Below are 61,705 nucleotides of genomic sequence, written 5' to 3' on the forward strand. Positions count from 1 at the left end.
TGAGTAGCAGATTTCAGTTTTCTTCTTCTTTTTCATTTCAAACCTATGAATTCCCTGTTTACATGAAAAGATCATATCACTCTTGCTTAAGTGCAATTACATTTTACCTGGTTTTCTATTACCTAATCTATTTTATTCCTCTGGTTACACAGTTCTTCATAATACTCTGATTTGTTGCTCTTTTCTGGCGCAACAATTCCATTTTCTATATTCACAATGTATTTTACATAAACCCCCACAAATACACTGTTTACATGACAGAGAGGAAGATTAGGCACCAGACATCTTTGCTGCAGCCATATTTTAGTATTGCTTTATTTTCTCATGTAACTGACAAAGAGGGTGCCATGGAAGGAGCTGTCCCTGTACTAGTAAAAGGAGCATCTGCTTCTGTAATAAAGGGTAGACATTTGTCTACAGAAGTATTTCAGATATTGTTACTGCAAAAGGCTGAGACAGCTCACAGGAAAACAATATTTTCAAACCTGCAGTTTTTCATAACTGACTGTTGGAAAGTGAGAACTGGTAGTTCAGCAAAACTGGTATTTTAGAGAACTGAGATAAAGGAACAAATCTGGTTAATGAAGAGGATCATATCACATATGGAAACTTAGCTGATTAGCAGAGTCATAGAATATGCTTCTAATTCATCAAGAAAATTTTCTGGCAATCCAGAAAGCTCCAATCTAACACAGTATCCACTGTCTTGATAAGTTTTGCTTTCAGCTGCAATTGCCAAGCCACTCTTTCAAGTCACCAGTCATAGGTCATGCAGGGTAACCTCCAGAGCACTCACTGCTCATTTGCCAACACAAGAAGTCATGGACCACTTACTCTGTTGTATCTTCCAACACAAAGTTTTACCATCAGGAAACATGTTTTCGGAAGGGGCCTCCAAATTTGCGATCTGAGTTTAACATCCCACCCGCTGTGTTTGGTAAGTCTTCATAAAACTTGTGCAAACTGGGTAGTGGCAAAGATGTGGTTAAGAGAGATGGCTGAGGATTGATACCCCTCCCCTGCTGTATATGCAGTAGTGAAGGTCATGTCTAAATGGGGTCTCTCTGCATGTGTGATGGAGACACTGACAACAGCATCACTTCTTGGTCTGCCCATAGCACAGGTTCAGCACTTGCAAGGGAGGGACTTAGTCTCTGAAGAAAGAACACCCTCATACACTCTGCTGTGTGAGACTTCTCTCATTTCTGCTAGACTGAAGTTCTATCTTGAGCTTATTGCATTGCATGGAGGGTGGGGAAGAAAGGAGTGCGGACATTAGATTAAAAGTTCTAATTGGAAGTTAGAGTAAAAATGTACAATTAATGCCGGGAAGATAGAAGCAATGAATCTCGATTTCCTGGAGCACTTTCTAATGGGACAGTTGCTAAAGCAGCTGCTTTTTCTTCTATACATGCAAAGCTGATGCACTTCTTTGCACATATTTGCCATTCTCTTTCCTGCCAATTCACTCAAATTGGTGTCATTGGCAAAACTCCCATTGATCATGCAGGCAGCATGATCAATGCCTTCTGTACCTGGATGTTTGTCTTCCTTTTTAGGAGACATTTAACTGTTTTGCTTCTTACTAGCTCAGTTATTCTGCCTATGTGGGCTTCCCTTCACAACGCTGTCAGAAATGAAGTTGGTGATTTAACAGGGGCAAGCAAAATCTTGCCTCCGAGACTTTCTTGGTGGCAAAACCAGAAAAGACGATAGCTAGACAGGTCATAGTGTGCATTTCTACTGGTATTTAGATTAAAAACTATGTCAAAAGAACTTGCTAGATAGGAGAGTCTAGTTGCTGACTTCAGGGCACATGAATCATGAACAAGCTTTTTCTTGGACCCCTAGGACACAAAAGCACCACAGACAATTTCTATGTTAGAGGACCCCAGACGTCCACAAATGGATCACTGCCAGCTCAAGGCCTGGGAGAAGCATGTTCTTCCTTCCTGGTTATGGCATTGCTCTCCTCTGCCTTGGAGAGGTCACAGTATGCTATTGTGGGCAATACAGGTGTGGTTCTCCTCCTTTTCACACCACTTACCCTTCTCAGCCAAGAAATGAAGTACATTTTCTCTGTTTCTGCATCTTCTTTTTGTATTCCCTCCCTCTCTGTCATGTCCCAAAATCTCCAGCCCCTTCAGTGCAGTTCCCCAGCGCGGGTTACAATGTGCCATCCTGAGCACATTTCTTTCTAAGAGTGTCAGTCTTCACTGGATGAGATGCAAACCCTGAAGACAGAGAAGGGTTCTGTCTAGGACCATGCAGAACTGTTCTACCTTTATTTTTATTTAGACTTCCGTCAAATAAAAGCAAGCATTCACTGTCTGAGCTATGTCCGCCCACTACTCATGTAGCGTGTACCCGTGTAGGCAACAAACACAGGTCTTAGAGAGGGGAAGGGAAAACAGGTTATGGAGCAACCACGTACACAGGACAAGGGGCTGAGCCCACCTTTGTGGCTGAGCTCCTCCGTGCTCCTCACCTTCCCTGAGGTTTGTGAGGAGAAAGCCAAAAAAGTCTTCTCCCCTCAGTCGTTCTTGGAAGACGTGCATTCTTCCCACGGAAGCAAGGAGGCTATGTTTCTTTCATTTGCAATTAAAATAGAGTTCTTAAGCACCACATTTTAACGCAGAAGCAAAATAAACAATAAATCAACAAAAGCATAGTTTGTTAGTTGAGAGAAAACTGCTACATTCTGCCTTTGCTGCTCGCTTTCTGGAATATGAAAGACTCCAGTCAGTCCCTGCGTGCCAAGGATTCAAATAAAAAATACATACATAAAAACAGACAGTTACTTCTAGCAGAAAGCCAGGATTCGTGCATGATAGGCACTAGAATAGATATTACTCACTAGTTGCATCTGCTGAAAGTCTGGATCATTCCCTGGAATCTGTCATCTTAGCTTCAAGCCATAAACTTAACTGAGGGGCTTCTGAGGAACCGTGAACTTGTATCTGCTGCGAGGGTGAAGATGGCCACAGGTGCTCAGGACAGCTGAGACAGCTGTGAGCAGCTAGAACACTGAAAAATATTGGTCCTACTGTCAGAAAACTGCCAGCAATTGAATGATTTGTCTTTCTGGTGTATAGACAAGCACTGAGTTTATTTAATTAGCTGTACACATCTAAATGAGCTGCATGTGGCCACGCCTAACTTCTTGATCAGTTTGCAGCATAAGAAATTACATTCAGAAAACTGCAAGTGGGTGGCTTATCTTGGGCAAGGGCCAGAGTTGTTGGAAGAGGTCTCAAAAAGCCTTGAGTAAAGTTGTCGTTTCCCTGAACCCTCTATGTTTCCTCATTCAGTTCTTCCTGTCTGTTATTCCTTTGGTGGCAGAAGTGTTCCATACCAAATTTCTGCACCCATTACTCTCCTAAAACACCAGAAATACCTTCCCTTGGTATAAATGTGACTATTCCCAATGACAGGAGTCTGCAGAGTACCAACCCTGGCTGAGAAAGACACCCACTGTAATTGATAGATTGATTACCACCAGAAACACCACCCCAAGGGAAGGGACAAAAGGAACTAAGTGCTGACGAAATCCTGCTGTCAAGGGGCAACCAGGTTGCAGAATATGAGTCTCACCTGTTAATTGTTGTGATTTGCTTCTGATACAGATGAAGGTCAGCAAGAAAGAAATTTGTTTTGTTTGGTGGAAAATAAAAGCACTTCTGGGATGTGACACAGATTTTCTGATTACTCACCTGGGCAAGGTCAGACTTAAACCTCATAATTTTATTTGGAAAGGAGTCCTAATGAAGAAAGGATGTTTAGGCAAGGGGGGAAAAATTCCCTCTTTAGGATTTTTGTGATTTGAACTTGAGTGAGAATTAACCCTTGAAGTCTGGACAGCAGGAAGTGGAAAAGGCACTGACAAGTAAGACATTTGTTTCTTCCTGACTTATTGTGCTGACTCTGGCAGGCAACATGGTGACGAGCAGGGAGGACAGAAGAGGTGGTCGGATGTTGCCTAGGAATAAAAACACAATGCTTTTCTGCAGAAAGCACAGAGAAATGAGTCAAACATGGAATTAAAAGGAAGGTCAAGAAAACAGATCACAAACAAAAAGAAAAAAAAAGAACACCAAAAGCACTACTGATTAAGAAGCAAGAGGGGAAATACCAATAAAATGGGGAAAGGACTTACCTACAAATTTACTGTGGTCCAAGAGAAGGAAATAACTGAACTTTTAGTAGAAAGTCTACTGCTCAGTCTAACCATCCATAGGTAAAAGAGGTAGCAAGACAGCTCTGTGTAACTTGCCACATCCTCAGCTGCCTTCAGGAGATCAGTACATGTCAGCTGAAATGATAGTAAAGGAGTTTCTGGCCCAAAGATTTCAAATGTTCATGATTAGCTGGCTGTCGATAGCAGATGTGGAACTGAAGTAAAATCCTTCCTTAAGTGAAGCTGCAAGTGCATCATCAAACACAAATCACAATGAAACCCAAATATTGGAGGACTCATCCACGCTGACTGTTTGAGAGATCCCACTTGGTCATGGAGTCCTGTTTTTCAAACTGGACAGAACAATATTTACACTCTGAACTTGGGAAGCCTCATAGCTTTGATTGTAAGCAATACTTACATGAGTCTGGACCAGCTGATGGTCTCCACTTGAATGATGGGATTATGGTGACAGCCACATGTGCAGAGTCCCTGGTTTCTGTTATTGTTATTCATGCTCAAATGTCTCTCAGCAATTAAATTGCAACTTTCTATTTGAAAAGCTTTGTTAGAAGGAAATTAGGATGGCATGTAGGAGGTCAGCCAACATAGCCAGCAAAGGGTCTTATTGGAAGGCAAATGGTGAAATATGACAATAAGCAAAAAAGCTGCAGTACGAAAAGTGAGGCTTGATCAAGCACACTGATTTGGGGGACCCTTAGAAACAAACCTGGCCTGATGTAAAAGTCCTGTAAAGATTCTACCAAAGCAGAGTCATTAAATGGGACTTCAGTGTCTGTTAATGCTGCCCACAGTGTTAACAATAATTCTTCACAGTGTTAAGAATAATTACTTTTTCTCAATACAGAAAGTGTAACAAAAGACCATTAATGACAATGAGGAGAGCTAAATAATCCCTGCTCTCATTGCTAGTCCACTCCTCTTGCAGATGCAGATGGATCTATATGTTGGTGAGAACATGGGTTGGCAGGCAGTCTGCAACACACAGAACTTCATGTAATCAGCTCTGCATGGAGGGCTGATCTCTTACAGGAATCTGAAAAGTCTAACAAGAATTTCACTGAACCTCAGTGCCAAGCAAATTTTTAAAAATAGTTGGAAATAGTTCTTCTTTTCTATTTTCCATCCTTTTACTTCCCATTTTATGAAGTCTTTCCTACTCTTAAACAAATATTTCTTTAGAGTATTTGCAATAGTTTCAGACCAGATGGAGTCAATTACTGATAGGCAATACTGTATAACAAGTGTCCAGTAATTAATAATTACTTGACATTTCATAATTTGTTATAAATATCATCATACACTAATTTACTGCAAGTATGAATTCAACAGGCAATTGCAGATGACTGTTATAGCTTGGCATCAGCTCACGTTCTTCATGTATGTATGGTACAGCATTTTCATTTTTAAAAAGAGCTCTAGCAAAACTTTACAACCAAAATACACAGAAAAAAGTCACCAGCTCTCTTCCCCACAGTGGGCTTTTCTGTGTCAGTAGAGAGTGTAGATCTTCTGACAGAAACATTGTACCTTTCTGACGGCAACCTTGCTACCACATCCAGAACAATGAAAATTCTTCTGTGCAACTGCAGTAGGCTAAGGTTTTACTGTATTTAAAATAAATGATGATTTCTGGCCCACAACCTTGTAAGAAAAGCCTCCTAAGTAAGGAGTATCATGACTCAGGTACAAAGCTTTTCAGCTACATTGCATGGAATGTGCAAAAGTGGGGTTTTTTTTCAACATATTGGTGAGACCTTGGTATTATAGGAGAAACTGTTGTGAAGGAGCAATGAGAAATCTGTTCACCTATGATGTGACTCTCACAATGGTCATATGATACAATTTCATAGGCTATTTTGTAATCAACACATGTTCCCTCAGGAGCCTAGAAGTAGGAGCAGAGCATAATTACAAGGGTTGTCAGCATATTTCTGCAAATAAAGTGGCCAAAGCCTCCTTCCCTTAGTTCCAGTTTATCCAGAAGCAAAACTAAGGGAGTTTCTGAGATATGGGCAAGTTAAAAATGCTTCTGAACACAGTTTCCCCACTATGGCATAATGCAGCAGTACTAGGTTTAATCTCAGTGTGATCTTTTTTAAATGATTTTGCATCAGGTTAAATCAGAGCTCAGGACTAGTACTCAGAGAAGCTGAACTTGTTATTCCCTCAGAGATGCAAACTATTCCCACCAATCTAGGGTAACTTCATTTTCTCTTATGATCTCACAGTATCTATCTGTGCAGCAAAGTATCTGAGAATCTTTCAGGTATGAAGGAAAGTACTGTCTAAAACTTGCTTGCAATTTTCCATGACTGATTTTTGCATGTTTCAAGCATGTTGGTGTATGCTAATTGGTTACAGTTAACTATAGAGTTAATGAAAAAAATGCCTATATGGGCATGCAGATGCAGGGTCTAATTGCACAAATCTCCAGATGTGCTCTGACAGTACATGGCAGATTTGGTTTAGGGCATCAGGACATGAGCTTTCCTCTTTCAGAGGGACTCTGCACAAGTGTCTGTGCCATTCACCACAACAGGAGCTATGAAGAACGAGTTTCCAGGCCACATCTAATACACAGTTTTGCTACTGAAATATCATGAGCCCTTTGCAGTATTTCATGGTGATTCTTAAAACTTCATCTCCTCAACTTCAATAGTTGAATCTAAAAATGTTTGATGTTGGTTTGAAAACCAAAACAAACCAGCCTACCTCTCCCACCCCAACAACTCTAGTCCTAAGGGGAGCTGCTGAGAAAATCCTATGAACATAATGCAAACTTTTAGAGACTGAGAGGCTAAATGAGAGCTCAAGCTGCATGACTTTGTCTCCCAAAAGCACCCCTTCCCCAGCTGCTGGAGGAACCCTCCGTATGACACTGGGGACTGTGCAGCAAAGCTCCTGCTGCAAAGGGAATCCTTCACTTACCCTGTAACCCTGTCAGCAGGAGCACCCATTCCAGCAGCTTCCTGGCTGCTCCCATCTCAGCTCTCTGAGACATGAATGGTTCAGATGTTTTTTCATGTCTTGTTTAAAGCTCTGGAAGAGCCTTTTTGAGTAAGCCTCGTTTCAGTGCAGTATTCAAGCTCAGTCTGCCCTGCAGATTTCAGATTCCAGCTTTCTCCTAGCCTACAGGCAAATTAGAAGTACATGCACATTTTAGGAGATTAGAAATCTCAGAGGGACATCTAAAGGGAACTGGAATGGTTTCACAGTTAAGTCACACCAAGGGATCTTACCTTTATTCAAATAACCTTTACATAAGTGATCATTTGTACTGCTTGTGAGATGTCAAAGCAGTCGAGACAATCAGCAAAATGTCAATTCTCCTGCTTTCAACAGACTTTGCTACAGAGCCCAGCAGAATCCTCTGGCCCTCTGGGAATAAAGTTGTCATGCTGCAGGAGCCAGAAGTGAAGGTGGGGTAGTTAATATCCCCAGCAAGGCATCTACATTGATCTCCAGTCTACTGCCGTTCACATTTCTCTCGCTGGGATTAGATGCAGAGCAGGCTCCTCAAAGACCACTTAGCAGGCAGTCTGTGATTTGAACCACTTCAGGGCTTCTCCATCGGGTTGTTACCAAGCACTAACAGCCAACATTTCTCAAGCTGCTCTGCCCTTTTGCTTAAGGTTGCTTTGTGCCTGCTAACCAAACTGATATCTCAATCATGGCAGATTAATGTCACTCTGCTATACCCTGAGAAAAAAGGGAGGAAAAACCCTTTGTGTTTCTTTTTCATAAAGGCTGCCATGCAAGGAGGGACCATGATGAAGTTGCACTATACACTTGCCCATCTGCTCTGCACCCTCTCCATCAGGTGCTGTATTTAATTCCTCTTTAGCAAGGGAGAATATCCTGAGCAGTGAAAGATTCTGGGTAATACAGTTATAAAACCTATCAAGCCTGTAAATGGGGCAGTAAGTGGTAAATAATTTACCTGTATCAGAATTACTAAGTCTTATTACAAGTTCAGCAATTGCATGTCTTTATAGTCCACAACCATGCCAGAAAAGGGAAATACTTTCAATAGTCTTGTGGTTAGGTATATTGAACTAATATACAAGTATTGAGCTTGCCACTGTTTTACCTTTTGTCCTTTGAAAGTTGCCAAGGCCACTATTATGGTGGTGTTTGCAAAATGCAAAATACAAGCCATTTCAATTTGATTTTTGGAGAAGATTTTGTCATAAATAAATGACAAACCCTCCCTGGAGGACAGGTATATCCTCACCTTCTTTTCAAGCCCATTGTAAAGCTCATATTTTATATGATCAGAGATACATGAAAGTGCTCTGATTGTCTCCTGTTTCCCTCTCCACTATTAGTGTCTGTGTATAGAAAAATATATGTGATCACAAAATAATTCACGCAAGGGAAAAGTAGGGGGGCCTCCACTAGCCCTGCAGTCTGGTTCAGAAGTGACTGCTAAAACACCTACTATGACATGCTAAACAGAACAAAACTCTTTGGACACCTCAACACTGCCAAAAGACGCAGGGAGTGATTGCACTCAAACTCCCATTCTTGATTTTCATAATCAAATTTGGAAACAGCAACAAAGAAACCTTTCTCATCTCTTCTTTTCTTCAAAAAGCTGGAAGATAATTTTTTTACATGTTGATTTTCATCTTGATTCCAGGCAAGAAACAGCTTGAGAAAGCACATGCCTCCTATGAAATAACCAAAATTCCAAACCACTTCTCGCTGTCTGTTCTGTTTCTGGCCTTCTGATCTATGCTAATTGCTAAACTTTGAGTATGCACTTGAAATTTTCTGTGGGCAATGTGACTCTCTTCAAATAAAAATAGATGCCAGATTTTTTTTCTAACTGAAATACATGAGAGAGAATGACATTTAATGTAAGTGTTTAATCATTATTAATTGCTTTGGTATTCATTGAAATCATGATGGGTTCATTTGAATGTATAGCACCATTTAAGAATAATCTGAACAAGTAAATACGCCAGATCAGTGTGAAAAAGCATAGTGAAGCCTTCTAGGAATGTTATTTAATCCATAGATGTGTATGCTGGAGATAGAAATTCCAATTTATTGCATGAGATACCTTCAAGAAATAACCCCACCTATTTTACTGAATAAAGAATTCTGTTGTACAACTGAAGTCTAATATATTTTAAAAGCAAAACCATTAAACTAATTAAGTTTAAAGTTTGAAATATTTTTTTTCCTAACAAGTTTGGTTATAAAACTGTGTTTTGTATTTTCTTTAAAATGTCATCCAAAAAAAAGAAAATGCTCAGCTCTAGCCCAGGTAAGCAGAGTCATCAGCCAGAGTCATCGGCCAAAGTCCACATGACCTGTCAGGGAACATGGCATCCCAAAGTCTTGACAAAAAGGCCTCTACAGAGCTCTTTCTTGTGAGTCCAGAGAAAACTGTTTGCAATCCTGCCACCTTAAGGACACAGAGATTCCAGATCACAATTTTCAGCAGATACCCTTCTCCATTAAAGCATCTCTTAACCTCTTAACACAGAGATCTGGTGTAAATTTATCCACTTTCCCCATCTCAAATAAGACTTTCAAGCTCTTTACACCATCAGAAATGTAGTCACAAGAACTTGCAGATGTAGCAAGCCAAGCAGTTATAGCCACACAGGGCAATATTCAGACATCTATTAACACGTGCATGCACACAGATGCCATACAACCGAGTTTCAGAAGAAAACAAGTTTGAAATTTTATTATTTCTTCCTCTTATCTAGTAACTACACTATTTCTTCCAATTTCCTACTCATTACACACACAATTTTCCAAGTCTCAGTCATGAATCCCTTAGCTGAACAGGGTCAAACTTTTCAATATAAGACACCAATGTTTCTTATTGAGCCAGCTGATGGCATTGCAATTTTACTCATTTTATTGCTGACAATGGGCACCAAACAGAAAAGAGAAACAGAGCCTAGATAAAGGGAAGGAAGACAGTTTTTCTACTGGAAAAATCTATGATTGGGAAGAACAACTGTTTTTCTTTTTAAAGTTATGTTTCTGAGCAGAATAGTGTTTTATAAACTGCATAACTACAGCTGTAGGAATTTAGAGCAATGGATGCTACAAAATCATGGGTTAAAAGTAAATTATTTGGAAAGACAATAAATTTATTTACATGACAATTTCTATTCCCATTTCAGAAGGTGAGTACATGGCTGAAGACATGCAGTGGTGAACATTCTGATATCTGTCCTACATTGTACCAGTGCTACCCATTCTGTCGGCCCTCCTGTACTTCAAATACAATAGCACAGCAATGCACTTCTCTCTCGTGTTAGTAATTTTATCTTAGCTCTCATGCTCTATAGGTGCAGTTGAGAAATCTTAAATGGAAAGATTATCTGGCCTTTTACATATAAAATTTTCCATTTCATCTTCATGCAACAAAAGAATAGTTAAGATACCTAATCATATATAAAGACTATTTTGAATCAGGCAGGGACATTCAAATAACAAATTTTATATATTCTTTTGCAAAATATGGAGATATTTCACTCTGCTGGCTTAAAGCAGCTGAAGGAAGAAAAATAATGACATTTCAAAGTAAGAAGAAGAAATCTGGCTTATTTGTAGAAGCAAGACAAAAGGCATGGGGAGATATGAATTCTCTTTCTCAAATTATAGAAAATACTTGAAAATATGTGCTCTAAACTCTCTACTTTTATATTTGTTGGTGGAATTCCTGATAGAATTGGAGTCCTGTTGCTCCCCTCCAAAAGATCAACACTATGGTTGGTGGGAATTTTTCTGGTAAAGCGGCTTTCTCTCACAAATATATCAACTGCTTAAAGCCAAAAGTTTGTGCAAAATATAGATGTGCTTCCATAAAGACAAACTCCCCTCTGCTGGGGGAGAAGCTGGAGGGAAACAAAAAAAATATAGTCAGAGATAATATTTGCATCCCAACCTTTTCCTCTCAGATCACTGGCCAAAATACTGTATTTTCAGTCATTCTCAGATGAGCATGGCCCAAAACAGAATAATAGGGACAGGATAGGCTGGGCCCCCCTTATTTTGGATGGTGTGACTTTTGCTTTTAAACCTGAGACAGGGAATAAGGTTCCCCTTTCATGACCCCATTCACAAAACATTTATGTCTATCCTGAATGAGAACCAGTCTGTTTGATTTTCTCATTTTTCCAGTTTGAAAACAGGTGAATATGCTTGGGTTAATCCCCATGTGGAAAAGGCAATCAAGAAAACTTTTCCAAGGAGGCCGAAAAAAATTTCCTATTTGGACTTTATTAATGTTACTAGTGGCTGAAGAGCACTTTCAGAGTCTTTAAAAAGTATTAAAAGAAGATGTCCTTTCATGGCTAAGTGAAAGAAAAAGCTTGACAGCAAGATAGCTCTCTTTGCAATTAAAAACATCAGCAAAGCTGTAGCTAAATATGTTTCAAATTCAGTTCTAGCAAATGTTAATCTGCAAACTGTATGAAGCAGGCTCTAATAGCCAACAGCTTGCTAGTGAACTGCATACAAGTTCTGGCACATTTATACACACACATAATTAAAACTAGGCATTTGAAGGTACTTCATGCAATTTTTTCAAATTGCCACTGAAATGTAATTCTCTTTTACAACTGGAATTTTCCACTGTGTTAATACCAGCAGTCATATGATGTTCACAGACATTAACAATATGAACAATTATTACTGTGGGCACCATCGAAGGTGCAATTGTAAACCAACAAATATATTTGAAGCCTTTTCTGGGAAAATGACTGAGGGTAAAAATATAACAGTACCAAAATTATAGGGGAAAATATGGTTGCTGCTCCCTGGATGGCACATAGTCAGCATCTGCAAATTTCCATACACAACACAGCCTAAAGAGGACTAAACAGAGGGTGGAGAGGAGCAGAGACACACCGAGTGGCCAGGCTCTGTCAAAACCCTTGCAGAGGAGGGAACTCAGTGGTGCTTTCTCGCTGATAGGCTGCACAGCAGCTGAAAACTAAGGGAGATTAAAAAAGATGTTCTGCTGTTGAATCACCAACCATGGCAAAGTCACTCTCCTCGGGCTGATGCATGTCCCCACCCCAAGGTAATCTCAGGCACAGAAAGATGAAACAACTAGCTCACTGTCCATATGGACCCTGGTTTTCCAGAGTCTTGATGTGGTATCTAGCACTGGATATGCTGCTGTCTTGCAGAGATATTAAGAGCTCTCTAATAGTAGAGAGTATTAGAATACTCTCTAAATAAAGTGCTGTCATTGAAGCACAGCAACAAAAAACAATTAATGGACTATAAGAGTGTGGGTCTTATGGAGCAGAGAATTTTGTCTCAAAAATATTCATTGTAACATCACAATCAAAAGTTTGGATTGAATGACTATGGATCAAGTACAAATGCATCCTTTGATTTACAATCAAGATGTGGATACTCTGAGCTTTCCCTTAACAAAATATTCGAGGGATGAATTACTCTCACTTGTTAAACAATAGAGTATTTTAATCTGAGTTTGTCTAGATCAAGTTCACTATTTTTGCCTTTTCAGATGAAGAGTTATGTACAACCAATTACCACAAATTAATGTATAAGGATCATATATTTTAATCTTACCCTTAATAAACAATATTTGACAAACTAATGGATTAAGCATGGCTCTCTTTCTATTTTCCTTCAAGCTTCCTTGTAACTCTTCTCAGAGCTTTTTTTTAGTACCCTTTTAGTACCCTTTGTTAAGAGACAAGTTAGGAAGGAATGGTCAAATAACACTTAAGTCAATGTCACTGTAGATTTGAGATAATTCCATCTGCCTGCTTCTGTTTGATAATGGCAGATGTAAGCATGCAGGAATTACATTGCTGTATTGCATACAACATCAGATTGTGGTCTTGGCTTCTTTTGATTGTTTCCTGGGATTCCCACATGATTTTCAGAATTACTGATTCACACTCTCACCTTATCACCTTAATATTTTCTCCAAGTCTAGATACAGGTCTTAATATGGGGTTGAATTCAACAAATGTGTTCTTGAGGTAAGCATAGCATACACAATTCATCCCACTGTAAATTTTGTACCTATCTGTAAATTTTAGCATGATGAGTCAAAAACAGCAAGACAACTGAACAGCAACAGATCTCTTCTTTCTGACAGATAATTATTTTCACATTCTGTGAGACAAAATATCCAAGTTCTAGGTAGTATGGGCAACATCAATCTTGCCTTCTCAGTTTCTTCTTCAAGTTAAAATTTGAATTTCTAAGAAACCACTAGGAACAGTCGTCAATTGTAAATGTTGATATTTTTATTTGTGAAAAGTAAAGAATTTTTCTCTTAAAAAATGTCAGAATTTTATTAAGAAAAGCATTACTCTGAAAAAACCATGGATCTCTAAAACCCATCTTTGATGAATTTATTAAATGCAGGGCACTTTTTTTTTTTTTAATGTAACTGTGGAATATTCATCCGTTTTGGAAATGTTCAGCCTATTCAGGGGCTACTACTATTGAACAATATCTTAATATCAGCAAACAAGTATAATTCAGAACTTTGACTATAACTTCAGAAATACAGCAATTATAAAGTCTGTGTGTTCGGCCTAAACAGATTCACATTAATGCGTACATAGGACTATTTCAGCTTACATTTACCACTGCTTATTTAATATGTTGTCATTAAAGGCTGCATTTAGAAGCATGATGAATAGGGCTTAAAAACCCCTCATTTTGTATTAAGATTTTCTCCTTCCCTTCCCTTCCCTTCCCTTCCCTTCCCTTCCCTTCCCTTCCCTTCCCTTCCCTTCCCTTCCCTTCCCTTCCCTTCCCTTCCCTTCCCTTCCCTTCCCTTCCCTTCCCTTCCCTTCCCTTCCCTTCCCTTCCCTTCCCTTCCCTTCCCTTCCCTTCCCTTCCCTTCCCTTCCCTTCCCTTCCCTTCCCTTCCCTTCCCTTCCCTTCCCTTCCCTTCCCTTCCCTTCCCTTCCCTTCCCTTCCCTTCCCTTCCCTTCCCTTCCCTTCCCTTCCCTTCCCTTCCCTTCCCTTCCCTTCCCTTCCCTTCCCTTCCCTTCCCTTCCCTTCCCTTCCCTTCCCTTCCCTTCCCTTCCCTTCCCTTCCCTTCCCTTCCCTTCCCTTCCCTTCCCTTCCCTATTTGTAAATTCATTTAAAAACAAGAGCTTTAGAAAAGGTAAATATCATTTTCAGTCTACTATGGGGGCAAACCCTAAACTCTCGGTTTCAGGTACCCAGGAAATTCTCTTTGTTGGCATCCACTGATTCTCATGCATCTGAAATGCAGACATTTTATACAAAGAAACAGAAAATAAGAATATTCTGACAGGATGAGGGAGCAGCCTTGTCTTGAAAATCCACATTAGAATGAGCTGGATTCCACCCAAAATGCCAATTTGTTTTCAAGAGAGGAAGTTTCTTGAGATATTTAATATTTTAGCTACTATTAGTAAATTGTCTACATCTTTACATCACAAATGAGACCATTTGCTTGTATTTGCTCTCCCAGTTACACAAACCATCTCTGTTTCATTAGTCTGCCATTAAAAGACGCTAGGGGCATAGGTTTAATTTAAATGAAGCACCTTTCTTACAGTGAGACACCAGATTGATTTACATGCTCTTGCAACACATGCCTCATGGCAAAATACAGACAGCTCTCATCTGAAACCTGAGAGCTATTTAACAGTACACAGTAAACTAAACTATACTCCAAGCCTTGAAGATAAGAATGTGTTATCCAAATCCATTACCAGGGTTTTGGACAGTGTAACACATACTGCCACATTTTCTAGCACATGCGTACACCCTGTACGCTGTAGACTGTAGGAGTACCAGCTGTAGGACTACCAGCAGCCTAGACCAAAGACCTCATCTTTCAGACAGCTACACAAAAGCAAGTCCCCTGAACATGTTGAACAAATTGCTTTTTGCTGCTTTAATGCAGATCTGGTATATTCTGTAGGTTTGCACCATTCTGTTTTCCTAGTGAAGGAAGGCACATCCTCAGGTGCTTCAGTGCACTGAGACTCCATGCTAACATACCGATGGCCTGAGAAAAAGGAATGCTCTCCTGATACAACAGCTTATGAACTGAAGGACTAAATAGCTGAGCTCTGGCCTCTGATTTGCCTTGCCCCCTTACCCCTGACCCATGGTTTCCCTGGCTCACAAACCAGCTGGCAGAGGAATTACTGCTGCTTTCACTAACACTTCTGTGTCAAAAAATTCGCTGTAAGCCTCATCTGGTTCTTACTGGGTCAACTGAGTACAGGAGCAAATTGTATCACTAGATGGGGAATCTACATCTCAAGCCTTGACAAAAACCTATTGTGAATCTACTGATAATGTTATGCCATAATTCCTACCTGGATGTTTCACAAAAACTGTAGTTTAAAAAATCTTCTGTTGCCCCTATTCCAGCCCTATGCATATGCAAGAACCCCCCCAAGACTTGAAGTTTTAATTAAGGAACAAAATCCGTGTGCTTTCATCTGCACTGAAAGCCAGTTTTTCTTCTGTATCTGCAAAATCAATTGTAGGTGCATTTGGAAGTATTTGTACTGCTGACTGTTTGACTGACATCTTCAAATAAATTGTTCATGGTCCAAGTACTCAGGTGTAAAGTTTACACAATTGAATTCTAAGTGGATGAGAGAAGCAAAGCTTGACACCTGCTAGATCATGGTTGCAAAAATGTATCTCTTTGAACCTGGAGTCCTGCCTGCACTAGGATAACATGTTCCTATCAGTTGAGATGCTAGATCCTAAGTCACTCAAACACACATGGAAATACCCTGTACCTTCAGGGATCTGCATGTTTTGACACATAAAACAGAAGCCATGTCCTGGATTTACCTGGCTTTATAAAGTGCCACAGAAGGACTTGATCCCCACACAACAACTTTCAATATTAAGCAAAAAAGAATATTAGCAGAGCTTTTAGTAAAATAAAGGACATTGAGATTGTGAGTTTAATAGAGTGCCTAAGTAAACACTTAAATTAAGACAGGTAGCCCATTGTCTTCTTCAAGATCATGTTCAACTGCTTTTTTAAACTCATTCCTACATAGCTATTAACAGCATTTTTAATCAAACTTTGCAAAACACTTTCCTTTTGCAAGTGAAAGACCTATGTGAGGAAAAGCCAATGACATGTTATGATTGCCACAGAGCACTGCAGTGCTCCTTCTGAGGCAGTGTGAGCAGGACAAACACCTAGCAAACACCCAGCAAACACCCAGACTGCCTGAGTCTGAACTACCTTCTCCTTCCATTGCCTGGTCGACTAAATGTCACATTATTGCAGCACCAAACACTGAATTCTCACTGCTGCTACTTGGAACATCCACTGGAAAAAAGAAAAAAAAATCCAGGGCTGGTAATTTGCAATTTGTAAATTGCAAAATGTTATCCTGAGTTGTGATAGATCACTAAATCACAGTTGTGATGAAGTGTGGAGTGACTGTTTTCAAAGCAATTGAAAAGGTACGGTTCAAATGCAGCACTAAGCATAACTAATTTGTTCTGGTAGTGTCTTCAGGCTGCCAAATGCATTTTAAAAAGAACTTCATTTAAAATGCATCCTTATAGCAAAATGTACCAATATTATCTAATTGGACAGTAAAAGGAGGGGCCAGCTGCCTTTCTTTCAAGCAAGAATAGTTCAAGAAAAGAACATTTCTGTTGCACCACAATAACAAAGCTGTAGGTGACAACTGCATTTTCCCATCAGTTTCAGCCTTAATAGGTCAGTACTATCACTATCACACTGAACTTCAACTTGCTGTATCAAAAAAATTAGAAGAGACAGGCACCACTTTAAGGCAATTGATACAGTTTACCTTGATTTAATAGGGTCTTTCTGTGGGTGGATGGCTAGGGGTATAACAGTCCTAAAGATATATTCATACCTTTCTTTGATGTTTCATAAGATCAGCTGCTTTCATGATATCTGTCATAGAGATATTTATCTGGCTCAGAACATTTGCTTAGTCCTTGTTTGAATATATCAGTCTTCATTCTATTAAATATTAGCAGGTTTTTGTTAAATTTTCATCAAGTTCAGATGCAAGTAATGAAAGAGCTTTTTAGTTTTTTTTATGGGTTAATCCCCATGTGGAAAAGGTAATCAAGAAAGCTTTTCCAAGGAGGCTGAAAAACATTTCCTATTTGGACTTTTTTAATATTACTATTGTATTGCTCTTTGCTCTCCACTCTGTTTTCCATGCAGACATATTTTGGAGCTGACCTACCATGTGTTGTTTCTGTTGCACTCCAGATGCCTTGAGAGGCTACCTAGAACAGAGGCTAGACAGTGTTAAAGGAATAAAGTAGGTATTTATTTAAAAGGCCTTCAAAGGTTACACCTTGGGCAGTACAAGAGCCTGGCTGAGGCTACACTCAAGAGAGACAATGGGTCACACATTTGCACACTTTTATAAGTTTTGTGTTGGAGTCTAGAACATCCCTCTGGCCACCCTGGAGGGTTTGGAGACTGGACAGGGGGGTCTGGGATCTGTACAGGGGGGTCAGTTAGACCCACACAGATCCCAGGAGGACACTGACTCTGATTCCTGTCCATGGGAGTGAACACTCACATGCAGGAAGAATCACAAATCCTAAGAATTTAAAATAAGTAGTGGATGGTTTATTATAGAATATAAATATAGAAATTAGGATTCTTAGCATATGGGGCTGAAGAGGCAAGATGGAGGAATTGGGGAGTGGCCCCTGTCTTCCTTGTTCTTGCTCTCGTCCCCCATCTTGTGCTGAGTTGGGTTTTAGAGATTGGCTTAGAGTAGAACTGACATGTTAGTATAGGTAATAGGTATTGGTACAATTTTGTAAATGAAAAATACGTCTCGGACAGTGGTTGGGTCAAGGGTACCGTACTTAAGGTGCGGGGCTCTCTGATCCGCCCAGTCTGCCCCGTGTCCTGCTCTGCTGGGGACGCCTTGCAGAGCTGAGAAAGAGCTAAGATAAGGTACCCTGCCAGGGAGGCCTGGCAGAGCTGAGAAAGAACTAAGAGAAGGTACCCTGCCAGGGAGGCCTGGCAGAGTTCAAAAAGGACTGAGATAATGAAGAATAAACAACCTTGGAAATGTGCACCGGCAGACTCAGCTTGTCGTCTCTACCTCTGGTGTGAAACACTTAGGGCAAAGAGAAGACTGAAAACCTTATTACCCCTGGGAACAGCAACCCAGAGGAAACCCTCAGGGAACAGCAACCTTGGGGGAACCCTTAGTACCTTGGGGAACACCAACCCCAAGGAGAATCTCAGGGAAACAATCACCCTGAGAGTTTTGGTCCATGCATACTGGGGTTAATTGTCCAATTACAGCTTCCGGTTATGAAGTCCCATCCTCCCAGAATGCTCTCCTCAATTTGCTGTTGTTTATACTTTTTGGGCCTGAAGCTGCAACAGTGTCTTTGCTTCTTGGACTGGAAAAGGGTTGTTTTGTCTGACTAAACTGTGAAGAGAACTTGCTAACACTTTATATGAAGTTCAGAGTCATATCCTAATGCAGTAAAGAATCTGGAAAATATGAAAGCTAAAACTTAAGGCATCATTCCCAACAGCAAGATGGATAAGAGCAGTGGACAGTTCCTGAGTTCCTTCTTTAGACAAAGTAACTATTTAAGGCAATTTAGACAAATTACCAACAAGTCTTCTGCTGTTTTACAGAACATCATATTTTCCATCAATTAAAGGTGTCCTTGTAAAAGGAGGTATCTCCAGGTGCCTGGGGTAAGTGATACCACTGAAAGCAAGCTGTGACCAGGATTCTCATCTTGTGGATCATTTTGAGGGCTACTGGCTGGAAAATCTTATTGAGTCTGGCTGAGTCCAAAACTGTGGCACGTAATTATTTCTGAGTCGTAAATATTCGCCTAAATTTAATAGAGGGAGCCACAAATTGTTAGAACACAAATAGCTGGAACTAGGTCTGCATATTTCTATCAAACTGGCACCCACGTTACCGACAGTTATATTAAATATATCAAGTTAATATTTCCGAATTGATAGATTTTCAATCAGGAAACAAAAATATATCCCAAATTTCTAAAATGTGCCTATTATCTCTTATTAGTTTGTCCCATCTGTTTTCCTCAGAAAATGATCTCTCTATAAACATGGACTTCCATGTATGATTGCTGTCACTGGTACCAATAAGAGGTGGAATTTCACTAGGTAGAATTTTTGAATTCCTTTAATGTATAATGTATAATTACCTTTGCACAGGTAATTATACAATCTGCATGACAGTATAAGAACTTAGACTTACAGCTTGTGCAAGGCAATTAAGTACACAAGTACAGTGTCTCAAGTGCACTGTCTGAGATAATTAATACAATATTCAGAAACTGTAACTTATCCTCTAAAAATGCAAGCTCTTCTGATTTATCTATCATTGAGAGAGCAGAAAAAAACACTCCTGCTCCTAACAGGAATATTGTGGCATGAGACTTGGTATCTTGTCCAACAAAGCAATAAATCAAAGAACACAGCAGCCAGATTTTTGAAGAAAGAATATTTTCAGCTGAAAGAGAACTGTCCTTGACTGTCTTCATGTGGATATAAAAGTATGATTCAACAGCAAATATGAATAAAAAATTAAAATGTACATATAAAACAACTGCAGCTCTAACCTCAGGAATCAAAACATGGGAAAATGAGAAATCCTCCCCTGTAAGATGTTGCAATTGATAATGCTGTTTCAGGATACAAGGCGATACTGTCAGCTCATAATGTAGAGAACACAAAAATGAACCAGAAAAGCTCCTTTTAATGTCTGTTTTGTTTTGTGCATGTGTATTTCCACATGCATGTGGATGAGGATGAATGTGTGGCTTTCAGTTCTTTGCTACCTCTTATTGTCTCTCTCTCTTTTTTTTTTTTTTTTTTTTTTTTTTTTTTTTTTTTTTTTTGCCTGCAAGAGCAACACAAACAAGGGAAGACTGACTAATGCACCTCAAGCTGAAAGTTTCTCTCCAGGGAGAACTGCCTTTGCTCACACTGCACACCATTAAAAATGGTGAGGCTCCACATGGGAGCACAAGGCTTCCCACATGCAGCTGCCTGCAGGATCAGGGCAATTAATGATGCAAAATGTTGTCTAAAGCAGGCACATGACTAAAGCGTAAAAGCCTACACAGGTGTAAAAGCTCAAGGAGATCCTTGCAAATGCAAAATAAAAACAATAAAGGTGTTTTTTGTCCTGGTCTCCCACAAATATTCAATAGGAGAAAATCCCTTTTACTTGTCTGATCTCCAGTTAGTTATTCTTGAAGAGCTGTCAGTTTTCCCCTTTTCCCATGGCTACATCAATTGCTGCATGGTGTGCACAACACAGAAGGGAACTACTTTCAAGCTGGATTCTTGTCCCTATTAGAAACTTGCAACTGAAGAATTATGCAAGAAAATGGTGAATCCAGGTCATCCTCACTCCGGGAATCCCCAGCAGCTGCTATAGCCCTGAAAGTGACAGTAGTCAGCCTTGAAATTTCTACAGCTATGTAATACCACTGAGTATACAGTTGGTACCATACAAATTAATACAGTGTAAATTCTGCCACTTTGCTGCTCACCCCAGTGAGCTCTTTCTTTCACTTTCAAGGAGTAGCTGTGGTGATCAATAACTAGAAAATCTGTTAGAACCAGAGAAAATTGTTTGCCTTGTGAAAACTGTTTCTCTCCTGTAAACATTTGCTTTTAAATAGCATGGACTGCAGCTGCATCCTAGATTGAGCAAGCCAGCAGAAATTGCTCACCCTAGTTTGACTTGAAAGGGACAGTCATTTCTACTTCTATCAGCTGGCCTTAAACTTGACCCCTCTCCCACCCAACTTATGGTCAACACCAAGGGATTGCAGGATGAGGATCATTAGGCAGTGCTGAATGGACAAGTCCTAAAGCAAAGCAGAGGGACAGTCAATTGTAGGCAGAATGCAGCAGATTTATATCCACTAGGTGAAAGAAAAATGACTCCTAAATGGGCTGGGGCAGCTGTGAAACTAGTCTGCCACAAGCAAAGATGAAGCATGGGAGTCTCAGAGAAGAGCCTCTTTGCTTTCCAGCTCTAAAAGCAATTACCATAGATAAAAGCAAGTTCTTGGCAGGGCAGGCAAACTGACAGGGCTCAATTCTTAAACAGCAATCTGATCCCAGGGGACCTTCCAGATCACTTACAGACCTACCATCACAGCACCATTACTGACTGAAAATATGACAACAGACTAGGAGTGGGAGAGACTGTCCCTTCAAATAAACTGATGTTGTCCAGAAAGAGAGGCAGTAAAGAGAGGATTCTGGTGTAAATTACTGTCCTCGATGCATGTGTCAGGGAAAGCAATACAGTGTTGGTAAGAGTAAGCTTCCATTCTGCAAATCAGAAAGTAAAACTCTCGGGCATTTAAATTCTTAATTGAATCCCCTTTTAGTGTGCTAAATCTGATTGTGATTAGTGTTCAGTAGTTAATTTCACGGATCAGAACAATTGTTCCATAATCTCCCAAACATGATTCTGTAAGGCCTAAAGCTGTATTACATTTTAGCTGTAAGCACCAACTAATATAATTTTTAATAAAAAATGAAATAATAATATATTACATTGTATGGAGAGGCAATTATTTGGTCTAGTGGTAGGCATTGATTTATTTAAAAAAAAAATCCGAGAAAAGCCCAAGGTTAAAGTGAGGAGTTAGACTGGAGAAAATATAATATCTTTCATTCTCTAAAAGAAAGTTTTGAACTATGTGTCTCATGAGCCATGACAGAGAGCAAAAACTGAGAAGATAGAGCAGAGAAAGAAGCTGGACACTGAAGCATGGAAAGATGTATGCTTATTATTACTTAGAGAGACAGGTGAAAACAACAAGTGAACAAGCAAGAATAAAAGATCAAGAAGATGCAGTTAAAACTGAAGTGGTAGCAGGTGGCCATGCTGCAAGCAGGGAAAATAAAAGAAACCCTACTTCTGAAAAAAATAGACAAACAACATAAGTTTACAAAAAGAAGCCCTGACAGATAAAACTTTCAGTATGTGGATGGCTGGAGTCAGAACTATAAAAGTTTTACTCAACAGGGAAATGGTTAAAGGCATTGTGTGGTAACCTCTCTGCTGATGGTGCAGTTCCTTGGATCAGGCTACCTTAGTGCAAAGTCCAGGCAAGCTTAGGCATGCATGGGTGCATCATGATCACCAGAGATAACCCCGAGAGCATTAATAAGTACAAATACTTGAGCTTTCCTTGATCTAGCATTAACCAATTTCAGATCCATCTGTTCCACTTTGGATTGCAGCCTGAATGTCTCATGTTAACTTCATATGCTTCTAAATTTCCATCAGTTGTATCTTCTATTAAATAATGTTCATAATTCAACAACCATCTGGACAGAACAAGGGCAGTCTTCTCACTAATTTCAAAAAGCCTACTTAGAGATGGGGCATAGAAGACCTGATCCCATGCCCCTAAATTCACTCCTAGGTTTAAAGAACACTACTCCTAGCACCTTCCTGTGCCCAAATTAACAGTGAAAGATTTAAACAAAATTAAAATGTGCTTTAAGCAAATAAATCAAAGGCTTGTAAGCCAAATTTTATCTTTTGTTAAATATAAGCAGTCTTGTGACCTTCAGAGCCCTTTTCCCAAGCAATAGAAATTTGAGGCGAATAAAGAAAAAATCATGTTTCCAATAAAGAAATGGGAGGTAGGGAACTGATTTTAGAAGATAGGGTTTGATCTAGTGAATTAGGAGAAAAAACAAAACAGTCTAGCCTCCTTTTATGGCTTACTTTGAGCCTGTAGAGCGATCTCCATTTCAATTCCCCTCATTAAGGAGTTTTCTCATTTTCAGTTTCTCTCATTAAAGACATAAAGTTTAAAAGGTGTCAAATAACTGGAAGAAATTGTGTTTGTACAGTGAATTGAAATCTAGCAGCCTCAAGTTTTTCCCTCAGTTACATCCACATGAACATATTTGTAACTTTGGTACTAATTGCAAGTACAGATGGTATCAAAGTCATTTATCTGCAGCTCTTGGGATTTATCATAAAAATGAAGGTAAAGTGGCAGGCTGAAGTGACAACTCTTGGTTTACTCGTGTGTGTTATCACTGATCACCAGCAGAAATAAGCTTGAATTTTGTGATAGTGAATAAAGTCATCCTAGCACTGAGCTGGAAACAAAGCAGCAGTTGTTCCAAAATTTCCTTCACACAGCACTATAAAATGATATTCAAACCAATAACAGTGAGTGAAACAGAAAAATTTACTCTATTTCCTTTTTTGTTTTTGTTGTTGCATTGTAAAAAAAGTGTTTATTGAGAAGATCTGGAAATGTTTATTTGGGAAATTTTTGCTGTTGACCAGCAGCCCTTATAAATTATGCACATCTCCCCATCAGCCCATCTTCCACTCTGTCAGTGAAACCTTTCCTTTCTGTTCCTTTTCATTCCTCTCCTTCTTCTGTTCCTCTACTCTGTGTATCATCATCAACAGTAAGACACCTGCAGTTTGAGATTATATGTGACTTTAATCTGTCATTTTCTTTAAAAAGTCTGTGCAGTCACTTGTCATCTAGATCCAGTAAATTTATGTACATGTCTTTGAAAAAAATTCTCTTAACACAGAAGGTGAACATGCACTTTTTGCTGAAAACACCTCAGAAGCTTACAGACTCCCAGGAATATTTGTCTGCATACTCCTCTCTGGGAAAAAAAAATTGTTTTCGGATCAAACAAAAGCCTGAAAATACTTAGCTCCTAAAATATTAAACAAGATAACAAGAGAGGTACCATCATATAAGTTGCTTAGAGTTTCTAGCCTAGTCAAAAGAAAAACAGATGAAGGTGCTGAGAGAATTGAATTCAATGGTATTCTGAAATAACATTAAACTGAATTCTGCAAACTTTCCTAATGATCAGCCTAGCTTGGCTTTTTCTAAATACCCTCCACTAACTCAAGTAATAACTAAGAATGCAGGATTAAGTAAGTCTAGTCAAAGTCAACATTGCTCTGCCTTTTGCCTTCAGAGACATATTTACTTTTGCTGTTAATGAATAGCTTTATATGATTTCTACTTAAATATTATTTATTGCCCACTCCTTCCAATTTTTATTTGCTCCTTTGAGCATCTGCAATTTAACACTCAAACTGGTACCTACATCTCCAGTACATCACAATTTTTCAAAAAAAGTCATTGTCATCGTTGAATAACATTTAATCAATAAAACCCCATTTCCAAAACAAAAAAGTCATACCTGAAGCCCCTTCCAAACAGTCATGGTTGATTTTAAAATGCTACTTACCATACTATTCATGTCCTGCATGCATAGAAGGAGTCCCGTCTGTTATTCTGTCATTTAAGAGCAATAGGCATATGCCAGATTGACAAGCAAATTATTCTTTCTAAACCTCTAAGTTCATGGAGTCCCTTTGGAAAGAGCATGATCAATAAAAGGTTTCCCTGGAGGATTATTTTTTTTCTTATTTTCCCCTTTTTGAATGAATTATCTCTGCAGTGTTTTTTATGCTCTGGAGCTTCTATTTATTCATCCTACCAACTTGTGGGTTATATGGTACATGTGTGCAAATGATACCCTCACTTCCCATTTCTAAACAGCATGTGCAAATGCTTATGTTTGCAATGGCCCTTGCACAAATAGTGCCTAAATTACATTCTGCCTATTTTTCCTTTCTGTACTTACTATCTTTCTGAAGAAGGACTAATAGTAATCTGGGGCCCTCAATCACTAAGTTTTATTACAGTAAATTGGAATTTTCTGTCTTCAAGTCCTGTCAGAAGAAGAACTAATTCACAGCATGATATTGAAGAACGGTTTGTTTGTACCTGAAATTTTGTCTGGTTTTCCAGTCACACTGGAGTCTTAGAACAATAGAATTTTTGGACTGGAGAAGACCTGTAAGGTCACTGAGTCCAACCATTAACCTAACACTGCCAAGCCACCACTAAGTCATGTTCCTAACAGCACATCTACATGTCTTTTACATACCTGCGGGGACGGTGACTCCACAAGTTCCCTGGGCAGCCCAGCCAGCCTAACAAATTCCGTAGTGTTTTACTGTTACCACAGTCCCCCCCAAAAGGAGCTTGTTTCAAAGAAGAAAAAATATTGCGTTTAAGCTTGAGTAAACCGTATCAACTTTCTCTGAGTAAAACTAAAACATGGCATGTTTTTTCTATCTTCTATATCACCTGAGAAATTGAGGCCCGAGCCAAAGGTTTTGATGGAAGAGATGACCAAGACTCAAGAGTCCTGTTCCCTGGGCTCCGAGTATATTGGGTCTGCTGTGTCCATAGCTACCCAGGTGGCAGTGGCTCTCACAGCCTCTCTGCTCTGGGAAAACCCAAGTGGTTTTGGGACCTATGCAGCCTCTGGGTACAACCCTTGAGAGCACTTTCCACTAGGTCACCCAGACCTGATTTTGCAACTATTGGTCTGCTCTCTTCTTCATATATCATATACCTTTGGAAAGAGAAGAAATGCTACTGAAGCTCAAGCACTCCAAGTATTTAGTCCTTATTTTGTGTCTACTGTTAAACAGTGGACAGAGTTTACAACAGTGTCCCAAATGGAAAAGGAACATTGGCTTCAGTGCTCCTTCAGGTTGTGACATGATTGAGGTGGACAAAAGCACAGGCATGATTTAATCCTGACCAAACTGTAACTTCTACAAAAGCTACTGACATCAACCTTTAGTGCAGACCTGGCAAAATAAAGAACACCTTTTCTTCTTCTTCTTCTTCTTTTTATTTTTAAAAGTAAACTACTTCTTGTTTCTGAACTATGCAATATGGATATTTTAGCTTGTGATGTTACTGACAGTTGTCACTGCTCTTTGTATAGCTAAGAGGCTTTGGGGGGCAAGGGTGGTGGGTTGATTCCCCAATTTCATGAAACATTTAATCTGGCAACCAATTCAGTATTTCTAGAACAACCACAGCCTGGTTTTTAGACTCGGAAAAGTAGATACAAATGCCAGATACATTACACAAGGTTGTATATCACCTAAATTGTGAACCGAGTGTCACATGTATAGACTCTGCCAGCTGCTGACTTGTTTTCACTGTTCTCTATGCATTTGGTCTGAACGAGGCAGTCCCATTACTTTATGTTTACAAGCTTCTGTTTCATAGCAGGTTGAAGTCAAGGACGTAAAAATCAAAAATATAGTATCTTATTTTGTTTTGGACATAGTGAAGATTGCTTTAAAGAGAAGCTCATTCTGCATGTGTAAAAATGCAGATTGAATATGGTTTTACTTTGTACCTACCCAAGTTTTAATACTGCTTGTATATTTTAAAACACATAAGATGTAGAAGTACAGACCTTATGTAAAATTCATCACAAATCTTCAAAACAGGTTGGATATGGCCAGTGACAAATGATGTTCCATAAAGTATTGCATGACTATTTTTAACATAGCTCTCATACATAATTTCTGCTGCACTGACTGCCCAGCAATATGGACATGTTGAAATACAAGCCATTAGAAATGACAGGCCTTCATATCTCCACTTAATCTTTGCAGGACCCCTACTCACTTTACTTCATATGAGAAGCAAATAAAAACAAATGATGTGGACAACTGGAACCATCCCAGCAGCTTAGCTCCAGCCATCTATTTGTATTAATCACTACTGCACATTCCTGGTGAGTGGATGCTAATTCAAAAGATCCCAGCTATTTCAATTGCATCACTGTCTTCATCTTTACTTTCCCTTACTGGGCAGTAATTTCCCTTTAGTTGAGATCCTAAAAGTTGTGTCCTCCCCACACCAATTTCAGCAGTCATTGTGGACTCTAACTCTCAGGTCTAATATTCTCAAAATGCCTTTTTTCTTTTTCTTTTTTTAAGCCAAAATTTCATTTCTCTATCATTTTCATAAAAGAACAACTTTCTTTTACCTCCTACCTCTCTAAAGTTGTTTACTTTGGCACCCTCCTCATTTTTCATCCGCTACCTCCACTTTTGTCCTTCACTGTAAGATAGATGATAAATGGCCCCTGCATCAGCATGCATTGGCTTTCATTCTCAGTTTGGCCCACTCACTTTCTGCATCACAGGATTATCTGAATAAAAGCTGGGATCCATCTCCTCCAGGCCATATTAATGGCAGGCACGCAAGAAACCATTTGCAGGCATCCTGCTGCAGTGCTGGCCCCAGCCTATTACAGATGGGAGCAAGGAAGAGTCAAAGCAGAACAGACAGCAATGAAAACACTTATTACTTCTCCCAGAAAAGCTTGAGGTGCACTCCTGACTCCAGGTTACACGTCTCCACAATGCACTGGGTGACTGCTGCAGCTTTGGCTATGTGTGAGGGTTAGAGTTCTATCCCCCGTGCCTTTGCTAGTCATGTTGCCAGCATATTTATCCTTCTATAAAACAGAATAGTACCACACTGGATGCTGTGAGCCTTAGGTAAATAAGACACTTTTGAGATCCTCGGCAAAGGACTCTGAAGATTAATTCTTCATCAGAAAAATGTCTTTACTGAAAGGGTTAAAAAGCATTGGAATGAACTGCCCAGGAAAGTGGCATGGTGCTCAGCGCCAAGATTTGGTTGACATGGTGGTGTTCAGTCAAAGATTGGACTCGATGATCTTGGTAGTCTTTTGCAACCTTAATGATTCTATGATTCTAACTTGGTGTTAGCTGTGTTCTCATTTCATACTCTGGACCTGCACTTTCTTCCAGAATCAGTCATTGTCGTCTTGTGTGTAGATCCTTGGAAGTGCCTCTTCAACTTTCCTATTTGCACTGAAGGGTATATCAGGAAATATTGCCTCTTGCAAGCCCAAGCACTCAGCGCGAACTCCCACCCCCATCCCGCCGCGCCTCCCCAAAATGACTCAGTGGATTCCAGCCTCCTCCCCGTGTGAACAGGGGCTACGCACAAGGACAGGCAGGATGCTCACAGCCACCGACTCGTATTCGTACCAGGAGCCAAGGATGACACAAAGCACAGCTGCCCCCATTCCCCGGGGTACTCCTGGGGCCGGGGAGCGGGCAGCGAGCTGGCCGGGTCCCCGCACGGAGGCACCGGGGCAGCGCTCCGCTCCCGGCCGTTCTCCCGCTCTCCCGCCCGGCAGCCCGGGCTCCCCGGGCCCCGCCGCCCCCGGGCTGCTCCACCACTCGCTCCCGTCCCCGGGAAGTCCCGCCCCGCTCGGGGCGGTCGCGCTCTGCCAGCCGGGGCCCTGCGGGGTGCGGTGCTGCGGGAGGGCCCGGCCCGCGCGGTGAGCAGCGAGCGGGCTCTGGGGAGCGCCCGCGGAGCCGCTCCGCCACCTCCAGCGGCCCAGGGCCGTGCGGGCCCGCCCCTGGTGCCCTCGGCCCGACAAGGCGCCCGGGCCGGGAAACTTCGCCCGAGTTGAGGGGCGAGAGCGGCTTCCGCTCGCTCCGCTGCTGGCCCGGGAAGGTCGGAGGCGGGGAGCGGGAGGCGGCTGGCGGTGCTCGGGGCTGGGGCGGGCGGGCAGCGCAGGGCTGTGCCGGGCTCGGGCCGCGGGCCGGGGCAGCCCCGGCGGCTGCGGGGCGAGGGGCAGGGGTGGCCGGGCCGGCGGCGCTGGGTCAGGCAGGACTCCTGCCCCGGGGAGCCCCGGGGCGAGTCTGGAGTGTGAGGGGACGGGCAGCTCCTCTCTGCAGGAGCGTTTTACAGCACCAGATGATAGCTACCAACAGAGTAAGCCCCGAGCTCAGTCGGCTTCACTGTGTGAGTGCAGCTTCGCTGCTATTATTAGTGCTGGTATTTAATATTTGTACAGCCATAACAAGTTAAATATTGGAACTACGTCCTCTCTAGTACTCCTCTCCCAACAGTTCCTGAGGGTGTCTCTGTGAAGGAACAAATGCCTCAATCCAAAACTGGGACCTTCAGAGCCTGCCTTCAGCTGCCTCTCCATCTGGAAGCACCAGCAGCCCTCTGCAAGATTTTTCCAGAGCTGGTTAAGCTCGTCGAGGCTCAGCAGCAAAGCTCCAGACTTGCCTGTGTGCCCTCTTGGGATTCCTCCACCATGCATGCTCCCGGTGGCCTGGGGCTCGCTGCCCATCCCCAGGGAGCTGCGGCAGGTCCCTGCTCCCCCGGCACCGCCGGGAGCTGCGCAAGGGGGGCTGAGCCTGGGCGAGGGAGGGTCAGCTCCCCTGCCAAGTGTTCTTCAGCACCATGCCAGAGCCCCTGCTGGGCAGTGCCTTGGGTTTGGGCAACCCCTCTGGGGCAGGTCGTGTGTTGTGGTTAGTTTGGTCTTAAGCTGAAGCATACAGGTCCTGTTGGTGAGGAGCGCTGAGGAGTCTAGCAAGTACTTGAATCTATATGTGGTCTCTAAAATACCTGTAAACATAATTTATTTTAACACGTCTGTTGTTAAGGGTGGTATCTTTTGTATGCTAGAGGCTTGTTCTTGAATGAAACAAAATTTTAGCTGGAGATCACTTACTTTTGGGAAATTTTGTTTTACTTGTCTGGAATTCCCTTCTGCTTTACACTGGATACATTATTCAACATCCTCTGTCATAATATGTTCTGTAGTGTTTAAAGGTTGCTGCCTTCTTTCTGCTGGGGGCTATGTTTCAGTGATGGGTGAAGCAATGCTTCTGCTGAGTAGTTTTGTATCATTTTGTCAGGTACTTTGGGGTTGTTTTATGAAAGACTACATAAGTGTTGTTTATTATGAATGCCTCTCATATTTTGGAATTTAACAGACATAATATTTGCCATCCTATCACCATCATCACATTCATTTTCATAGTTATAATCAAAGGTGGCAACAATGGCATTCAGATGCTTAATTGTATTTCATGTAGGTGACCAGTGCTAATTTATTAAATTAGTGCATGGTGCCGCAGGAACAAGTGTCACAGCTTCCCTCAGTGGTTAGGGAGCCATCAGCTTGCTTCTCACACATAAAAATCAGTATATAGTGAAGCATATGGCTCCAGTGAGTTCTGTGTTTATTAAAGGACTATGCCTCTGAACATTCTGTGAATTTTTTTCCTTATTTCACTTGATGTAGATCTAAAATGTTTTTCCCATCTTTCAGGACTTGAAATACTGAACAAATTCATTTTTTAGTCAGATGAAACCAAGACTTTTTAAGGTTCATGAAAACGGTGAGGCTTCTGTTTGTATCAGACTGGCCACCTGTCTGGTATGAAGGAATTAGAGATCCATCTAGACTGTAGAAACCTAAAGTTCAAGTCTCTGGTTTGATTCAGAACAGTTTTAAACTCTTATATTTTCTGCATTTCTGGAAAATTGGATTGCTAGCTGTATTGAAAGGGGAGGGGAGTATCCCATCCCTCTAGTTCTAAGAAGAAATTACATCTTAAAACTGGTAGGGTAGGTTTTCTGCTTCAGTGTCATTTTTCTGGTCACAAATTAAAAAGCTTCCTCAGAATTTTCTAAGCAGTGACCATGTCTACTACATGTTGGTAGTAATCCAAGAAAAGCATTTTTTTCCTAACAATAGCTGGAATATGTTTCACAGGTACTTAACTACTCAGATAAAAAGGAAGTAAGAAGAAAGACCACTATCATCATCTCTTAGATGGCAGCTTTGTGTAAAGCACAATTCTTTACTTGAGTCTCAGATATGTAGAATCACTCTTCTCAAAGATACTCTGAAACCCTACTTTTGTGTAGCCAAAGCCACAGGGTTTTTGCTGAAGTAACTTCTGTGGAGGAGGTAGAATCAAAGAACAGTAGGTTACCTGCTGAACTACTCCCTTTTTCTGCTCTTTTGGGATCTCACCTCTTTCTTCAAAATGTAAAGGGAGAATTGTTTTATCCCACAGTTATCTTTGCCCTGTCCGGAGTCACTACAGTGAGGATTAGTGATCAAGTGAAAGGAATGTACCTCTTTTCCTCTTTTTTTGCTGTGATTTGTGTACCTTTTGGCAGATGGATTGTTTTCAGATGGGTCTGGAAATCTTCAACTGGTTTTAATGCTTGAACTCTGGTGTTCTGTAAACTTTATTGCAGGACTTTGTTCTATGTTGTTCACTTTAGACTGGGTAGCCAGGATTTTTTGAAACACAGGTTATAGCTTCCAGGACAAAAAGTACAAAGTTTGTATCTTCTTTCAGAAATTCTACAATACAAAAATGGAAAACAGTGGCAGAGTTCTGTGTCCAGTTCTGGTTAAGACCGAAGATTCAGCAATACCTGGAAAAGAAATAGAGGGATAGGTAGGAGACCTGACAATTTGGTCAAGCTCGTGTGTGTTGGTTGTTCCTAGCATTCCACTCTTGTACCCAGATGGGTGTAAGAACTCAAAAACAACAGGAGTTGTATAAGCTAGAGGTCATTGACTCTGACCACTGACAAAGCATGCAGACTGTAAAGGCAGTCTCTGAGGTAAAAGATGCTCCTTGAGCTACACCCATCAGCTTTGAGCTTTCCCTTGACTCACATTAACTTTTCTTGTGTGGCCTTGTTTCTTTAGAGCAGAAGTAGACCTTGAGGGGGACATAGAGCTTCCATTTCCTGACACAGTCACAGAGAACAGTCACAGTCCAAACACTTTTCTCAGGGTATTTTTTCCCATTAGGTCTTCAGATTGGTTGTAAATTTTGTGATAGAGGTGTTTGCAGACATTGAATTTAGTTCCATGCATCTAAGCTCATCACTCCCTGGTAAAGAAGGTGGTTTTCTGGAAGCCCCTGCTTATTTCATTTGCTGCAGTCTGTGATATTGAATGAGACACTAAACCAAATCCCTGTGCTCTTTTTCCCCATGCATGGCTTTGCAGGTCTCAGTGGATCTGAGTGTGAGAACACTGGTGTGTTCTGTGGCAAAGTTTACGTTGGGGTTCATTCACGTGAATTTTTCTAGACAGTAGTGTTCAGTCTTGATCAAGAGTAGTAACACGTATCATTCATCCACTGCTTAGATTTGTGTGGTGCATTTCTGCGTGTTAAGATCACAGAGTGATTTGGTGTAACTCTGCAGAACTATACAAGTGAGTGATAATGCTTCACCCAGCATGCTTACTGAAATGTTTAAGCTCATGTGACAATAATACCTATATGTAACCTTAAGCAGAGAGAAAACCAATGAAAGGCAATGAGAATAACCAATTTTTCTCAATGAGAAAAGAGTAGAGTTAGATGTATACTTGTTTCAAATTTGAAATTTAGAGGGAATGAAGGCTAGATATGCATTCCTGAAAAGAAGACTTTTTTCCTACATCTTACTGTCCTAACAAGGAAAAGAGTATGTGCTTGTACCCCAGAATCCTTGAGAAGCAAATGTGCGTCCATTAAGTCTTAAGAATATGAATGTACCTATCAACATGCAAGACTTAGCCCATATTTGCATATAGCATAATGTGACTTCAGTTCTGATTTTCAGCCTAAAAACACTATGTGTGCATGTAAAATATAATTAATGTAATGTTTGACCCTGGAGGAGAATTTTTATCTGACCTTTTATCAGGAGTAATTTTGGAAGCTGCCCAAAATGAAAAATCCCCTGAAGTTCTTCTAAAGAGATGTTAATGAAAAAACACTTAGGGGTATGCTGGTCTCAGATCTCTCTGAGGAAGAGAAACTTCAATGTGACTTTGCTCAGAGAAGCCTAGATTTTGAGACTGTTATCTGCAGAGAAATAAGGTAAAAAAGTCTGACTATTCTGGTCACAACGGCTAAACTTTAACCACATTGGAAAAAAAATTGTGCAAAGTTCTATATATGAAGTGACTTGGACTCTGCTTCTTAGGGCAAATCACACATGCTTGCTTTGATCCCCAAGGTTTGTCCACCCTGCGAGGCTGGTACGAGACAACACGCTTGTCCTGGTGTGGCAGTTCAACTGTAAGGCAGCAATCTGATTTAGATATGCCTCGCTTAAAGCCTGGCTAGAGCCAGAACATGATCCTCAAGCCATGCAAAGCTGGGAGGTCTGTCTGCCACGAGCTGAGCTGCAGAGGGAAGGTGCTGTAAGAATTTTCTCTTTCCTTTTGGGTGAACATTTAAAATATTTGCTTCTCACTTACCCAGCTCCCTATCTGAGTGTGCTTTTCAGAGGTCCTGAGGGCAGGGGGTCAATATATTGGCCTATATGTATACTAGTGTTTACATTTCTCTTGAAATTTAAGTGACTTTTCCTTTAGATTATAGAACATTGATGGTGCCACTGAACCAATGTAGCTGCTGTCGAGTGTGTGTACCTGCATATTTTGATGGGACTTCTCTTCATCATAGTTGGATTATATAAGGCTTGGCTAATGCTCTCCTAATTCTTTTTCATAGCACATACTGTAACCTTATATAAAAGTCTTACTTTTAGTATTCTTTCTCACTTCTGTAGTGTAAAGGTTTTTGGTTGCTCAAACCATATATAGAAAATTTAGTGAAAAGCAACATTTAGCATTTCTTTTAGCTTGGCTTCTTAAGGAAATATGTATTTGAATGGTTTGGGGACCAGAGGTAAGTTACTGAAGTTCACAACATTAACCCACTATTCTGAGTATTTCCAGAATAGCGTGTTTCATGAAAAAATGTGGCCAGATAAAGTAGATTATGTTTTTTAAATAATCCCTCCAAGAGTTTTCTAGGCTTTGAGTCAGTTGGCCAATTTCTACCCACTGAGGAGTTTACATGTCTGAAATGGTGAGGTTTGTATGCATGCTGCATGAGGGTACAGCCACCCAAAGGTGGGAAAGTGCAGGAGTTTGTGTGGGAGAGAGGCACCATAACTGTTCCCCTTCCCCTCTCATAAGAGCTTTATTCAAGGTATGGAAAAGCTCCTGTGTGACATCATTCCTTAGCACAGAAAGCCTTGAGTCAGCTTGAGCTTCAGCAAATCAAGCTGCTCTCATAGCTCCATTTTAGGAGAGGAGAAAGACCAATGCCACTTCTGACTAATGTCAATTCTGAAGACAGGAAAGAACATTTATGACTTCTAATTTAAATAATCTGTCACTTTCAGAGCAGAATACCTACTGTTTCTACAGGAGAGACAGGAGTTTTCCCAGAAACCTCAATTTTTTCAGTATTTCCACTCATTTTCAGATTCTGTTTCTTGGGCAGAATAACCCAAAAGCAGTGTAAGATGTGTTGTTATCTCACATAACACAAACCAGTGATGGTGTGAGAGAGCCTCTGTAGGAGGACAGTGTCGTAGGTCCTCGACACCTTTGCAGTGACTGGTGCACAGGAAGTTGCTGGACTAAATGACAGGTGAGTCTGCATCTGTCCTGGAGCCAGTGCAAGTTCTGTCCTCCTGCTGCATTCAGCCACCCACTGTGGCAAGCTCAGCTCCACAGCCCCTGTAGCTGTGCTTCCCTGACAACATGTGTGAGCAAAAAAGCCATGCTTACATCTGTGTCTGAGGGAGTGCTGGGTCTCAGGCATGTTTGCACTGTAATTAGCACTTGTGAATATATTTTTGAAGAAGGTAAAGTAGATCTGGCATCCATCCACTGGAGAGGTTAGAGAGCTTGCTTGTCTGCTGGGGAAGAGGAAGAACTGTGTGGGCAGTTTGAGTTCCTTCCTTTCTGTAAACTCTACAGGGTTGGCAGAAACATGAGGGAAGAGAAAAATAAGTAAATTTTTAAAATTCTTCCTGACATAGTCTACACATGTTCTATTACCCTCTGCCTCTCCTCTTCCTTTGTCTGCTAACTTCTTCCCTTGTTGCAAAATGTTTACATACGGGAACGGTGAGATTACACAGCATAGACTAACTAATAGTAATTTCCTACAGATGTGTCACATATTTTTAATTTGTGGCTTTTCCATGCTTTGGAGGGGTTGCTCAAACTAGAATTGAATATTGAAAATGTTTCCTCCATCTGTAAATATATAGTGAGCCTGTGCTATGTCGAATTTTCCACGGCTGGGTGGTTATAAAGGAAAGACCCATTTAAAATGCTCTTGAGGCAGCCAGGGCAGCCCTTGTTTCTAAATGGCAGCTGTGTTTAACTTTTCTGGTTACAGTTAATACTCATTGAGCCATTCTTTCTGCTTTATTTTTGTAATTTTGTGTCACAGCACTCTGCATTTAATGTTGCTCTAATCTCACATTGTAATGTAATGACAATGAAATGATTCTCACACCGGTCTACAGAGAATCTGTGCTAATGCCATTAAAATGTGCTTACCCAATCAAAACAAATGCACAATTAGCATATGGAAACTGTGTTTATGTGATTATAATGCTTCAGCAATGTGAGATTACTGTAGGAAGCAACTAATCCAAACCTAGCGGGAATTCCCATTACAAGGCCATTAAAATGACACAATGACTGAAGCACACGTTTCAGATGGGAAAAGGGGAAACATAAATCTTGTCATCAGTATTCAGGCAAAACATCTATTCAACTCAGTGGAGTTTTTACCAGAGTCAGGAATGCAGCACCATGACCTTTTTAGTAGCAAGTCTCTTTTCTCTTAACAATACCTCTAGGAAAAATACTTACTTCACCAGGGTTTGATAGGTGACTAATGGTTAGGGTTGTATTTTATGTACCATACAGTTGGTGGTTATAAAGATTTGTCCAAAGTTTATTACAAAAATGATAAGGTAGTGTTTCACAGCTTTTGTGAAATATTACAAGTTTTGGTTATATCTTAAAGCAATTTTGTCGTTTTTTAGTCCGAACTTGTAATTTTCAGGAAATCTAATTTGATTCTCTCTTTATACAGCACCTAGAGCTGAGAAGTCTTGATCTGTGCAGATTCTTGGCAATACCACCACATAAATTAGCGATTTTCAAAACCAAAATAGCTGTTATTGCCAGATATGAACCTACCTATTTATCTTCTGTTGTAGGAATCAGCACATTTTCCCATCCTCTCAGACTGGGTTAAGATTAAGGAACTACAATTCACGTATCCTATGTAGAGCCATTTGAAATATATTTGTCTTGTCCTGGGTTGTTTCTTGGCTTGCTCCTTAGTCCATGGAAGGAGGATAACATTACAGAAAGTGACTTGTCCTGTCCTATTACAGGCATTCAAAATAAGCTGGATGAATTGCCTATAGATATGTCCTTCCATCTCCACTATGAAAATGGTCTAGGTGATTGTTCTGTAGTAGACATACATCATTTAAATGGCTAAATGAGGTGATATGAATACAGCCCTTGGTGTATGAAAGAGGAAACTTTTTTGAAAGAAAGTTCTATGTAAAACATGGCATGCAGGTTGTAAGTAAACCACACAAACAGTGATTCCTGTAGGAACATATCCATGCTTATTCCATTTAAAAGCTATTTACACCTAAAATCTGTTTTAAAAAGCAGATTTAAAAATACATCAAGTGAATCTTAATAGCATAAGTGAATCAAGTGAATCTTAATTGTAGCATAATCAGGGCAGGCTCTTTATGTGAATGACAGAAGATATTTGGACAGTGGTTTCAAAAGCAATTCTGGTCACAGGTTGTTGACTGTCCTTATTTTTAATAGTTCTTTTATTAAGAGTGGTGGGTCTAAAACTGTTAGTAAGCAGGAACAGGCATTAATATTAATATATGAAGATAAAATCAGGCCTACTTTAAATGCTGTTTGTGTCAGTTTTCATTTTTTGTGGTATTCCTTATATTTATAAAAATTCTTGGCCCCAGTCAAACGGTTCTGTAAATTCTGTATGTGAGCTGTAATCTGAAATTTAGAGTTTAAAAATCAACAGGTTGGTGTCTGCTACAACAGAAACCTGGCATAGGAACTGATAATTGATTTGTGTCAAGTTTTATCAAAAGAAATTAAACTTGTATATTTAGTTGTATATAAGTTTGCTTTGCTAACTTATTAAATGGATTGGAAACTTGTCAGTGAACATGAGGAAAGAGAAGTGTGAATCCACTGTAGAGCGTAGTTATCACTCTGTGCTGTCAGGGTTTCACTCAATGCCAGAGTGTAAATATTTAACATTAAAAAAAGAGGGAAGGGGAAGGGGGCAAAAAAATAAAGCAGAGAATGCTTATATTATGTCAGTTGCTTTACTGTGCATATAAGAATGACTCAGATCATTGAACTTTCTCCAAAATAGTGGGTTGCTCTATATAGAGCACCAGCGTTCTTCAAGGATGGAATTAATGACTGCTTAATTGAATTGCAGTTAGGTGCACTTTCTGACTAAGACAGGTATTTTGCTTTTAATTATTTGCTCAAGAATAATATTTTCTGAAATCATGCACTTTTAAATTTGTTTGGAAGAAAAATAAATCATCCTATTAATCAGCCAGCAGTCTGTTCTATGAGAGTAATTACTCTTCTGCTTTCTCAAACAAGTTAACATGCTAGTTCAGGAACAAAAATCCTAAAAGAACAGTTCTTTCTAAGTCTGCTTTTACACAAGGCAGGTAAACATAGTCAGTAATTTCTCTTTTTTATGGATGGCCAACTCTTCATATTACAATATGCACCAGCACTGTAGACTTCACTGGGCAGGCAATACCTGCCTTTTCCAGGGGCTGGGTCACTTTTGTGCATTGGCGCTCTGACAGTGACTGCTTCTCGTGAGATCAAAGTATCCCCAAAGAGATCTTGATGTTCCTGTGCCCTTTGATATGTAGAGTTCAGTGCCCTTCAGATTTCAGTTTTTCTGTCATCCTGGTAGATTAACTTTAGCAGTTAAAAGGAAAATGTCCTCTGAGGGCTTTACCAGTAACAAACCCATGTTTATGACATTATTCACTAAAAGGGAGGCAGAAATAGGAAAGACCTCTCTCTTTAATCAATAATGCATGCTCTAGTTAGTCCTTTCCTCTGGACATGATTAAACATGTATTTTGTTTCATAACTGATGATTTTGGTTGACTAGGGATTTTAACTATATATCCTCAAGCCTTTGTGACTAGCATCTGGAAGATCTATCGTGAACTGGTTAGTCAGGACTACCCTCACTCCCTAAAGGAAAAAACCCAAAATCCCAATGGGGAGAGCTGCAGTTAATTCTAACCTGCAGTGAGTTAAACCAAACTGGCACATTGCCTTTGACATGAACTAACTGCAGACGGTAGCCTCGGTTTTTGTCACTGCTCGTTTGAAGTTTTGAGAGGTAATATTGTTTCATTGATGTTAAAGATGAATTAAAAAGTGTCCAAGATGCTGAGCCACATATAAATTGTTAGATTAAGGTCTGTTCTGAACTGGTAAAATATTTGCCCACTGAAGCACTTTGGCTTCTCCCCTGCTTGTGGGCCATGCTGTATCTTTGGTGGCTGATGTCAGCCTCAGAGGAGTGGTCCTGGGCTGTTCCAGACCTCCAGAATGCAGCTGACAGGAGACCTTGAGCCCTGCTGAAGCCAGAGGAGCAGATTATCGTCCCCACCCCTGCATTCCAATAGAGAGGGGCAGACAGGGTTCCCAAGCACAGGCAGCTTCCTTGGCATGTGAGGATGACACTGAGTCTTGGAGGCCAGAGACAAATATACTGAACATACCAGTAAGGAATATTCAGCCTTGTTGCCAAATGTGTTCATCTGGTGGCTGAAGCTGACAAAATTTGACAGCTGCTGAAGAGCAGAGAATCCTAAATGAACATACAGTGGTTTTATTAAATAGGAAACATTTATCTTAATGTGATACTGACTGCAGCACAATAAATGATGACAATTGCCATGTACTGGAATGTGATGTGTTTATGTTGCTGGAGTACTGATACAGTTGGTAAAATAGATGCCTTGTTTTTGACCACCCTGCTGAAAACAGCTTTTGGAAACATCTCATTGAACACACTCAGAGTGTAGGTACATGTGCAAGAGGGAGGAGGGATTTTAGAAATTGCCTGAGAAAATGCTGCTCTTTCTAAAATGGTTTTGTTTCCTTTCTTCTTCCTTCCCAGACTCCTTTAGGATCTGATTTTCCCCCCCTTTGTTAAAGAAAAATGCCTTCCTTGAGCGGAAAAGTGCAGACTGTGTTGGGCCCTGTGGAGCCAGACTGTCTTGGTTGCACGTTGACTCATGAACACTTGACTATGAACTACAGCAGCTGCTTTTGTCCACCTTCTCCAGGCCAAGAGCTGTTGTCTAATGGGCCCATTGAGATGAAGAACTTGTTTTGGATTAAGCAAAATCCCTACAGCCACAAAGAAAACCTTCTTTTGTATCAGGAAACAGACGCTGTGAGGGAGGAGCTGCTGCATTTTAAAGCAGCAGGTGGTGGGATGATTGTGGAAAACACAACTACAGGAATTGGTCGGGATGTGAATACTTTGAAGAAACTTGCTGAAGAAACTGGAGTTCATATTATTGCTGGTGCTGGGTTTTATGTGGATTCCACTCATTCTGCTCAAACACAAGCCATGACAGTGGAGCAGGTAAATCTTAACCATTAATTCAGTGCCTCTGTCCTATGAATTATCCCTGGGTAAGCCAAAATTTGAGAGAAGTTCCAGTAAAATAGATGAAATACAGAGGTGCTCAGCGTAGAAAATGGGAACAGCATTACTGCTTGTGTGTAATAACTGGAGCAGCACTACTTTCGTGTACTTGGGTTACCTGTCAGAATTTCCTGTTCTTAAGCTCCATTTTCTCCGAGGGATTTGTTATAATGCAGCAGTAAAAGGAAAATACAGTATTTCCTGTGTAGACATTTGGTACACCACCAACTATCTTGAGTTTTTATTTTTTTTTAAGGAAGGAGTTTATCCTTGCTACCTCTTTTGTCATTTTTTCTGGCTAATTGCTTCCCAATGAGTTTACCCAGTATTGTAAGTAGCATAAATAATTGCAATATCTCTAGAACAATTGTAAATCACTGCTCTGCCCAGGCTATGTGTTATAGCTCTCTTCTCTACCATTTGTCCAGGCTTTTCAGGGCATAGCCTGCATCAGCCTGTTTGTATGGTGACTAAGACAATATGTTAATAATAACTGAGGTCCCCAGATATTCCTGTAATAATAAATATTCATTTTTTTATTAAGAAAATGTGGTGATGAGGAGAAGAGGGAATGGAACTCTCCAAGGTAGGAGGCTGTGAATGTGTATGAATAGAGCTGACAATTTTTCTTTAAATCTGTCACAGTTTACAAATGGGTCAAGTTAATGTTAAAAATCAGTGGTCAAGTCTTGAGCAGTGCTGCCAACAACCTGGACCCAAGCTGGCCCAAACTGGACACAAGAGTACTGCTTTTCCTAAATGTTCTTCCACTGCTTGAAATGCAAATAAATATGAACAGCATAGGCACAAATAGATTTCTCAAGGCAAAGGTTTTCCTTCTGTGTTTGGTGGACTCATGGAGACCCACAGATTTCCTGTGCTCAGCACTTAGAAGGTAGGCCAACATCAATGCCATTTTGTGCTCTCAATTCTGAATGTATGCTTGAGATATATGGCCTATTCTGGGAAAGAAAAACTAAAGCTTTTATAACAAAGTTTTATTAAAAGATTCTGATGGTTTTTGTCTATGCATGTTCTAAAGCAGGCTAATTTTGATCCTGTAAATTTGTCAAATGAGCTTAGTTTTTGTAGTTCTGAGGTCAGCAGAGCTCCTGTTGTTTTACATTGGCATTCTCATAAGCAGGTTTTGCCTTAAACTTGTCTCTTCAGGATGCTTGCCAAAGTTTCTCCCTTCCCTGTCTGAATGACAAGGTTTCCTTATTCTCTGATCTCCTGTTTTGCAAAAATTACATTGAATTGTGTCTGGAGACAATGCAGGAATGCAAGACAAAGGTTTTGGAATAAGCTAACCATTTTATTATTATTACTATTATCATTGATGATGATGATTATATTATTATTATTATTATTATTATTATTATTATTATTATTATTATTATTATTATTATTAAAGAAAACCTAATATCTGCCTAAATCAGAGTTCAAATTACATGTAGACCAGCTTTTTTGGCAAACCTGGACAAATGTGTGACTGGATACTGTTAAATTGATTTGCTTCTGTGTTTGTTTTGGTCTTAGTGAATGGCTAGCATAACATTAGTTGACAGAAACCAGATTTTAACTGCAGTGTTTTCACATGGCCAGCTGTTAATTAAATGAATTCAAAAAGACCTTGGGAGTATGACTAGCCCAGTGTCCATAGGCCAAATTTGATACCATTTAACAGAAATAGTAATAATAACCAAAAATTTAATTTTCCTGTTCTCTAGCTGACAGAGATTATTGTTGATGAGGTACTCAAAGGAGCAGATGGGACCAATATCAAATGTGGTGTGGTGGGAGAAATAGGATGCTCCTGGCCTTTGACTCCAAGTGAACACAGAGTGCTTCAGGCAACAGCACAGGCTCAGTCCCAGCTTGGGTGCCCTGTTATCATCCATCCCGGCAGGAACAGTGACTCCCCTTTCCAGATTATCCGCATTCTGCAGGAAGCTGGGGCTGATGCTTCAAAGACAGTCATGTCTCACCTCGACAGGTAAGGAGAATATTCTGCTGTGCTTCCTGCAGTGTTGCCACAACTCACCGGGACTTTGCAGAGCTACACTGGGAAAAGTTGACATAGAATATTATCCTCAAGTTTACTGACTTCAAAATAAGTGCTTATATAGAGCTTGATCTGCCTCCAGCACTTCAGTCAGGATCAGCTCTTAGATTCACATTGATAAGGGGTTTTGCTATTTTAAATGCTGTCTTTGAAAGCCTGGCAGAGGAATTAAGAATAACTGTAGCCACGTTGAAAAAAATGGGAATTCCATTAATTTGTATCCCTGCACAAATCCCTGTATTTACAAAGCATTGGACACTGAGCAGCTCTCATTAAATTGGGTTGGAAGTTGCTGGGCTTCCAGTGTTTTTAAAAACTGGATGACTCTTAATGGCCTTGCCAAAATCTCACAGAAGTTAATGGAGATTTCTTTGATTTGGCTGTAGTCTGGATCAAAGCAAAAGACAGATTTTTAGTGTTCTACTACCAGGAAATACTGCTTAAAAAGAAAATAATTGGGTTTTGGATAGTTGATAGCATAGACCAGATAGTTAACTTTTAGTTTCCTTGAGACCAAAAACCAGGAGTTCCACATGAGGCATGGAGAGAAACTGGAATGTTTTTCTGTCTCCAGCGTAGAAATACAGCCTCTATTACCAAATCAGTTTTGTATGACCTTGTGTTGCTCATGCTGAGCTGGAGTATGTCCAAGCATTGATTAGTGTGGCCAGTTGCTGAATAATGGAGACTATTTGTGGTCATATGATTCTCAGCAATTGGATCGTTTGCCCTTAGTGTGAATGTAGTACAGGCAACAGCACTGTGCTCCAAATTTCTCATGGTCACAGGCTCTAAGAGCTTGCAAATTGAGCTACAGGTATTTGTTATCCACACAGAGCTCCTTGTTTTGCTTGAGGATTTTAGGAGCATAAAATTCATGCCATGAAAGTATATTTGAATATTTATAAATTACTTCTTTTTCGTATTTACCAGCTGTAAATACAAAATTTTCCACTGTATCTATAGCTGTATTTTTCACCCTTTTTGAGGAAAAACTGATTACTTAAATCTTTTTATGAAAGAGGACTGAGCAAGCTCCAGGTGTAAGTCATTTTGATAGAACATAAAATTATGGCTTTTTGCCTGTTATACACTGTTGTAAATTGTTGAATTAAGTAATTAATTAATGGAAATTAAGCAATATAAGTAGGAAAACAGAGGTGCAGTTTCAGTAACAGCCGCTGATGCACAATATGACATTTCCTTTTATCTCTTTCTATCATTACTTTCACACATTCAGGGTGGCACTTGCTATAACATAAACTACTGTGAAGTTTGGCTTTGCAATGTGCATTTAACATTTTAAGTCTCCTCCAGTCAGAAAAATCCACGTGGGAGCATTCCAGTCCCTTAAATGTGAGATAAATTTGTACATAGCTCTGTATTTCATGTCTGCATTTCACATAGACAGAATGGTAGTTTTCCAGTGGATTTACAATTAAATGATAAAACTAAACTGCTAGCTAACGTGTCTTGCAGTTTGGCACCTTAGAACAAGAGGTGGCAGGTATCCATAATGGAATTACGGTGCACTAAAAGGCTGGAATCAAAAGTTGTGGAGCCTTGGCTTTAGCCATTTGTTAGGGGTTAAGGTTATAGAGGAGACCAACATCTTGACTCAACTCACTGGAATAACTTTTGTTCAAAGACTCACAGCAGCTGCTATGAATTTGGGGCATCATAACGGTTTGGTATTTATGGCTGAGGTCCAAATTACAGGGTTCTTCACCATGTGGCACCTCCTTTCCATGAGCTCAGGGCTGTTCAGGGACAGTGTTGTCCAAACACCCAATGCAGCTCACAGATCAGCAATTCAAACTGGGAACTGCTGCTGTTGCCACGTCCTTGTGGCTCACGGTGGGACCCAGTGGCTGAGGAAACTTAAGTTCTCTGGCTCTTTGTTGGGATAGAACACCCAAAAGCATGACACTAACAATAGCTTTCAAAAGAAACTGTTCTGGCTGTGATTTTGAAGTAGATTGTTGGGTATTTTTGCCACCTGTACAGGATTGAATACTCTCGGTGATTGTGTTCCTGTGAACCAAGCAGGGCTGGATCTAAAATAATCTGTTCTTTTGCTCTGCACTTTGAAAACTCATTTGGTGATAAATGTTCAGTCTCTGTAAACTGTAACATTTATTTTAAAATAACATTTTTTATTAATTACAGTTGGCAAGTCTTACACTCCTGCTGATGGCAGGCTTGTTTGAACATGGATTTTCTCTCCCTCAACCCATCTGTTCCTCCTACTTGATCTGTTGTTAAGTCATAATATTGAAATTGTGACATCAGTCATTTCCATAGCAACAGACTGTGATGTAATTGTATACAGTAAAACTGGTTTTTAACATCAATATCTGCAATAATAAAAAAAAGTCCCCAACAAACTACTGCCCTTTTGGTTAACTGTGCTCCTCTTGTGGAAGTTTGGTTTCTTCTTAAAAAAAAAAAATTGTCTAGCAGCTATAAAAATAAAATTGTATCATTTGAATGTTTTTGTTTTTCTTTGGACAGCATATACGCTTGGTAAAAATGGCTGAAAGAAAACCCAAAATATTCCAGAGAGCTCTTATTTCTGTTGCTGTTCTTTTCCAAATGAGTGAGAGGTGTTAGAGGCTTTGTTCCTTCACTTTTCAAATCTGCTGCAAAGCCCATGTCCCAAATACTCACAGTGCCACTATACATTTTGGTGAGAGCATTTCCTTAAGGCGTTCTGGCCAGATCCCAGTGCAAACAATGATATATTGCTGTTCTAATGGCAATCTAGAAACATCACTGTACAGAATAGAAACTAAAGACAAAGTTGTATATTACTGGTGTGTGATGGATGAAACAAGCCCAGGATGAAGCTGTCTCCTGTAACTTTTAGGAAAGTAAATCTGTCTTGTGTAAGTAATCCATTGTCTTTTTTTTTTTTTTAATATCACTACGAATTAACCTCCACCTTAAATGTCCTTCCTTGTTAGGTTGTCTGTTGAGAGGGTTAATGATATCAAAAGTAAGTAATTTTCCTGTTTCCATTTAAAGATTATTGTAGAAGTTTTTATTATTTCATGGGGCAAAAGTTGGTTTTGTTTTGGTTTTTTAATGCATGAAATCCCAAGTGAATGTAAGAAGGACAATGCTGTGTATTGTCTTAAGTTGCATGTGTCAAACAGGAGTCCTGTTTTTCAAATGGGTGAATTAAATCTTAGATTATTTGGTTTTTTCCTTGCAAGTAGGAGGTCACAAAATACTTATCCTCATACCATAAGATGTCTTATTCCTGTTACAGTGCTGACTCTGTGTTACGTATGTTCTGCAGGACCATATTTGATAAAAAGAAACTTCTTGAATTTGCTAAACTTGGATGTTACTTAGAGTATGACCTGTTTGGTACAGAATTCCTTCATTACCAGTTCCATCCGGATATTGACATGCCAAACGACAACGAAAGAATTGCAAGGTATCTGCTCACATGCAGTTTTAGCTGTAGCATGGCCATTGGTAAAAAAATATTATTGGTACTTGTTTGAAGACCATCACAGAGTGATTCTGCTTGTTGTTCAAAATTTTCTTCCATCATTCTGAAATAATGCCATTTTCCATTAGAGCAGCATGTATCATTTCTTCTGTCTGAGAGGAAGATGCAGAATCAGAGTGTTGTCGGAAGTTACTTGAGAAGATCAAGAGCTTTTTTAATTTCATTCTCTGTCCTAATTCCATGCTGATCTGGTTGAATTTGTACAGTCTGTAAAAACGAAAAGGCTGGAAATACTGCATTTATGTTAGGATTAAGTACTTATCTTTGAAACATACTATTGGAGACTTAGTACTGCTACTAAACATCATCTGAGCCTATCTCACTGGTTTGCTAACCCAGCAAAACTCATTGGTTGTTTTGGATGGATTTGTGCTTCCATCCTGAAAAACTGCCTTTTTTCTTCCAAGCACTCCATCACCTTTCCTCCCCCTGTCCTTTTGCCCTTTCTCTGTTTTGAAGGATGTGATTCCTGTCTTCTCAGAGCTCCCATTCTCCTCACACTCACTCACAATGTGAAAATACTGGCCTCCCTGGCAGGATACCTCTTCCCTGCTTCTCATCAGCACCTGCAGTCTCAGCTCAGCTGCACAGCAAATCTGTTGTGCTGTGCTAACACAAAGTTTTGCCAAGGAGATACATTCTGTACAGATACTGTCTGAGAGAAGGTAGGATCAGCTGGGAATGGACATCACTCCTTCCACTCCATCTGGGGGTGTGATGCTGCTGTGCTGTTTGTCCACAGTGTCTGTGAACAGTGAAGTGGCTGATGTCTGAGGGGTTGCCATCCTGCCTGTGTCTTTTTACCTTCCAGAGTCACAAACAGTTCTTCCACTCTCCCTGATGAGAAAGATTTTATGATTGCTGATCACTAATGAAGTAACTCTAGCTTTCACTTACATCTCAGACATAGCTTCCCTCCCCCTCATTGTCAGATTGATCCTGAAACTAATCTATTTTCAAACTGTTCTCTCCTGTGAAAGTGCTGTGGTTATTTTTCCACCTTCCTAAGTGTTTTCTGCTGCTTTTCACACTAGAAATTGTTCTTCTCTTAACAGTGCTCTCAGTCTTGCACTCAGTATTTTAAACTGTTGCAAGGAATCCACAGTTTTGACATTTAGAATGAGTAAAGTTGCTTTGTCTGCTGTGCCTCCTGCCCTCTCCTGTGCCATGGAAAATCAGCACCTGCAGAAGCACTGGGGCATTTATGGAGAGGACTAGACTAAGCTTTGGTTAACAGTACATGTTCAACCATGGCAGAGTTTTCATTTCATCCATGATACTGCTCAGCCACCATTGTCTCTCCTGAAACTCTGGTGTCTGAGTGTTTCTTGCAGCAGGCTGTTCATAGGAGGAAAAGATGAAAGGTTTGTCTTCTCATTGCACAGTGTGAGTGTGTGTGCTTGAATTCTGTCACTGTATCCACTGTGGACTAAGGATGGCTGGGGCAATCTCCTTAGGCTTTTGTTTTGTCAAACAGCACCACAGAAGTAGAAATCAAATAGACCTCTAAATGAAAATACTGAGTGGAAAATACTTGTTCACATCTTTTCTGTTCAAAACACAAATGTCTGTAGTCATAACATACCTACTCGACACAGTTTAGCTGTCTGTGTGCTTCAGCAGTTTGGCTGCAGGCTGCTGCCAATGCAAGCAGAACACTGACTGACTTTTGTTCTGGGGCAGTTTGGAGTTAGAAGCAGGTACTAACTCAATATAGGGGAATGTGCAAAAAGGAGCAATGGATACAGAATGGAAAGGATCATATGCCTCCCCAGCTCATGAAATTAGTCCAGTATTAAAGGAGGTGACTCTAATAATATGTTTGGTCAGCAAATCTTAGTCCCTCCAGTGCCATTGCTCTTTCTTTCTGGTTGGCTTGTGGTCTCGCTGTATTTCAGGCTGGAGGAGATTCTTGTGATGTCGTGAGACTATGATTTATGCAGTGTTGTGCACTGTGTGGCACAGTGTATGGTGGGTTTTTGAAAAACAAGAACATTTTACCAAATTCCATCCTATTTGCCTTCTTTCTGCTGCCCATGCTGATTAGATCCTACTGCATGTATCTCCTTGTAACTACTTGTAATAAAAGCTGTCAGGAAGGGCTTTCAGATAAGTGTGAGTACTTGTAAGGCTAGTTTTTGTTTTCTTGCTGATCAAAGCATTGTCAGGAAGGAGCAGAATTTCACAGTGCTGGCAAGTGATGGAATTGGAGGCCTTCATGAGGAATGAGCACATTCCAGAGCTGGTCTGTCAGTCCCCGCCACTTCAATGCTGCAATCCTCTGCCTAACTAAATGGAAGCTTACTGAGAAACGTAACAGTCATGCAGTACTGGAGTATAGACATCCACATAATATAAATGCTAAAAAATTAGCTGATCAAGGGAGTAAGGCTACCTGAATGAAACATGGAACAGGAGGACGTGTAGCAGTCCTGCTATAGGAGTGTGACCAAAAAAATTACTTCTCTTTCCAAGCTGACTTGTCATTTTGCCAAGGCTATTCAACTGCACTGCCATATCAATGCCTCTTATTTCCTGGCATGTGCTAGTGCTGTGCCGTGCCAGTCTTATTTATCTTCTTTAATTAACATCTTTGAAATGTGGTTTGATGATAACTGTCTATATGGAGTATGTTACTGGCAACTTCAAGTTTTTATTAGCCTGCTTTGCTAAATGGGATTCAACCAAAGATATGAAAGTATTTATGTAATTGAGCCAGGCTCCTTTAAAGACCTGTCAAACACCGAGTCTGATCATTAGCAAATGGAATAGGACTAGCTTTGTGACAGCAGCAAGAAGTAACCTGCTGAGAAGGAATTTATGTAGGAAATTATTATTTACTCATTTGTATAAAACCTGTGTCCCATGCATGGTGTTGGTGAAGTTCTTGAATTCCTCTGTTGACTTAATGGGTCCGGAAAGGCAAAGTCACATGTGAAAAGGAAGGTGTTTTACTTCTCCATTTTGATATAGGTGGTGGTGTGTTTTCAGAGGTGGGATATTTTTCATGAAATAAAGAAATGCTTTTTTTTTCAGGTAAATGTAAGGAGTATATCCTCTGAGCACCTAAGTATTTTCTGTTACAATACAGTCCAGCAGTACAGTGATGTAAGAAATGTAAATCCTGGTGGGTTCTGTGCTGCTGCAGTGAAAACTTTCACTGACAGGGATGCTTCTAACTTTTGCAGGATTCGTATGCTGATTGATGAAGGCTATGAAGACAGACTTCTGATGGCTCATGATGTGCACACCAAGAACAGGTTGATGAAATATGGAGGTCATGGATATTCACATATCTTGAAAAATATAGTTCCTAAAATGCTAATTAGAGGCATATCCCAAGATAAAATTGATAAAATACTCCTAGCAAATCCAAAGCGGTGGTTGACTTTTAAGTAGGAATAATGAATAAATATGCCTGATTTATAAGGCAGCTTGATAAAATTCAGATTTCAGTAGAGCATCATTAAAAAAAATCAGAAAAATTGAAAATTATTAAGTAGATGCAAGCAAACTAATTATAACTTTTCTTTTTAATTAGAACATCAAAATTGTGTACTGTCTCTACATTTTCTCCCTTCTGAAAGTTTACTCATGAATGATTTACTCAATATGAGCCTACCTACAGAATCTTTTCAACTGAAATTTTAAAATAATTGTTGCAAAAGCATAATACAATACTGTTACTGAAATTACCTCCAAACTACTTCCGAAGATGTGTCACCTGGACTTGGAAAGAAATTGTGATTTTCAGTTAAACTTCCTGTCTCTAGGGGTTGATTTTAATCCTTGTAATACTGTCAATCTTCTCATTATCTTCACATTATTTAAGTAATTCTTGATGAAAGATCTGGAACTTTTAATTAGCTTCCATAGACAAGAGAAAACAAGAGGAATCTGAAATAAATCTAAAAAGATAATGTTTCTTTCTAGTTTAACAATTTACTTAATTGTAACTGAAAATGTAAAAAATACATGGAAAAATATATTTTTGAATAAAGCATTTTGATCACTTAAATATGTGCAGTATTGTTACAGATGTCTTTTTCTAATTGCATTAGTTTTTTATCATGAACTTGGAGTCTCACAGCAATCATGTAAAGCTTGACACATACCAGCTTCTTTTTGTAAGGATGCAACACCAGCACTCAAAATATATTACATAATACAGTTTTAATGAGTTGTAATAGTTATAACAAAGGTTGTGATATAAGTCTTTACAAATCAGTATATCAAGATATGATGAAAAAGGAAGAAATGTTTGCCTTATGTGTGGTTTTCACATAAAGTGTGTTCTTTACTCTTGTCTAACTTTAACCAGGGCAGGTGATTTATCCAAAAAGGTCTTACCCAATAGCCTGATTTCAGAAGCTTCTTCAAATTTGACCATGTATGTCTCGTATATTAAGCTTTAGCAATAAACACCATAGTAAATGCACACTGCTGGTTGTGAATGATCTCTAGCTGTAGGTGCAGGACTGTTGGACACTGCGCAGGGGATCTCTAGCTACACTGCCGTGGGAGCGCACTGGCCAGCAACAGCAACAGTGGAGCGAGCAGACAGGTCAGGTACACATCTGTCCTTGAAATAATGGTAGAAATGAAACAGGAGTAACCACTGCAACGTACAGATACAGGCTGGCACTGTGTCATAAGGTAAAAGTATTAACTGGCTGGTGAGATAATACACAAGCAGCTGGCAGCACGATGTCCCCTTGTAAACCCTGGATGAGTTTGCTTGGCAGTCCTCTCAGTCAGCCTGGGCTCACTTGGCATTTGTTTTGAAGTGGACGACTCAAAACAGAAGGAGTAACACGTTCTGTTCAAGAAAAGATTCACTCATTCAAACAAGATTTTTAGAGAGGTGCGTAAAATCTCCATCAGACTTTTGCTGAGTAGCCAGCACTGGAGAGCTTTTTTGTCAGAGTGGCAGACACTTGGGAAATTTCAGTGCAGATAAATCTAAGTTTGTACCCTTATTACATTAGACAAGGTTGCTTGTGACAGAGTATATGAAATAGCAATGCTAGGGTAGCCTCTATTACTCTTTAATGATTTCTAAAAATGTCACCTTGATTTTGCCAAAAGGTTAAAAATAAATAACAAACTGTGCTAAAGAAATTTAATCTTGCTAAAATTTAGGCTTAGAATGAAATCCTGAGAGAAATAGCCTCCCAAAACCAAAATAAATAATAAATCCATTTTCTAAATAAAAAAATTCCATGGACTTTACTGCTATGACTGATTTTAAAGCATTTTTGTAACTATGTGTCTGTATTTAGTTTAATTCTCCAAGCCATTAATCCTCTATATGGATTAAGCTTCTTTGAGACTTTATATATCTATATCTATATCTATATGAATGAGAAAAATAGGTTTTAATACACACTTTTTTTGCATGTAAATATCTGCTTCTTTCTTTGCATATGTGTTATTGTTTTTGGTAATATGCTTCTCTGTGTCCTCTCATAGGCACACCTTACCACAAACTGGTACTAGCTTCCATGGAAAAGGTCTGTGTGACAGCATTTTCTCATGTGTCAGATCTCCCACTCTTCCATTGTTGGAAAAATCCCACTAACTTCAGTGGGACAAGACACCTAAGACAATTAAGGTTTTGACCCATTATATTCCTATGAAGTTCTAGTGGAACATCTGCTGTATATTAATCTGTAACTACTTTATTAAAAATAGAACCCAGGTACAGACTAAGTGCTATAACACTAATGAAGACTAATTGCTGCAAAGAAAACACTCTGCCTTAGTCTGATGGTGTGAATGCCAGACTTTCTAAATATTTACACAACTAACCATCAAGAATGGGCCTGTAATAATTGTCTAAATATATATTTACATGTATACAAATCAAAAGCCAAATCCCTTTTCCACTAATAGCAATGAGAGTTTTGCCATTTGCTATGGTGGAATCAGGAATATGGTCTAATGGAATAGTATGTCAACTGTTAAATTTTTCAGGGGAAAACAGTGTTTCTTCTACCTTTCTTTTTCTTTTAGAGGACAGCTAAGGGAAAGACGAAATTTAAATAACTCCACTGAATTGACTTTATGTTACAAGTCTATTGTAAACCTACAAAGCAGGAACATTAAGGCTTGAAGCTTACTAGTTTCTAGTTTTAAGTAGGAGGGTAAGAAAAGTAGAAGGCCAACAATTTTTTTGCAAAGAGAAAGTATATTTTGATTACCTCTTCCTTTTATTGTAAAATCATTCCTCACCACACTATGAGTGGACTCCAAGCATCGTTAGCAGGTAAGTCACAAGAATCAAAGCTGAAGTATGGATAAAGCAGCAAGATCATAACACATCAAAGTATCATATACACTGAAGAGATAAGCTTCCTTAGGTGGGCTTTTCTTCCCTATAAAAATTTGATCTATGTAGAACTTTATTCACATGGACACTAACAATGAGGAAGTATTTGCTTTGGCGGAAGTGGATCGCACATCTGTTTAACTTGGTTTGTGGTTTTTAACATAAGGTTTCTCTGTGTTGTACAGATGTGAATCAGGTAGCATTCGACGTTTCCCCCGCTGCTGAGGTGTTCGGTGGTCACTCTCTGCCGGGGTGCTTGTTTCATTGGCTTTTGCCACGCAAATCCATCGCTTAGAAGAGCAGGCTTCATTTCTCGACTGGCTTGGTGGGTCTTTTTACTCATTATCAGTCAGCATAAATAATAAATCCAGAAAATGTGCTGTATTTGTTGTTGTTTCCTCCATGTGCTTTTCCTCCATCTAATTTAATGTAAACTTCATCTCCTGGCTCCAGGTGAAGAACCACGCTGTTACTGGCATAGTCGTAGTTCTGATCAGCATCCTGAGCAATCGCACTAGCTCGAACCTACATAAAATACAGAATGACTGGTTAAGAAAACTCAGGCAATTTTTCCTGCCTGGTGGAATTAAATCCTCAAAGTTTTATTCAACATGTATCAGTTGCCACTTTAAACATCTGGCAATGTATATTGTAGTTTATTCCTATGGCTATTGCTTATTTTCTCCTACTGTACTTCTGAAACCAAAGCAATAACATTCTCCTTTCTCAGTCATCTGATGAATACAGAACTGCCCAACCTTCTGTAGATGTCTGGAGCCTTTTTAAAAATATGTGTAAGAATAGCTGGAGGTGGGAGAACTGGATCTGATGGTGTGCCAGTTTTACATTGATGTAACTTTTGTATCAGTGGGACAAGTGATTGATACTGGTGAGGATCCACAGGGAGGCCCACAGGGAGCTCCCAAGATGGGCTTTTTTCAGAGGCAATTTATTGTCCTACTGAGTAATAGGATCATGCTGCAAAAAAGTACACCCCTCCAGCACACATGCACAGAAACAGTCTGGGTTTGGAAAAACTGCTATTACCACATTTCAGTAAGCAAACATTTAATTTCACTGTGTTTCAAGAGATGAACTTTTGAAAAATCACAGGCAAGTCACTATTTGCTGTAAGAGGTTTCTGGAATGTACAAGTCATTGAGGGCTTTTCATTTGCAACTTTCCCTTAAACATACTTTTTTTCTGTTTCTCCCTTGGTATTCCACTACTGATTAAATTTGACATTTCTTGCAAACTGGAAGTAATCTGTAATTTCAAGATACATGTTAGTTTCCAGCAATGAACAGCCTGTGCCACTGTAAGTCTCCAAATCATTTATATATAATTTGGCTCTGTTTGGTAAAATATTTAAACATGGTTGTATGTGATTTATTTCATTGTAACACGTCATCTGCTTGTTGCTTGTCTTTGTTCTAGCATAGTTACAGAGCAGTAAATGATTTAGTGGCATTGCAAATCTGAACTAAGTAATAATGCATGACTTGGCGTACTATATGTGGGATTTTTTCTGCTCTGAACTGAAAAAATAGGCTATAAGTCACAATTTTCCGTGGATTCCTTTCAAAGTTTACATGATAAATTTCCAAATTAAATTTTCATGTGATATGATTTCACATTAATATTGAAATGTTAAAAAGGAGGGGGTTCCTTTACCATGCAGGATCTTATGGCATTATGCAGCTTAAAAATCACAGTAGGTGGAAATTCTTTATGCATCCTTTAAGAACAGTGAGAAAGGCTGCAAAGGCTTGCAGAGCTGTGACAGGCTGCAAATATAAACTGATACATGGCATGATGAAAACTCCGACTATTTCAGAACTTCTTGATCCTGACTTGCCTGGTATTGTTTACAGAGGTGATCTTTTTTGCTAGTTTTCTAAGCAATAATTATTCTAAGTACTGGATGTTTCCTTTGGAATAGTGACTGGCAGGGCAGAGTTGAAGGCTCTGGGCCGTTAACCCTGGAAGGACCTTCCCGAAAAAATAATGGACTGAGATGGTTCCTGGCAGTGGAAATGGAAATGGCAAGTGGGGAGGAGTGAAAAGGCTACTGACAAGGTAGAAAAACTTTCACAGAGAACTAGTACCTTGCATAACGGTGAGAAAAATGGTTTAAAGGACTTTTCAAATTCCCATTTACTTCCTAATGAAATGCTACTTTGTGGATTTGTGTAAAATCTTGTGGATTGTAAGAGAGAATTTGATTTACTTCAGTGACTATCCTAAGGGAGTCAGCATGTAGACACTGGCCACAACAGCAATGGATATTTCATTTTTAAGATTCTACATAATACGTTCTGGCTGGAAAAAAAATACTCTGGGTATTGAAAGTCTAGGAACCAAAATGCAGATCTTACTGCCCTGTGTGTAGCAGCAAAGGTCCTGTATGCTATTCTTAGTGGGTTTACCTTCTTGCTTGGTTAGCCAGAGCAATTTCTTTTTAAAGCCTAGGAGAACAGTCTCAAATGAATTCTCTGTGAGTGTACTGCTGCAAAAGGGTAAATGTATCTCAAAATTAAAGCATTATGAGACAATACATTTCACAAGTTCCATGGAAGTTCTTTCATGAAGCTACGCTCTCAGCCTGCACACTCATACCTAAGCTGTGTGACCTCAGCACTTCCCTGTTCAAGCTTGAAAACCATTAAAGCAGACAATGTGGTAACACTGGAGACCTTGAGGTTCCACATATGTATTGCTTAGGATTATTTTTTCTGTAAGTCATACAGTTTTCAATGTTTTGCCTTTTTTCATTGTTAGAGAACACTGGAATTACAATGTTGTGCCTTTGTCACTCCATTTAACTGCTTACTTCCAAAATTTCTGAGCTTTCTTGCATAAATATACATAAAGCCTATCACATCAGCTTTTCAAGTATAAATCATAATCAATGATTGAAGCACTAAAACTGTGGGTCGATTTAAAACTATTTATGTGCAGGTATTTACCTAAATATCTTGTATAGTATATACAAATTTATACATAGAAGCTCTCTTTGGGTGGGTTTTTTCTTTCTTCTTTGAATAACTGAGTTGAATTTGTCTCATGTCTGGCACTGGAAGTACCTATATTTCGAAATGGCTAGACCTCAGGTTCAATTGAATATTTGTAATTGGATGCTTCTTTAAAACTACTTCTACATATTTATTTTTCAGGGTTTGGGAAAATAAACAATCTACAACATTATAAATAGGGGTAAAAATAGATCAATTCTTTACTGGTAAGTAATATTGTATTCCTGCAGTGAGCAATATTGCTTTTGTAGGAAGGTATCAAAGTGAATGTATTAGGAGGTACTTTGGTTTACTAGTCCTGGTTTATCTATTGGGACAGTATTTATGGTAGACATTTTCTAATTTAATTAATTGCCGCTGATGTCCTCATTATTCCGTTTTCACAGTCCTTGTGAGGAGCCATAAACGAAAGGTTAAGTGGCATCCCAGGTTAATTTCCTGGCCGCCGCCGCCGCTCCCGTGCGCGGAGCACAAAGGGCCGCCAGCCTGCCGTGCGCGGCGGGGGAGGACACGCGCAAACCAGCGAGATTTCCGCGGCCGCCAGGCACGGCGGAGACACGGGATCCGGCGTTCAGTCCTAGGGACACGGCGTGGAGCCGATCCATCCCCCAGCCTACCCCGCCGCAGGGCGAACATCCCACGGCGAGCGGCAGCGGTGGCTCCGGGCTCCCCGAGCGCCAGCCCGCCCTGAGCCGCTGCGCGCCGGGACAGCTCGGGCGCTGCGGGACCTGTTGAGCCGCGGAGCTCCGGGGACACGGGTGCGATGGGGCACCTCGCACTGTCCCTGGGCACCCAAAGCCCAGAGGTATGGCGGTGCCTCTAAGCGCCGTATGAATTCGTGCCAGCCTAATCGTGTTTGTTAACTACGCACGGAAGAGGCGCAAACTGTGAAGGACGGCTCCCCGGGGGCAATTTAACAGGCAAATGTAACACTGCAAGCACAGTGGCTACATTTATCCCAATTAAAAGGGATGATTCCCCTGTATTTCAAACGGCAGCATCGCAAAGCCTTTGATTATTTCCTATGTCTTCATCCTGCCCAGGGGATGCCGACAGACTCAGGTCCTGCCCGGGCTCTCCGGGCTCCCCGTGTGCCTCCTGGCACGGTTCGTCAGCAGGCGCCGGCCCTCCAAGGGCTCAAGGCGCCCGTCTGCGGCCGCCGAGCTCGCTCTGTTACCGGCTCTCCTGACAAGGAGAAGCAGCCTCGCTGCGCTCCGGGGGCTGAGCGTGTCAAACCCGGCGCTCCGCTGCGTGGGAGCCCCGTCCCGTGCCGTGGCTGCGTTCCTCCCACCCACCTCACCATTCCCCATACAGCACCACCCTCTCCTGAGCTCACCCACCGCCCCTGGCTCCCCTTTCTTTCCAGGGACTTTTCCTGGCTCCCGAGGGAGCGCCGGGCTCTGCTTGCCCCCGGGGGGCAGCGCTGCTTGCCCGCCCGCTCCCCGCTCCCGTCCCGGCAGAGCGGCGGGCAGCGCTCCGCGGCCGGGGCGGTGGCCAGGGCGGGCCGGGAGCTGCTCTGCTCGGACAGCAGGCTGGGAGCGGCACCTGCGGCGCTGTCTCGAAGAGAGCATCCCCCCAGCAGCCCGGGCGGCGTCGGCTCTGCGCGGAACACCCAGGCCCTCGGTAGCCTTCGGGCACCCCAGGCGGAGCGGGGCCGCGCTACCGCAGGTTCCCCGCCAGCTGCGGAGAGGCGGCCGCCGGTCCCCCTAGCCCGCTTCGCGCCGCCCGGGCTCGGGCTCCGCTCCCCCGGCCGCACCCGCGCCGCCCCCGGCGGCCGCCCGGCTCCCCCTCCCCGCCCGCCTCCCGCCCTTCCCGCGCCGCTCCGCCCGCTGCCCGCGCAGCGCCCGCTCCCACGGGGAGCCCCCTCCGCCCGGCGCCCGCTGCCCGCCTGTCCCCGGCCGCCCCGGCGCGGCGCCCACCTGGTTGTTCTTGCAGAGATCGGCCCACATGCTGGTGCCGTCGCCGCCCCGCATGAGCACATGGTAGGTGAAGAAGTAGATGCCGGGGATGGAGCAGGTGAACTTGCCGGTGGTGGGGTCGTAGTGGTTGCCGAGGTTGGTGACCACGTCGTCGAACTTGAGCACCTCGTAGCCCTCGTGCTGCCGCTTGAGGCCGGCGTAGAAGGCGATTTTGGGGACGGTGCTGTAGGTGGCGGCGCTGATGGCCCCCGCCGCGTTCAGCCCCGGCGCCCCGGGGGGGCCCGGCAGGCCCTGCCGCCCCGGCTCGCCCTTCTCACCCGGCGGCCCCACCGGGCCGGGCGGCCCCGGCTCCCCCGGCGGGCCCCGCGGCCCCGCTTTGCCCGGCCGGCCGGCCTCCCCCTTGGGCCCCTGGATGAAGGTGGGCAGGGACTGCATGAGCCCGCGGTCGGGCGTGGCCGCCGTGCTGGGCGCCTTGGTGCCGCCGTAGGGGTCGCAGACCATGCGGCAGGTGCCCAGCATCTCGTAGTGCGCCGAGGTGCCGGCCGAGCTGACCAGCACCGGGATGAGGATGACCAGCAGCAGCACCATCACCACCCCCAGCGCGCCGGCCGCGATCAGCCGCCGCCTGCTGCCCACCAGCCGGCTCAGCGCAGGGCGATCCTCTTGTCTGCTTTTGGACAAAATCTTGATGGTTGGCGGGGTTCCTCCTCAGAGCCGAAAAAACGCCGAGCCCGCGCGAGCTCGGCTCCCCTGGGGCTCGGCCGCCCTCCCAAGGGCCGCCGGTGTTGCGGGGGCTCCCGCGGGTCGCGGCGCTCCGCTGCGGCCGCTGCAGCCGCTGGGCGGGCGAGGGAGCGGAGCGGAGCGGGAGCGGGAGAGGGAGAGCTGCCGCCGCGCCCCGGCCGCCCGCACTTTTATGCTCCCGCTGGCGATCGACTTTTTTTTTTTTGCAGGCTGTGCCAGTCCGAGTCAACTTTCCCTGGAACTTGCCTTTCCTCTCGCGATCGCCCCGCTCGCCTCCTCGCTCTCTCTCTCCCTCCCTCTCTCTCTCTTTTCGCAGAGACGACAGTCCTCAGCGGGGACGCGCCTCCCGGCCGCCCCGGTGCCCGCCGCCCAGTGCCCGCGCCGCCGCGCCGGAGCCGGAGCCGAAGGGAGAGCGGGATCCTGCCCGGGTGCCACCTGCCAGGAGAGGAGGAGGCTGACGAGCGCGCTGGAGCAATTTATAGGCACCCAAAAGCGCAGGGGAAAGGGGAGCTGCTTTGGCATCTCATTCCAGCATCTGCTCTGCTCTTCCCACTCACAGAGAGTTTGGCATTACTCTGGCAGTGTGGGAAATATATATTTTTTTCTTTTCTCCTTCCCCCACCCCTCCCGCAAACGGATGAACAGCGAAATCGTGAGCCTCACTCACTAGCTGCATCTTGCGATGACAGCTCTTTCTGAGGCAGACCGAAAGGAAGAGATGTGCTTTGCAGCCGCTGGGTACCCTTCAGGTCACCGATCGAGAATTAAAGGTCAATCCACCTCCTGCTCAACGCTTCCCTGAGGCCAATTTGCCATGTTAGTGTTTTCTGGGAAATACCGCTTTAAATGCAGAGATGTTTTACCAATTGTCCGAGTAAAAGTTATTTGAAAATATGCCTCTCACAATAATAAAGAGATTAATGTATCTGGCAATTTCGGATCTCCCTCTTCCTCGTCGTCCCAATTGCAACCATAAAGGCAGAGAAGGAAATAATTTCTCCTGTGAATTAAAATTGACATTCTCATCACCGGCTACAGTGTTTCCCGGTGTTGAAGCCAGCCCCTGCTCTGCTTGCAAACTGACACTGAGGGAAAGTGTTCCCTTTTGTTTAGAAGCCAAAGAAAAGTACGGGGTATATGCAAATCGACAGATGCCTAAGACCTGAGAAAAAAGATCTCTTTGGCTTAACTTAGGGGCAGCAAAGCGTTTTATTAAATCTTGAAATTTTGTTCTGTTGTGTTGGGGTTTTTTTGTTTGGTTGGTTTTTTTTTTTTTTTTTTTTTTTTTTTTTTTTTTTTTTTTTTGTTTAGTTTGGTTTTGGTTTTTTGAGTTTTCTTTTTTGTGCAGGCTTCTCCTCCCCCAAGGTCTGGTGGGCACCTCTGTGACTGAGTGGGAAGGTGAATGTGCAATATTAGTGGCATTGTTGCAGAGAAAATATTAAAGAACTTGCCCTGCTTACAGATATACAAGGTACACAAAGAGCTGTTTAAATAAACAAACGGAATTGATTCCTAAATCATACTTCTGTATTCAGGAGCAATGGACGTCAATCAAACCTGGGTGACATTTGCCTGTCAATAGAGGGATGATGGCTGGAAAGAGTGTGACTTATTACAGCAAGGCAAGAATCAGAAATGAGCAACAGCGGCAAATAGGACAACAACCAAATAATGGCATCTCCAGTGATGATCAGAGGGCTGTGATCTTGTCTTGGATTTTATTAGCACAAATCTGCTCTCCCCTCACCACTCTCTTTTATTTCTTTTCTATTCCGCAACACAATAAGGTCAAACAAGCAGGCAGTGGGAAACAAAGATTCATTGATTCTTCCTTTTAAGCAGAAATGTCAGCAGCTCCTTTTGCTCTTTCCTGAGAGACTCAGAGGCATAGAGTGTGTCCATGCCGTGCAGAGATGGGCCAGCCCAGCTCCTTATCTCCCCAGAAAACTGTCGACAAAGCTTCCATTCATGCACTTGTAAATATTCCTCCCTCCCCTTTTTAAAAAGTTTTTTTCTTTTCTCTAATGCTCTGTCTTAAAAAAATTCTTTATCTGGCACTGACACAAGCTAGCCCGTTCCCTTAGCTAAGGGCTTCCCCTCAAGACCCAGGAAGGCAGTCAAACACACTTGGAGGATTATGTTCATATCTCATTGCTCTCTTCACCCCATGGGAAAGGGCTTTCAGCACTGTTTGTTCTTCTGGGCAAGAAAAACTGAAAAGATGTGCCAGAAGTGACTGCTCTTTCTCAGCCTGTAGCTGGGCCCTTGAGGTGTTGCATTTAGTCATCCCTAAGCCAGCTGGTTTTTGTGACATCAGGGTGTGCAGAAACCTTCATTGCAATGACTGTGTTACACGTTAGGCAAAGAACAGATCTCATCCTCAAATGAACACAAACCTGTCATGATCTGTGAAGCCATTGTGATACTGGGTGACCCACTGGCATCAAGCTCACCCTCAGTTTTTTATTCCAGCTATGATAAGCCTGATTCTTAAAGTAAGATCCTATCACACCAACCACGTTTTCTGTAATAGTTTTATCCTCACTCATACTGCTTGGGATGCTCATTCACTCTGAACTGTTGTTGACCTTCTCCCAAACAAGAGAGCCACAAAAATCACAGCCAGAGTAACCAGAATAGAGAGATCAGGACAAATACTGGGTTGTCAGTAGAGCTTATATGTCAACTTGGACATAACCTAGGACCTTGGATTTAGTTACCAGATGAATCTTAATGCCCAAGGAAAAATCGTATTTTCATCGAAAACTAAGATTGGGAAACCCAAGTGCCCCGAAGTTATGCACCAGAGATCTCAGGAGCCTAGTGCAAATTAAAAGGAAGAGTAGAAAACGGTTTTTGCAATGGGACCTTTGTTGTCCTGAAATGGAGTGTCAAAACATTGATTTCCTGTAATTAAGGCTTGGGTAGCACTTAGGTTATAATCTCTCCGTGCTAAAGGCTGACAGTCCAGATTGACAGTCCATTCTTAGTATAACCATTAAACCTACATGAGCTGCTGCCAGTCTTAATGTGCTACATTTATTTGTATTTTGGAAGCCCTCTTGCTGGCTTGCTCCAGCCTTTCAGCTTGTTTGCTTCCTTTCCTGCTCTCTGGGCCCTTGTGCACTCAGACTCACAGTTGGTGTTCGAGCTGTGTCCCCTGCAGCTTCTGCCATTTGCAACAACCTTGTCACAGCCTTGACTGACTAATTACCTGATATTCATACAGACACTTAAAGACATACAGCACAACATGCATGTCAGTTTTACACACGTGCCATTGCCTCAGCACTAGCACAGGGGAAAACTGAAGAAAACCATTCACAAACTCATCCACTGGCACACAGGGCAACACGTTCTGCAGGCACCAAGCACAAAATGGCTCCTCACACCTGCACTGCTAAACTCAAAGTTAGCCCAGGAAAAATACTCTGTGAAAAAGGGCAACCCTTCACCAACTACAGCAGGCAGGAGTAACATGGGAAAAGGCATATGCCTAGCAAATGAATGTGCCAATGCTGTGTCAAGCTCCATGCTGCTTCTGCTCACTCCTATCTACATCTGGTTTGCTGTGACTTATATTTTTAATCTCTTTTATTATTATTTTAGAGAAGTGTTTTGAATTTCATTCTACTCAAAAATTAAGGCTTTGCGACACTGTACTGTTATAAACACTGGTTTAACTATGTACATAAAGGTTTGCTTTTCAGCCTGCATACCAGTGATATGGTCAAGGAAAAAAACATGCACTCTTTTCAACATGTAATTAGGTTCAGTGCTGTAAAATATAAAGAGGGAAAAATATTCCTATCAGTACAGATGGCTCAAAGTGACACACGTGGCAGTGACAGGTTGCTATCCAAAACCACCCTTGGTATCCTATTCCATGTCTGTTTGCTTAGTTTGGTAAAATCAGCCCTGGCATTTGTGTCAGGTAGCAGCTCCTGGAGAGGACTATGGCCTGCACCAGTTTTGGTAGGAGCTTGTACAGGCAGCTTTAACTAAACTCTCACAAAGCCTTTTTCAGGATTTTGTTCAGGATGACTGAAGACCAAATATGTTTATAGGGCTGCAAAATGCCCACTGGATTCCTTGATAAAAATTAGGCTTTTCATGCTCGTGGAAAGAAAATCAGCTTCACTGTGTAAAATAAAAAAATTGTTTTGTTGATTTTTGGAAGTTTCTATCTGTCCTTTGGAATACAGGAAGTTCTTTCCCAGGCTATGCTCTGCTACTAAGGAATTTAAACCATCTTTATGTGTGATTGGAAATAATTGTAGATTAAATTTATTGCAATTAATAAAGCCTTTTGAAGATCAGTCTCTGAGTGCAAAGGCAGGGAAATGATCCAAAGAAAATGTGTCCAGCCTTGAAAGGGTTACATCCTCTATTCAAATCCAAATGAGGAGGGAATTCTTGGAGCGCTGTCGCTAAAGTGACAGGGCTCAACAAGGAGAATTTGCAAATAAATTTGACATATTTCTTCCTTTTTCGTTTTTAATCTGAAAAGATCAGTCAAATGTAAGTGGTTACTGGGGGGAGGGAAGGGGTGAGAGCAGAATTAAAGTGGAAA

The 61,705-nt window shown here is 41.3% G+C and overlaps 2 protein-coding genes across 5 annotated transcripts; one reads left to right on the forward strand and one right to left on the reverse strand.

Annotated features, from left to right (window-relative positions):
* Positions 1-28,347: 28,347 nt before the first annotated feature.
* On the forward strand, positions 28,348-49,124 carry PTER (phosphotriesterase related). Of its 4 annotated transcripts, none has more exons than XM_063413023.1 (5): positions 28,348-28,435; positions 38,982-39,455; positions 41,249-41,514; positions 44,888-45,028; positions 48,295-49,124. In XM_063413023.1, the coding sequence occupies exons 2-5, from the start codon at positions 39,024-39,026 to the stop codon at positions 48,503-48,505; spliced, it is 1,050 nt and encodes a 349-aa protein (XP_063269093.1). In that variant the 5' UTR covers positions 28,348-28,435; positions 38,982-39,023; the 3' UTR covers positions 48,506-49,124. The 4 variants fall into 4 exon arrangements, with proteins under 4 accessions (XP_063269093.1, XP_063269084.1, XP_063269111.1 ...); XM_063413014.1 differs by having other exon boundaries at positions 28,370-28,614; XM_063413041.1 differs by lacking the exon at positions 28,348-28,435 and adding an exon at positions 28,672-28,905.
* Positions 49,125-51,139: 2,015 nt separating this feature from the next.
* C1QL3 (complement C1q like 3) lies at positions 51,140-57,002 on the reverse strand. Its single transcript, XM_063420997.1, has 2 exons — positions 56,392-57,002; positions 51,140-51,962 (listed from the first exon to the last, which is right to left on the reverse strand). The coding sequence occupies exons 1-2, from the start codon at positions 56,977-56,979 to the stop codon at positions 51,783-51,785; spliced, it is 768 nt and encodes a 255-aa protein (XP_063277067.1). The 5' UTR covers positions 56,980-57,002; the 3' UTR covers positions 51,140-51,782.
* Positions 57,003-61,705: the final 4,703 nt, after the last annotated feature.

This window comes from Prinia subflava, chromosome 1, assembly GCF_021018805.1.
Source record: "Prinia subflava isolate CZ2003 ecotype Zambia chromosome 1, Cam_Psub_1.2, whole genome shotgun sequence".
Classification (NCBI taxonomy): Eukaryota; Metazoa; Chordata; class Aves; order Passeriformes; family Cisticolidae; genus Prinia; species Prinia subflava.

Bases quoted from the DNA above. Each gene is read 5' to 3' on its own strand.
- PTER (XM_063413023.1), top strand. From the start codon at position 39,024: ATGCCTTCCTTGAGCGGAAAAGTGCAGACTGTGTTGGGCCCTGTGGAG. The intron at 39,456-41,248 runs GTAAATCTTAAC...CCTGTTCTCTAG, and splicing joins AAGCCATGACAGTGGAGCAG to CTGACAGAGATTATTGTTGA. The intron at 41,515-44,887 runs GTAAGGAGAATA...TATGTTCTGCAG, and splicing joins GTCATGTCTCACCTCGACAG to GACCATATTTGATAAAAAGA.
- C1QL3 (XM_063420997.1), bottom strand. From the start codon at position 56,979: ATGGTGCTGCTGCTGGTCATCCTCATCCCGGTGCTGGTCAGCTCGGCC. The intron at 51,963-56,391 runs GTGGGCGCCGCG...TATTTTATGTAG, and splicing joins ATCTCTGCAAGAACAACCAG to GTTCGAGCTAGTGCGATTGC.